At 38.9% G+C, this 72,089-nt stretch overlaps 1 pseudogene; it reads right to left on the bottom strand.

Moving 5' to 3' along the window:
- Positions 1-47,174: 47,174 nt before the first annotated feature.
- LOC122095324 lies at positions 47,175-47,274 on the bottom strand (annotated as a pseudogene).
- Between the last annotated feature and the right edge of the window lie 24,815 nt (positions 47,275-72,089).

Here is a 72,089-nt window from a genome sequence, read left to right as displayed (position 1 = left end):
CCATCCTCATAATTCTTCAGCTCTTTCTCATGAAAATAAAGGTCACAGGAGTTGAGTTGAGAAACAAGGAGAATTGAGAGTAGCAGAAGAATCATTGGCATGAGGAGCAATTAGAAACTCTGGGTGAAAAAAAGGGCTCAGAAAATCTAGGAACACTCACATCATTTGGGAATCACATCAGAGGATTCAGGAATAAAATTAATGAATTACTACCTAAATTAGTAACTCCACTGCTCTGACTACATTACAAGTGTTTTCTCAAAAGGTAGCTGTACTAATTTGATGAGGAAAAAAGAGCACATTGTTTCCTCACAAAGTTCTACTAAGTATCTTCTTCCATAACCCAGGTTGTTCTTACCCTGTACTTGTCGGTTACTTTCCTTTGCTGGATTCAATCAATGACACTTGAAAGTGTTATCATCTTCAGACATGTAATTACATTTTGTTTTAATCCATTTTTTATAATATAAAACAAATTTTTGGGGAAAATATGTCTATGCTATGTTTTCTTCCATGCCATATTTATTTGATGTTATTAATAGTTTCATTTTTAAAACCTGAGGAAAATGTTTTATTACTGTTAGCACTAATTAGTTGCACCTTTTTTTTTGTATTTTTCCATATCTGTTTATTTGTTATTAAGCTTCTAACATTGTCTTTTCCCCCTACTGTTGGCTTCTTAAAATTGCTTCAAATTATAAACTCTATATGATGATCTGTATGTGTTCACTGATATACATAAATTTTTATCTAATATGCACATTTTATATGATATTTTCATCCTATTGTAACTGCTCTGAAATCAATATGGAAGTCAAAACGCAATGCCACAAAACCAGTGAAATTAAGATTAGGTATCTATCCAAAAATATGTAGCAATAATATAGTAGAAACATCCACTTCTCTTATATACCAAAACATGTTTATAGCTATGAAAGGTGCATTTTCTTTATTCCCTCTTTATGGAACATCCAGGTTGATTACAGAGCTTGGTTGCTATGAATATTGCTGCCATAAACATATATGTTCATATTGATTTATATTCTTTCAGTATGTATCCAAGTTGCAATAATGGTCTTCAATATATTTGTCTTTTTTGTATCGTGTAAACGTCATTATGATCCCCATATGGGTTGCACTAGTTTACAATGCCACACCACCAAACACAGTTCCTGATTTATTTCAACCTCTCCAGCAGTTTTTTTATTTGCGTTGTGATAGCTCTTCTGGTGTGTAAGATGGGATCTCAGTGAATTTCCCATTTATTTTCCTATGTATTTCCTTTGTGGATAAGAATCTCAAAGATTTCATTTATTTACTAAACATATTGGTATTTCGTTCTTGATCAGTGTCTTTCTTTGTCTTTTGGTATTTGATCAATTTTTAAGTTTTATAATATTTGTTTTTTTCCCATTCCAAATACTCACTTTAGTAAAAAGATTTTTTTTCATTACAGTGGTGTATTGCTTGGATATATTGATTTTGTGAAGGCAAAGAGAATTTGATATTGTTCTCTCATTCAAATTATAAGCCTATAAAAATGAAGTGAACCTGATTAAATGAAGTTCTTTCTGCACATTTTCTCCGGTACAGATTTCTCTGATTTAAGAAATGTATATTTTATGTCATGCTGGATGCCTATCTAAGTCTGTGTTTGGATGATACAGTAAGAATTGCAGAATTCGCCACATAGATTTTGGAGCAAAGGCTTACAGCTGGTAACTGGGCAATGATTCAGAAGACAGCTGAGGCTGAAGCTATGATCCCTTCTACCTGTGGTCAGTTCCCAATCTCTTGTAATACACCCCTCACTTCCCATACGGTGGTTTCTTTTTCTATCCAAAAGGTTTCTGGAGCTTCATGTAATTCTGGCCTCCTAGTAGGCCAACATGAGGGGGAGTGAAAGCAAGCAAGGCAGATATGGCAGAGGAAATTATTTTTTTAATTGTGTAAATACCATACAGAGGGGTTACAATTACATGGGCAAGGTAATGAGTACATATCTTATCAAGAATTGTGGCCTACTCCTTTGATTCCCCTTCCCATCTCTTCCCAACTCACCACCCCCACCCCGTGGTCCCTCTTCAGACCCCCCCCCCCACTAAAGTTGTAAAGTTCGTTTTTCAACATAACGTCTTGCACATCTCATTGTTGCAATGGATCCACCTGTACCCTAATTTAAACAATTTGGTTTTTCACTTCCCCTGCACAAAGTATGCCAATATCAAGTGCAGTGAATACAGGGGGCATACAGTGGGGGAGGGACATAAAAAGCAACAAAGAAATCATCTTATAAATATGATAGAAACAATCACAAGAAAGAAAAAAATTGAATTCTTATGTTGGGGTTCATTTCGCCTAACATCAACTTATCTGACAGTTTCTGCTTGTCTCAGACATGTACTAGTTATTGAAAATAAGAGAAACCATGAGACCTATGCTTCTTTGGGCCTGGCTTACTTCATGTAAAAAAATTTTTGGTTGGTTTTGGGGCTTGAAATCTGGGCCTGGGCACTGTCCCTCAATTCTTCAGCACAACTCTAACACTATCCCACTTAAGCCACAGTGTCTCGTGCAGCTTTTACTGCTTATGTGGGGCTGAGGAATCGAACCTAGGACCTCATGCATGCAATGCAAGCACTCTACCACTCTACCACCTTCCCAGCCCTGGCAGAGGGTTTTTATCTGAAGATCCATCACACTTGGGAGCTTCTGGCTGAAAACTCCAGAAAGACAAAAGTGAAGAAACACTTAAGAGAAAATGTAAAACAGAAAGCCACAATGTTTAACCCTAAAACAAATTTCTAGGATAAGGAGACTCACGAATTGGTGTCACCTAAGGAGAAAACGGAAATATTCAGGAAGAATGAGAAGGAAGTGGGAGGGAATAGAGAAAAAGAGACCTAGACTACCTAGAGCTGGGACCTCAATGTGAGCTTAATTTTACTGGGGAAACCAACCCCAAGGACGCAATACCTTACAATTTTGATTACTCTCTCTCATGCTACAAAGCCTAATCCAGATCCACTTCCACTCAGCATATTGTCCATTCTGGGAACCAGATTGAATGCTGGAGGTTCCCAGGGGATGCAAAGAGTGAAAACCATAGGGCTAAAGCTCAGAAAAGACACATGCCATCAATTCTCACATGTCATTTGTCAATGTAAGTTCTACAACCAAGCCTGGTATCAATGGGGATGGGAATAGATATTGAGAGCACTATAATAATATCTACTATTATTATCATATAATAATCTAACATCTATTGTTTCATGAAAGGGAGAGAGACAGCTTTTCTCCCTTTTTAGGTGTATGGGACTGGGCATTCTATAGAATGTTTTCAATTGGAGACTCTCTGATTGTGAGTCTCCCAAGATTGTGGCTATGAAGTTTTGGGAAGGAGAATTACAGTGGAAAAGTGAGTTCTCAAGCTGGGTACTGATGGCTGACACCTATATTCCGAGCCTGAGATCTGAGGATTATGATTTGAAGTCAGTCTGGGCAGGAAAATCCATGAGACTCATCTCCAATTAAACAAAAAGAGCCCGAATTGGATCTGTGGCTCAAATGTTAGTGCATTAGCTATGAGTGGGTGGGGGAGAATTGACCCTGAATTTAAACCCAGGAGTGGGGGATGGGTGGAAATGTATTCTCAGTGCATGAAATCAAAGTTGTATGGTCCACATCACTATTGATGTTAACTTTGGGGTAGAGTTGATCAGTTTTATTCTGGAAATGATTTGTTCCACTCTTCTCTGTCCTGTATTCTTTAAAAGAAACAGCTTTGAGCAAGCTATACCTAAGATGTGTGGATTGCACTGAAGCACTGGTTTCATTTTTTTTCTACTTACAAAATATTACATAAATAGTGTACAAAGGAGTTTTAATTTAATATGTCGGTTTGTGAGCACATCTTGATCGATGTCATTAATTTGATCATTCTTCTCTATCTCACACAACCCCACCCCCTACATTTACGTGGTCACATTTTCACACATGTACATTGAATATTATGACTGGATTCTCCCACTGCACCAGTTTGGCAAAGAAATTTCTTCCTTGTACAGGCAAAGAAGATGAACCTGAGGACTACATACCCAAGACAGCATAGCTATTACTTTGCATCAAGATTATTTGACTTACAAAATCTTCACCAAAAGAAGCATTATAAAAAAGAACATGGCCAGGAACTAGAAGCATCTATCTTTTTGTGTGTGTGTGTGTGTGTGTGTGTGTGTGTGTGTGTGTGTTGGTTCTGGTGCCTGAGTGCTGTCCCTGAGCTGCTTTGCTAACTGTTAGCACTCTACCACTTGAGCCACAGTACCACTTCCAACTTTATGGTAGTTAATTGGAGGTAAGAATCTCATGGACTTTCTATCCTGGCCTCATTTTAACCCACAATCTTCAGACCTCAGTTTCCTGAGTAGCTAGGATTGCTGGTGTGAGCAACTGGCAGCTAGCAAAACATCTATTAGTTACACATGTGGAGCAATTGGTCATTTGATACTGGTGCATTCAACCTTGCTAATTAGGAGGCAGAGATTTATAAGAATGATATCATGATCAGTTTTGACAAAAAAATTCGTAAAAAAACTACAAAAACAAAAAAAGTTAGATATAGTGTTAACTCACTATGTGGAAGCCATAGGTAAGAGATCATTGCTCAAGGGAGGCTTGACCTGAAAAATAATCTAAAGTGGTTAGAGCTTTAGCACCTTCAAGCACCAGTAGTGCCAAAGGAAAAAGAAAAGAAGAAAACAGAAAATGAAAGGAAAAGATAAAAAGGAACTATTTGCTCTTCACTTGTGGTTTCATTTCATTGGATACAAAAATTGAGAGTATTTTGTTTATTGTTTTAGGATTCAGGCCTGTCTAATATAAAAGCATTTATTTCAGGTAAATATTGTATTATTACTATTTATTAACTTATTATTAGACATTTAGGTTTGGAGATTGAAATCATGGCTTTGTATATATTAGACCAGTTCTACAACTTAGCTGTACCGAAGCTCTCTTGTATAGATTTGAAAATTGTTTATGAATTCTTCAATAGTTAGCAATTCTACTTTTCATCTTATATTTTCTCTCCCACCTTTTCCCCTATGTATTTTAGTTTATGTGTTGAAAACTCCTCAATTTTATCTTCTAAATTTAGAATTTTGCTTTTGAGTTTACAGAGAAGTCAGTTATTTGTGACACCTTTTAAAATTATATACAGGTATATGTATTTCATATATATGATTGATTCTTATAGTTCTTTGCAATAAGCAACATTTATCTGATCATGTGCACATAGCTATTGAGCCATTGTGATCCTCTCCTAAGAATAGCTTCCCTTGTTCTTGCCATGTGAATGCTTAGAGTGTTGTTAATCATATCCAAGTGTAATTATTTGTCGTTTACTATCTATTAGATAATCTTGTGGATGTATGGGCATATCTAGTTATTAGAAATGAGGAAAACCATGCAGCATATATTTAATTGGATCTGGCTTATTTCACTTAATACCATTTTCCCCCCAGTCTTTCCATTTCTTCAGAATGGGGTAATGACATTCTTTCCCATGGAAGCACAATACAACAGAATTGAAGATCCAGAAATGAATCCCCTCCTATAAGCACATAATCTTTGATAAGGAAGTCAGAAACACAGGATGGAAGAAAAACAGCCTCTTCAAAAAATTGGTTTAACTGGCTGTACACAGAAAACTGAAATTAGATCATATTATATCCTCCTGCAGCAGAATCAATTCCAAATTGATTGAAGAGCTCAATGTAAGTCCAGATGCCTTAGGAATCTTACAGGAAGAGTTAGGGGAAACATGAGGGCTCCTTGGCATAGGTCAAAGTTTCCAAAGTAAGTCTGGATAAATGGGATTACATCAAACCAAATCAATATTTTGTCAGGCTCAAAAGCAATGAAAAAAAGAGATAGTGTATCACAGAATTATTAGGGAGCAAACCTACAGATGAGAGCCTCAGCCAATGGTAAACCCTTTCTCCCTTTTCTAACTAGGTTAATTATTCTGGGTTTACATGAATATAAGTATTTTCTGATGGGGATTAGTCAGAAAACAACTAATGCTAAGACAGAGATAGTATGTGAAATGAGTTGTAGCTGGAGAAAGGGAGGGATTAAGGCACGGGTGTCTAGTTCAAAGACTTGGCTTGGTGCCAGCTAAGTAATGTATAGCTGCACAAGGGAAGGGGAGTAAAACAGGAGTGGTTATAAACAAAAGCACCGGTCTGAAGCCTCAAAATAAGGACCGCAGTCTGTGTGGACAAAACAGTCTCTAACAATAAGTTTTTTTAAAATTAACAAGCACGATTTTAAATTTTTGCAGACTGGGATGGTATATAGTCACACGCAATTTCTCCTATGTCATGTAATCCAATCTACTCTTTCACATATTACCCATTAACCAGGTTTCAACACAAAGGACTACAATGAGACTGTACAAATGAGGCTGTGACTTTTCCCTCTTATGAATCAAAATTCTGTCAAATGATTTATGTCTTCCAGATGTTTACACATTTCTCATGATCTTTTTTACTATTTTGTCTTCATTATTGATAATCATAGTACATTTTGTTGTTGTCTTGTGTGTATATGTCATTTTTAGGGCTTGAACTTGATGTTTAATGGTCTCCCTTGTATTTTTTGCTCATGGCTGATGATACTCCATCCTTGAGTCACATGCTCACCTTCTGCTTCTTGCTGGATAATTGGAGATAAGTTTTCACATTTTTGTATGTTTGGACTGACATTGAACTAAAATATTCAGGTCTCAGCCCCCTGAGTTCTAGGATTGTACATATGAATGGCTAACACCAATCTTTGCTTTACTATTATTTTAATTATGTGGTAGAGGAAAGTGGAAGTATATTTGTGTTAAGTGTGCAATTTTCAAATACAAGTTTGAATCAACTTGATATAATATAACTGTTATCAATTTTACCAGTTAAATCATGAATAATACACATTACCACAGAAATTTAATTGAAAACAAAAGGCATACTTGTTTTCTTAAAACAGTCAATGAAACCATAAATTACTTTCACTTTACAAATCATGTTTTATTTAACTTAAATTAGGTAGACCCATTGCAACAATGAGATGTACAAGTCGTTATGTCCAAAAATGAACTTTACGACTTTGGTGCGGGGGTGTACCGGGGAGGATTGGGGGGACAGGGGGAGGATGGGAAGGGGAAACAAAGGAGGAGGCTAGGATTGGTAAGAAATGTACTTATTATCTTGCCCATGTAATTATAACCCCTCTGTACAGTATTTTCACAATAAAAAATAATATAATAAAAGAAAAAGAAATAAACTGCAAAAAATTTGGACAGGGTGCTAATATACATATTTTTCCATCATCACCTAACACATCCTCCTTCTTCCTTCCTAGGAAACACACCCAATCAAGAAAAGGCATAGATATTTGGCTCTTGACCTTAGAAATGGAAGCAGAATGTTATGGATGTCTGAGATGATCATTAATAGTGTTTTACATAGTAATGTCACATGCAACAACCTATGAGTCCTGCAGGTCTTAACACTACTTCCTTAGTGATGTAATAGGATGTCAGCTTTATTGGACGTAGTATTGTTTTCCACTTCCTTTCCTACCACCTGACCTAAATTATAATACATATTAACAGAAAGAAAAAGTAATGCCATCTTAAGAAAGTCCCATTGGAACAAGACGTTATGTCGAAAAGGGAACTTTACAACTTTGTGGGGGGATGGGGGGATCGGTGGGCAGGGATGGTAAGGGGAAACAAAGGAGGAGGCAACAATACTTGATAAGAAATGTACTCATTACCTTGCTCATGTAATTGTAACCCATCTGTACTGTATTTTCACGCAAAAATTATTAATATGAAAAAAGTCATTTAGGGCTCGGGGATTATGGCTTCATTGCATGAAACCCTGGGTTCAATTCCTCAGCACCAAATAAACAGAAAAAGAAACACTGGAAGTTGTGCTTTTCCTCAAGTGGTAGACATCTAGCTCAAGAACAGTTTACGGTCCCTGAGTGCAAGCCCCAGGACAGGCAAAAGAGTCATTTAGCTAGTAAATGCAAAATAAAGAACCCATACTTGGAATATATTATTGCTGCTTCCAAGTGATACCTAACAATAGTCCTTAATTCATGTACTTTACTTATATTAGAATATTGTGTTGAACAAAAAAATGTTTTGTTAATAGGTCATGGCAATTAATGCCAGGAATGTGCTTGGATGTCAGGTGAAGTTTAATTCTGGAAATTGAAAGATTCCAGGATTTTGTGTGCTCAGTGTTAATCAGAAAGGGAAAGGAAATTTAAGTGAGATTTAGAGATCTTTGTGGCCAGTCATGGCACCAAAAATGCAGATGCTAGTTAACATTTGTGACAGAAGAGAAGGAATAACTCCAAATGGAAGGAATAAATTATAGTAACTAAGGTATAGCAGAAACCGTTCTAGGGAACCATTTTTGGTTATTGAAGAACTAATTATAAACTAGGTTTATTCCTCATTGCTTTTATTATTCTAATCACTTAGGCTCTTCTTAATCTCTGTGTGATAAGTTATATATCCTTCTATGCTGCTCTTTCATACCTGATCTCCTTTGCTTTCTAAAAATATCATCTTTCTCTATTTCTCTATGAACAATTTCTGATACTAAATCCACATATGCAGACATCAGACGATGCTAATGTAAGAGTCCCATAGCTCATCAGTCATTAATGTAACAACATGGAAAAAGAGGGCATATTTATTGCTACCTCAATTTTCTGAAAAGCTGAAATGTCACATCATTTGATTCAAATTTCCATTCTTTGTCTACATAGTGTCATTAAGTGCACATAAATTCAAATATGAGCCAGGTGCTGGTGGCTCATGCCTGTAATGCAAGCTACTCAGGAGGTTGAGACCAGAGGATTGTGGTTCAAAGCCAGCCTGGTCAGGAAAATCCATGAGACCCTTATCTTCAATTAACCACCAGAAATCTGGAAGTGGTTCTTTAACTCATGTGGAAGAGCACTGGACTTGAGCTGAAGAGCTGAGGGACAGCACCCAGGATCAGAGTTCAAGCCACACGACGAACAGAACAGGTGTAAATATGACTTTACGTTTCCTCAAAAGGAACAACAAAGTCAATAGTAATCTTCCCAAGCAGAGAAAGTAATTGCAAAATGACTTTACACTCGCAAAAAAGTTTCAAGTTTAAAAGTCGATAATCCTGGAAAGATAAAACATAAGAATATAAGGAAGTCTGGGAAGTTCAGGTTGCATCAAGCCTAGGCAGAACAGTCTTTGTGACATTATCTAAAATTAACCAGCCAAAAGCTGCATTGGAAGAATGGCTCAAGTAATTGAATACTAGTTATGAGCAAGATTGCTGAATAAGAGCTTGAGTTTTTTTCATACACACATACAAGCATGCATATACACACAGAGGCACTTGTATGTGTAAACACACATAAGAAACAACTTTCAGAATGTGTAGAAAAGTCAGAAAATATATCCTGAGTAAGACTAGAACAAGTAATAATTTTTAATATTAGAAAGTCCTCAAGTGAACTTTCCCCAAAAAAGGTTGAGACTATTACACAGGTAGGGACCAGAGATAATAAGATAGTCAACTACTTATTATTAAAGTGATCAGTTCCATGGAGGAACGAATCAGAGACCCCTGCAGGTGCATCTGAAAATGTTCATAACCTCTGTCAAATGTTAGAACGTCTTTGAAAATTGTACATAAACAGTTTAAGCACTTAGTCTAGTGGATAAGATTATCAGAGAAGTTCAGAATTGCTAGCCTGTTTCTAGATTAAATAAATCATCACACTATGGCAGGGCAATGTGATACAAGCCTGGAAATTTAGCACTCAGACTAAGACAGGAGATTAGAGAATGAATTTATGTAGCGATATCTTCCCTGGAACAGGTAGTATAATTTTCTCTCAATAAAACAAACCTAACAACAAGAAAGAAATATACAGTTTGAAGTTTGGGCTAATTTTGTCACTATGTTTTGAGAAGTTAAGTTTCCTTTTGAAATGCAACTCATATATCATCCTCAGTTGTGTTTTAAATGCTCTCTTCATTTCAGAAAATGCCTAGATGCAAAATGGCTCATGATTCCCAGCTAAAAATTTGAGAAAGTAAGCATCATTCTGTTGGATTCCAAAGAAATGATGAAGGATTACAAAAACTTAAGCCTGGAGAAATGGCAAAGCTCATCTAATGTAGGACTTTGTAGACCTGGCTAAATTAGAATTTACATTTAAAATAAATTTTTTTGTTTGTAATTTCATATTCGATAGGATACTACAAAATGGTTTTCAAGTAGAAGGTTTAATTTAGAAATGCACAAATGATTCTGGCATTCTATTTGCCTGGAATATTCTTTCAACTGAGGTATAAATAGAACTTAATAGATAATACCAACAGTTCATGTATAACGTGATAATATGAATAATCTAGACAGTTGCCAACAAATGGATGCTATTAATTTATAAATTTAGAAAAAGCAATTTTTTGAGACATTGGTGTAACATGGTGTGAAGAGAGTAATTGTGTTATATGTTTTTTCTTCTACCTATTCATAACACAGGAAGAAATTTCCTTAATTACGGACCTCTGTATACAATTAGAAAAATGCTAGGTTTGAGGTTTGTTTTTATTTTGTTTTTGATGTTTATTTTGTCCTAGGGCTTGACCTCTGGGTCTGGGCACTGTCCCTGATCCTGTTTTTGCTCAAGGCTACACCTCTTCCACTTGAAATTCAATGCCACTTTTGACTGGCTTTTCCTGAGCAATTTACTGGAGATAAGAATCTAAGAAAACTTCTTTCCTGGGTGATCTTTGAACCATAATCTTCAGATCTTAATATTCAGATATTCAGATCTCCCGAATATCTATGATAGATAAAATGATAATAATTGTGGGGCAAGTGGGCAGCAAAGATGGTGCTGAGAGGGAGTTGAGTAGGCAGAGTCCGATTTGTTTATATTCAGTGCGTAAATAGCTCCAGGAAGCTTAGGTGCATGATAGGGTGTGACCTTTACAGTGATTAGTTGGTTCTTTTTCCTCCCCATGCCACCCAGTCTTTTTTGCTTTTAAAAAGTGCTTGCTGTGTGTTAATAAACGAGTTCCTGCTTGACTTGACTCCCTGCTGTGTCTGATTGTCTCCTGGGTTAAGGGAAGCTTGGGAACAGGCAAGCGGCGCACTTACCTTTCCTCAGACCCCGTCCATCTTTCATGGGATGAAGACCCAACATCAGAAGCCCAACTTGGGCAAGAAAGAAAAATATACCGGCTGAGGCTAAGCGGTCTCTCAGGGTAAGTAAAACCCTTAGTATGGGTAATGCTATTTCATAGAAGAAGAAGGAGGAGGCAACATTAAGCCTAGAGGGAGTAAAGGGGGACTTGGGAAGTGAGAAGGTAAAGGAATGGGTCAAATTCGACTGAGAATGCACTGAAACATGCACAGTGGAAGTCAAAACAAGGGTGAAGGTTACCCCCTCTGATTTGGGTGCCCTGACTTTCCTAGGCTTCCACCCTATTCCTCCGATTGGGCCAGAGATTGTGCCTTAGGAGACCTGTGAGAAGGACCTGCAAGACCCAGATCCATACCGACCTTCCATGGAGGGGCTGAGGGCTGTAGAAAAACCTACTCGGAGGCCTGCCCTGTAAAGGAAGTCCCACCTGGGAGCCCAGAACCTGGGCCACAGGATTCACTTCCCCAACATATCCAGTCAATCTTTCACCAGGAGCTAACAGGCCCTTGGAATGGTATCCATAGGAAGCTAAGGATCTTAAAGAGATCCGCAAGTTGGTGGCGGTGAATGTCCTGAACTCTCCTTGGGCCCATACCCAATTACAGGACATTGCTTATCACCCATGTGTCCCTAAGGACTGGCTGGATGTGGCCAAAGCCGTCTTCACCAGTTCTCAGTTTATTAAATGGTGTGCTTTCTTTAAGGAGCCATGAAGATTGTGGGCGGAGAATAACTGGCAGGTTCAAGCCGCAATACCTATTACTTATGCAGTTTTAACACGGATGGGGGCAGGGTGCTCCACTGGGGTCCAACAGGCCACAATACCTGTCCCGTACTATGATCAGGTGAGGCAGGAAGGCCTTGCCGTGTGGTACAAACTGGATGATGGGCCCACTGTGTCCCCCATAGCAGGAGTGGGACAAAAACCTGGTGAGCCTCTACTTGAGTTTATAGCCCTAGTCCAACAGAGTATTAATTGCAAGCTGCTGGCAAGGAACCTCCGAGATCAGTTTTTAAAACTACTGGTCTGGGAAGGGATATATGCAGACCACATCATGGCCTATGTGGGATTGAGAGAGAATTCCCTGAGCAGATGTGTGGTGGCCTCGCAGGATATGGGAACACAACCGCATCATTCCTAATCTCTACCTTTATCCTTACAGGCTCAGACATCTGCAATGACTGAGCCTATTACCCAGGCGCTGGCAGCCCAGGGCCAAGGAACCCCAAGACCATTGGGGAGAGGGACTTGTTTTAAATGTGGGCAGGAGGGGTACTTTAAGAAGGACTGTTCACAACAATCCCCCACCAACCAACCCGGGGTGCCCAAACTGACCCCTATACTCTGCCCCAGGTGCAGGAAGGGGCTGGGAAAGTGGCTCAGTGGTAGGGTGCTTGCCTTGCATGCATGAAACCCTGGATTCAATTTCTCAGCAACACATAAGCAGAAAAAGCCACAAGTGGCGCTGTAGCTCAAGTGGTAGAGTGCTCACCTTGAGATGAAGAGCTGAGGGACATCGCCCCGCCCCAGCGTTCAAGCTCCACGACCATCAAGATAAATATATATATATATATATATATATATGAATATTGGTGATGCTGGAGCAGGAATTCCCTATAATCTCCAAGGCCAAGCAATTATAGAAAGAAATCACCAATGACTTAAGGAGCAATTATAATTATTAAAACAAAAAGGAGGTGTTAGCCTCCATATACAGTTACAGATAGCTTTTTTACCATTAACATTTTAAATTTTTCAACAGGGGCAACTGAATCCAGATTTCAGAAGCACTGGGGACAACTAAACCCTAAGCCCTAAGTGAAAGTCAGGTGGAAGGACCTCCCTGACAAATCAATTGAGATGACCTGACCCCCTTGATACTATGGGCAGGGGATTTGGATGTGTTTTTTCCATAGGAGAGACAGCCCCTTTGGGTAGAGCTGGTCAGATCTGGTTGAGTCAGCTAGAGTAGCAGTTGAAGCACATTTCCTTCTCATAGAGATGTGACCCACACGAACATCTGCCTAGCTTGACAGCCATGAGCTGTCCAAGCTCCCTACATGCCTTAGTGCCTGTCACCAAGCAGTGCCTGTCACAAGTGCCTTACATCAATTCCCACTATGTGATTGGCCCAGAAGGACTCAGGAGGTTGGGAAAGCTGGGGTGTAAAATCCCCCCCACTTGCACAAGAGTAAATGAGACCTTCTTAAGCCTATTCTCCCACTGTGTGTTCCTTGTGGGCATCATTCACGCTTACCCCCTGCAGGACATCTAGTCCTATAAGTGGCGCCCAACGTGGGGCTCAAGTGTTTTCAGCAGACGGACGGTCTAATGCAAGGTAAGTGCCTCCATGGGCAACCTTCCCGCTGCAGCATGAGAGCCTCAATTACGAGCGTTTGTTGCCCTGCTTCAGAGTAGGCGGTTAAAAGTATCACAAAAGGAAGCTAGTTTAATATGGGAAATAGTAAATGAATTATGTCTGTGGTTTGACTCCAGGGCCATTTGGGATCCAGACAGCTGGACCTGCTCCTTCAGGCGGCTAATAAAAAAGAAATCTGAGAAGGCACTGAGCTACCCCCAAAATTTACCCCATTGTAGTAGCCATTCAAGCCTGTCTATCGGGGAGAGAAGAAGGAGAAACTCTGCAGGCATTTAAGGCCTCACTGCGAAAAGAAACAGCATACAGAAAATGGTGAAGCTGCTCAGGCACTCCCATATTCTTGGGAAGGCAGCAAACAATTCCAGTAAGAATGCAGATGACCAACAGCTGCCACCATCATGTGACCCAGAGGACCAGCCAGCTATGCTTGTAAAACCTCTCTCCCACACTTTGGGTCCCAGGAAACCTGCTCAAGCACTTCTTTTGGCCATTTAGGCTAGCCTGGGAACTCCCCTCAGGGAACTTTGTATCCTTGGGCCTTCATATCCAACTTTGCCCAAGAAAGAAAACCCGTTGTTCCCCCTATAATACAACAGTTGTTTGCGGGTCCCACAACTACCATGGCAATGGCAGCCAAGCCTATGGATGAACCCTAGTTCGTGTTCCCGGTAAACTTCCACCGAACCACTGTACCACCTAACCAATGGTACCCCCATAGCCCAAAAGTGCTTGACAAATATTGGACCGCTGTTAAGGAAGATGGGTTGCACTCCCCATATGCTCAACAGATGCTCGAAACCATTAGCATTGATCTGAGTTGCCCCATTGATTGGAAGAACTTAATGTGCACAGCATCATCTTCAGGGGACTTCCTTTTATGGAAGGCTGCTTTTTATGATGAATGTGAACAATAAAACACATGAAATGTCACTGCTGGAGGATATGATGCAACCATGGCAGACCCTGATTGCTTAAAAGGGGAGGGAGCTTATGGGTCTCCCATTGCACAAGCAGTGGCATCTCCGCAGTACTTTGACCAAGTACTCCTCTGTGCATTGTGGGCTGACTCCTTGGTCCCTTCGAAAGAAGGGAACAAACAACTAAAAACCCTCATACAACATCGCAATGAGCGTTTCACTGACTTCGTTGCCAGTGTTCTAGAAGCAGTAGCCCAGAAGTTATCCCACGCTGGAGCGGAGAAGCACTAACCAAGACCCTAATATGGGAAGGGGCCACACAGGAATGCAGAAAAGCCATTGTCCCTGAACGAAATGGGGAGATCACTGATTGTATCCTAGCCACCAAAAATTTGGGGACATCAACTCATGCTAGGACTACCCGTGCACAGGCTTTCACCTCTATGACCGCCAGTGCGTGCGCCCACTAATGGCGCAATGGGAAATTGACCTTGTTGGGGATGCGGCATAACTGGTCATTTTATTTTTATTTTTTTAATTTTTTTATTATGAAAGTACTGTATAGAGGGGTTACAATTACATGGGCAAGACAATGAGTACATTTCTTATCAAGCATTGTAGCCTCATCCTTTGTATCTCCATCTCTTCCCTTCACATTCTCCCCCCACCCCTCCCACTCAATCCTCCCCACTACCTCCCCACACCCGCACCAAAGTTGTAAAGTTCATTTTTCACCAAAACGACTTGTACATCTCATTGTTGCAATGGGTCCAACTGTATCACTATTTAAACGATTTGTATTTCCCCTTCCCCTCAACAAATTATACCGACATCAAATACAACGAAAGCAGGGGTTATACTGTGGGGGAGGGAAATACAAAGCAATAAAGAAATAATCTTCTAAATGTGTTAGAAACAATCACCTGAAAGAAAAAAAACCACTTGAATACATATCTTAGGGTTCATTTCACCTTATCTGACATTTTCTGCTTGATTCAGAAATATATTAGATATTGCAAATAAGGGAAACCATGTTTCATTGGGCCTGGCTTACTTCATTTAATATAATTTTTTCCAAGCATTTACATTTCCTAACAAATGGGGCAATGTCATTCTTTCTGATAGAGGCATAGAATTCCATTGTGTGTATATACCATTTTTTGATCCATTCATCTACTGAGGGGAATCTGGGTTGGTTCCAGATCTTAGATATAGTAAATAGTGCTGTAATAAACATAGCCGTGCTGGTAGCTTTAGTGTGGTCTTGTTTGTAAACATTTGGGCAAATGCCCAAAAGTGGGATTGCTGGGTCATAGGGGAGCTCCATACTGCTTTCCAAAGTGGTTGAACAAGTTTACACTCACACAAACAATGAAGTAAAGTTCCCTTCTGTCCACATCCCCTCCAGCATCTGTTGTTGTTAGAGTTCTTGATTTTTGCCATTCTAATTGGATTGAGGTGGTATCTCAATGTTGTTTTAATTTGCATTTCTTTTATGGCTAGCGATGTTGAGCATTTCTTCATGTGTCTATTGGCTATCCTTCTTTCTTCTTCTCCAATCCAGGAGCATAGGAGTTTTGCCATTTTCAAAGTTCTGTATTGATTTCCTTTTCCAAGTTTTTAAAGTTTTCATCATAGACGTCCTTCACTTCTTTTGTTAAGTTAATTCTTAGGTATTTTATTTTTGTGGAGCTATTCCGAATGCAGTTGCTTTCCTAATTTCAGCCACACGTTTCTCATTGTTGGCATGCAGAAAAGCAATTGATTTTTGGGAGTTATGTTTATACCCTGTTACTTTGCCAAAGTTTTGAATCAGCTTGAAGGATTTGGGAGAGGAGTCCGTGGGATTCTTTAAATAAAAGATCATGTCATCTAAAAAGATGGACAGTTTTACATCATCTTTCCCTATTTGAATCCTTTTTATTCTTTTATCTTGTCTTATTGCTGTAGCTAGGCATTCTAATATTAGATGGAAGAGAAGTGGAGAGTGTGGACATCCTTGTCTTGTTCCTGAGTTAAGAGGAAATGGCTTTTGTTTTTCACCATTAAGTATAATGCTGGCTGTAGATTTGTCAGATACAGCCTTAATGTATTGAGGAATATTCCATGGATTCCTAATTTTTCCAAGGCCTTCATCATAAAGGGGTGTTGGATCTTGTCAACTGCATTTTCTGCATCTATTGAGATAACCATGTGTTTCTTATCCTTGCTCCTGTTGATGTGATGAACAATATTAATTGATTTGCGTATATTGAACCAGCTTTGCATCCCTGAAATGAATCCTGTTTGATCGTGGTGTATGATTTTTTGGATGGATTGTTGATGCTGTTTGGCCAAAATTTGTTGAGAAGTTTGCATCAATGTTCATCAAAGAAATGGGTCTATAGTTCTCTTTCTTTGATGAGTCCCTGTGTGCTTTTGGGTTGAGGGTTATGATGGCTTCATAGAATGTGTTCAGTAGTGAACTGTCTCTTTCAATTTCATTGAAGATTTGGAGGAGTGTTGGTGTGAGCTCTGCTTTGAAGGCCTTGTAGAATTCCACTGTAAAACCATCTTGTCCTGGACTTTTCTTAGATGTGAGGTCTCTTATTGCTGTTTCTATTTAAATGCTTGATATGGACCTGTTAATATAGTTTAACACAACTTGATTTAGTTTTGGAATGTCAACATTTGCTAGGAAAAGGTCCATTTCTGCCATGTTCTCAAACTTATTAGCATAAAGTTTTGAGAAGTATTCCCTTAAAATGTTCTGAATCTTGGTTGTTTCTGTGGTGATGTTTCCATTCTCATCTCTGAGTTTATTTATTTGGGTGTGTTCTCCTCTTTTTCTCATAAGATATTCTAAGAGTCTGTCAAATTTATTTTTTTCGAAGAACCAACTCTTTGTTTTGTTGATTCTTTCTACAGTTTTTTTGGATTCTAAATCATTTAATTATGTTATAATTTCAATTATTTCTTTCTGTTTACTGAATTGGGGTTTATCTTGGTGCTCTTTTTCAAGAAGGTTCAGATCAACTAGATTTAACAGTCATCTACTGAATATTTCACCCAGAAGCATCAGAATACACATTTTTCTCAGCAGCACATGGAATATTTTCTAAAATAGACCACATTTTAGGCCACAAAGCAAACTTGTCCAAATTCGAAACATTGAAGTTATACCTTGCATTCTCTCTGACCACAAGGGAATAAAATTAGAACTCGACACAAAAAGCCACCAAAGAAAGTCCGGTAACATACGGAGGCTGTACAACACACTGTGAATCACGACTGGGTCATGGAAGAGATTAGAAAGGAAATTCAAATGTTCATGATATTCAACAAAAATGATCACACAAATTACCAGCTCCTCTGGGAACTGGTCATTTTAAAAAGGATTTCCCTTCACTCCGGGGTTCACCCAAAAGAAAGCAACCTCCTTCCGTATGTCCTAAATGTAAAAAGGGTTTTTGGGCGTCCTCTGAATGCCACTCTAAGACTCAGCCTTTAAACTAAATATGGGGTAGTCCTCAGCCCCTACCCCAAGAGCACAAAAACTACAACCACCACCTCAAGTGAAATGGACTTTTCCTATCCAAAATGGAAAATCTAGAATGGAACTTAAGGTTAAAGAACAAAATTTAAGGGCATCATTGATACGGGGACTAAATGTACAGTCCTTAGAAAAAAAGAAGTCGAAGGGTTGGGGTGGAACCTAATTCCTGGCCCCTGCATACAAGGTGTCGGTGGAAAAACAGATTCCCTCCATGTCCAATGGCCTGTATTATGGAAAGACTGTGATGGGGTCACCGGGGCTTTTAAACCTCTTGTTGCCCCTGGCCTTCCATGCAATATTTGGGGAAGAGATGTCCTCACTAATATGGGTATTGTGATAACAGCAGATGATAAGGCTTTTTATGAAGACATCATAACCAATCAAGCCATTAGTCACCCACAGTACCCCCAATTCTAATGGCTACTGTTGTAGGGCCAGAGCCATTTCCACTCCAATGGGATACCACCAAACCCATTTGGGTAGAACAGTGGCCTATTTTCCCTGAAAAGCTCCCTCATTTTCACACTGTAGTGGAGGAGCAACTAGAAAAGGGACATATAGAACAAAGCATCAGTCCCCACAATTCTCCCATTTTTATTATCCAAAAAAAGAGCTCAAGGAAAATGGAGACTTCTTCATGACCTACATTCCATTAATATTCTTATGAAAAAGAAAGTAATGCTTCAACCTGGACTCTTACATCTTTCTGCAATACCCAATGATTGGCACATTGCCATTATTGACACCAAGGACTACTTTTTTCCATCCACCTACATCCCAAAGATAAAAATATTTTGCCTTCTCAGTTTGGGAACCTCACTGTCAGTTACCCAAACATTGATATCAATGGAAAGTTCTCCCTCAAGGAATGAAAAATAGCCCTACTCTATGTCAGATGTATGTTGCCCATGCTATTAGACCTTTGCTTTCAAAATGCTTTTGTGTCCATTACATGGATGACATTTTATAGCACATAAAGAGGCTACCACCATTCAAGCCTGTTTAACACAACTCAAGGAAAATAGGCCTCCATATTTCCCCCAAAAAAATTCGACTTAAAGCCCCTTACGCCTATCTTGGATACTATTTAAATCAAACAATTACCCCAAATGGGTCTAATATTGTCATTAAGTCCCAATATACTTTAACTGAATTACAACAATTATGTGGACATATCAATTGGGTACGCAATTTTATGCGCCTCCCTACCCAAGATCTCCAAACTTTATTTCAATTGCTTCAGGGACCCTCTGACACAACTTCCCTTTGTATACTTTCCCCTGATGCTCAACAAGTCACTGATCAATTATGGTCAACACCCTTGGTGTTTTTAGATACCACCGACGAAATCACCCTGATTATATTAACTCATAATTGACTAATGGCGGCGCTGACTCAAACTTGTGGTGTGTTACAATGGGTAAACCTTGACACTTCCCAATTACCAAAAAATAGCACACCCATTACCATGCTATGCAACTTAGCCATCAAAGGCGTGGAACGATGCCATCAAACATACGGCCGATTCTCCAACCGTCTTATCTGGCCCATTCGAAAAACAGTCTTTAATTTCCTGACAACAGAAGAGGAATTAGCCTTACAAGTCATCCATTACTAGTTTAATATTGATAATCATATGCCCAAGAACCCCTTTTTAAAGTTACACAAGAACTCCCACTTTCATGTAAATGCTGTACTCGTCCCAAGGGGCAACCTATCCCTCAAGCTGTTGTGCTTTTTACCGATATTAGCAAAACTGTTAATGGATTTTACAATGCTAATACTAAAAACTACATGATTCGACAACATTCCCTGTCCATTCAAGCTGCTGTGGTACTGGCCCTTTTACTCGCCCTTACATCTTTTCCCAGAGAACCTCTTAATATATTTTCTGATAGATTATATGCTGTACAAACTGCTGTCGTTCTTCCTGGAGCTTTATTAAGAGATGATGGTCATGATATAACATGAATAATGTGTAAACTGCAAACTGTACTAGACAACCATGCCCAACCCTGTTACATTCAACACATTAGATTTCATACTAACCTCCCCGGACCCCTAGCTCCTGGTAATGAAGCCATTGATCGTGCTATCACACCAACTGTATTACTCACCAATATGCCCATGGACCAGGCCTGAACGTTGCATGGTCGCTTTCATTTACTACTATCAAACAATTATTTCCTGATTTGACACACCAACAATGCAAGCACATGATTCGGTCCTGCTCCTCCTGTGCACTTCCTTTACCCTTAGGATCACTTCAACCCATGAAAACAAATCCGTGAGGCCTTAGGCCCAATGGCACATGGCAAATGGACATAAACCTTATCCCCCAGTTCGGCAAACAAAAATACGTCCATGTATGCATAGATTTATTCTCAAGCTTTCTAACAGCTTTAGCCTTAACAGGTGAAACAAGCCACGCCATTAAGTCACTTCTACATGCCATTACAATTATGGGCGTTCCTTGGACCTTTAAAACAGACAATGGCCCTGCTTACACCTCCAAATATTTTCATGAATTTCGTACCCTTTGGAACATCACACACCAGACAGGTATTCCATATAACCCACAAGGCCAAGCAATTGTTGAACGCAGTCATAAAGAAATTAAGACCCTTCTTTTAAAAGAAAAGGGGAAACTGGAGGGACTAGGGCATAAAGATCCCCAAACACAATTAAATTATTGCCTTATACTAAAAAACGTTTTAACATTCACACCCACCACAGGTGCGTCCCCCGAGGCCCTGCATTGGGGACTCATGAAAACCCCTACTCCAGTCCCTTTGGTTAGATGGAGGGACCCCATCACAAGAAAATGGGAGGGCCCTGCTCCCTTAATGGCACAAGGGAGAGGATTTGCTTGTATCTTTCCAGACATGGTGATAAACCTGCAGCTGGAGTTGTCCGACCAACTGTCACCACCTATGAATGAGATGCGTTGACTACACTTGAACAGCCCGAGGAGTAGGAGATGCAAACCTCGAGCTAGAGCCCATGCCATCACTTGGGGAGACCTAAAGGAATTGGTAGAACAAGCCCAGGCTATGGCCCCAGACCCTAACTCAGGACATGGTACTCTATTCCTCCTAATGTGTGCCATTATTACAGCCAATTCTCAATCTGCTACAGGACCAGGTAAAATAACGTTAATGTCTAGCCCCCAAATCTTGATGATAGTAGGGGAAGATACCACCATCATCCCTCAAATGCTTTCTTCCAGTGGCACGGTTGGCCTTCCTTTCTCGGCAGCTGCCCTATGGCACCAAAAAACAAACCTTACTTTTGGATGGAAGGGAGCCATCTCTTTTTGTTTTTCAGACGAGACTGTAAAACAGTTTGATGGCTGTACCATCCCCCTCTCAACAGTAACTCATGGGACAGGATGGTGGAACTACACGGAACCCTAACCAATTTGTCCCACGGGAAAAAACTGTACTCAGGCTATTGACATAACTTTTCACATGCAGTTATGCCCATGCAGGGACTTTGATAGCTTTGGCAATGTTCCCATTCCTCTTGAGGAATTAGTGATTAGCCTTTGTGCCAGTTCCTGGCAAGGCAGAGTGTTTGGGGACCTCACATTGTCCCTCTACCTGGCTATATACAACCAATCTGAAAAAAATCCCAAACCTCAAAATCTAAAGGAGTTTTAGAACTCGTCAGGGAGACAATTGGGAGACCTAGTACTCCCCATGCCAGTCGTTTGCTCATCATATTCCTGCCTGGATTTGTTTCCTTTCCTATTGGCCAATACTTGTCGCTGTAACCACTCTGCATGCAACCAGGTGTCAGGAATGGTAGTGGTTAGAGCCCTGTTCTTTTTTTGTCAAGGAGACAACTTCTCCGCTACTTGCACTCTCAGCAATCACGGGCAACCCAATGACTCATATCACTTTGTAGGTTTGGTATGTGTTCCCGCATTTATTGTTCTGGCTACTAATGACTCTCAGTTTTCTCAGGTTCAATTAGTTCATCCACGCCCTAAAAGAGATCATTACAATCATGTCGGCGATCATCACTACAGTGGCTTCAGCTACTACGACCTCTATATCACTGTCCCAAAGCGTGTCCACCGTGCGAGAGATAAACCAGCTCATCCCTCAACTGTCATCCATAGAATTACAACATTTGCAAGTTGCCAATCATCTTAACGGAGGCCTCCTTGTGCTCCAGCAACAAATAGACTTGCTCCAAAAAGAGATTATGTTTCTTCGATTACAAGGAGGACTATGTAATGCTATGACTACTTCTGTTTGTCAGCTTTCCACTCCAGCGCCCAATGTCACTAAACTTAGTAACTACATCAAAGGCCCTTGGTGCCTTAAGTACTTAAACTTCACCCACCTCCTGCTGCATGATATTACCCGCCTAAACCAAACCACCATATAGCTTATTTGCCCTGCCTCATTTTTAGAAGATGTGCTTAAAAAGTTACAACAATGGTTTTCACCATCCTCTCTGGTCACCTGGGGAGGCCTTGCACTATTAGAGCTTATTCTCCTGGGAATTATTCAATGCTTACACTCCCGGCAAAAATGTCTCCAATGACGGGTCACCATAATGACGGTCCTTTTAAAAGAAAAGGGGAAATTTGTGGGTAGAGTCGGTCAGATCTGGTTGAGTCAGCTAGAGTAGCAGTTGAAGCACACTTCCTGCACTTCCTGCTCATAGAGATGTGACCCAAAGGCACGTCTGCCTAGCTTGACAGCCATGAGCTGTCCGTGCTCCCTACATGCCCCCGGGGACCAATCAGTGCCTGTCACCAAGCAGTGCCTGTCACAACTGCCTTACATCAACTCCCCTCGAAGTGATTGGAAGGGAAGGAAAAGACTCAGGAGGTTGGGAAAGCTGGGGCTACAAAACTTCCCCCCTTCTCCCACCTACCCCCCCCCCCCCCGCCGCCACCTTGAGGAAGAATAAAGGAGACCTGCTTAAGCCTATTCTCCCAGTGTTTGTTCCTTGTAGGCATCATTAACACTTACCTCCTGCCAGAGATCTAGCCCTACACATTCCATTTGGATCCCTGCCAGGATCCTTAAGTTTTTACCCATTTTCTCTATACAGGATGCCCAAGGATAAACAAACCAACAAGGAAAGAAAAGTGGCTATGGTGGCCGAAGCATGTGTTTAGCTAATTATTTTAATGTTACTTGCTCTCATTGTTCTTTTACTAAATTGCTTGTATAGTGGCAATACTTGAATCCATATGCTTCCTGTAAACATATCTAAAACTTGGTATGATTTAGGCCTTTATTTCATTAGCTGCCTCTGCAGCAGCAGCTGCTATGGCACTAATACAGAATGTTAATCATAATAATTTTTCTTTAGATCTTTTTCAACCCAACAGGCAAATAGCAGGATTAGAACAAGCCCCACGTCTGGACTTTGAAGTGGCAAAGACTGCTATCCCATCCCTGACTAATGTTAAAGGACTGCTAATGATATTGCTTGGCCTAGTAATGCTTTTGCTGATGGTTTTTCTATGCCTTCTTTGCATTATCTGTGCAGTGCAAATCTCTTATGAGTTTAGCCAGCTAGTTCATAAGATCAAGCTCCAAGTGAATGAATTTCCCCCGAGAGGAACCACAGCAAGAGACAGGTAAGAGGGGGTGTCAGTCTGACCAACCTAAGACAAGCATTCAGCTTCTCTCTGAAGAAGTTCTCAATGATAGGTAAGGCAAACAAGCAAATCCACCCAACCTTAGACAGGCTGGTTCACTTCTTTAAACAAAGATGGGGTGTTGGGAGCTGACAGTAAAGCTCAAAGGTCATTTTGACCCCTGTGCTCGCTTAAAGGCACATACAAGGAACTGGCTTACTTAAAAGACACCAGGTGCCTGGGATTGCTTTGCTATGTCTGCAGAGTTTGTTTTAAATTTCCTTGTTTTTCTGGACGATAGTAGAACGTCCTGAATGTGGGGACCCACTAGGATTCACCCTGAATCATGTGTGGAACTCCCAATACCCAAGCTGCTCTCATGTTGTGAACAGTACAACCTTAAAAGATAAGGACATTTATATATGTCCCAGAAGTAATCGAGCTGCTTCAGATATTTCTACCTGTAGTGGGGCTGATGTTTATTACTGTGCTAGGTAGGGCTGTGAGGTAACTGGGACAGGCTCTGGAATCCTGCACAAGGACCCTCCCTATCCTTGTCTGGCGAATCTCGCCCCCCAGACTTGCCTGGAACCCCCTGTACGGTCAATGCTATTCTTACCAATGTAATCCTGTTAAAATAACCTTTACAGAGGAGGGAAAAGGATCACTAACTGGGAGGTGGGCATGTCATTAAAACAAAAAAGGAGGAATCTGTGGGACACATGGGCAGCAAAGATTGTGTTGAGAGTTGAGTAGGCAGAGCCCGATTTGTTTACGTTTAGGGCATAAACAGCTCATGGAAGCTTAGGTGCATGATAAGGTGTGACCTTTACAGTAATTGGTTGGTTCCTTTTCCTCCCCAGGCCACCGGGTCTTTTTGCTTTTGAAAAGTGCTTGCTGTGTGTTAATAAACAAGTTACTTTCACTTGACTCCCCGCTGTGTCTGATTGTTTCCCGGGTTAAGGGAGGCTGGGGAATGGGCTAGCAGCGCACTTATGTTGCCTGGGACTACGTCCATCTTTCGTGGGATGGATGAAGACCCAACAAATAGCATATAATAAAGTAAATGTAAAATAAAAATAAAAAAATAATATTTGCAAATGTTCTGATCTCAAGAATACCATTGGGGGGGATGATGCAGTAATATTTAGTGTACTGTTTTTTGCAAATTTGGGAGGGCATCACAGCAGAAGTGCAGTATTTTTTCACAATAGTGATAAGCTGGTCATGATGTAAATTTAGGGAAATTTATGGTGTACCTTACAAGTTGGAAACTGTTGGGCTAGGATGACTTTATGGCATAAAACCTTAGCATTGATTGTCAAAGAAATACTAGCTTAAACCGGGCGCTAGTGGCTCATGCCTGTAATCCTAGCTACTGAGAATGCTGAGATCTGAGGATCACGGTTCAAAGCCAGCCCGGGGAGAAAAGCCTGTGAGACTCTTTTATTTTTCTAATTTTTATTTTTTTATTGTGAAAATACTGTACAGAGAGGTCACAATTAGATGGGGAAGATAGTGAGCATATTTCTTATCAAGCATTGTAGCCTCCTGCTTTGTTTACCATTCCCAACCCTTCCCATCCTCCCCCCCAACCAAAACCTCTCTCCCACAAGTTGTAAAGTTCATTTTCGACATGACAACTTGTACTTCTCATTGTTGCAACAGGTCCACCTGTATCCTTACGTAAACGACTTGTTTTTCCCCTTCTCCTCCACAAATTATACCGACATCAAATACAGTGAAAGCAGGGGTTATACTGTGGGGGAGGGACATACAAAGCAACAAAGAAATAATCTTTTAATTGCATTAGAAACAAATGTATGAAAGAAAAAAAAATTTAAAATACATATCTTAGGGTTCATTTTCCTAACATCACCTTATCTGACCTTTTCTGCTTGACTCATACATATATTAGATATTGCAAATAAGGGAAATCATGGGACCTATGTTTCTTTGGGCTTGGCTTACTTCACTTAATATAATTTTTTCCAAGTCTTTCCATTTCCTAACAAATTGGGCAATGTCATTCTTTCTGATGGAGGCATAGAATTCCATTGTCTATATATACCAAATTTTCTTGATCCTTTCATCTACTGAGGGGCATCTGGGTTGGTTCCATATCTTAGCTATGGTAAATAATGCTGCAGTAAACATAATTATGCTGGTAGCTTTAGTGTGGTCTTATTTGTAAAGATTTGGGTAAATACCCAAAGTGGGACTGAGGGGTCATAGGGGAACTCTATGTGGAGTCTTTTGAGGAACCTCCATACTACTTTCCAAAGTGGTTGATCAAGTTTACTCGCCCACCAACAATGAAGTAAGGTTCCCTTCTGTCCACATCCCCTCCAGCATCTGTTGTTATTAGAGTTTTTGATTTTTGCCATTCTAACTGGGGTGAGGTGGTATCTCAATGTTGTTTTAATTTACATTTCTTTTATGGCTAGGGAGGTTGAGCATTTCTTCATGTGTCTATTGGTCATCCTCCTTTCTTCTTCAGAGAAGTTCCTCTTTAAGTCTTTAGCCCACTTATTTTTTGGGCAGTTGTTTCATTGAGGATTACTTGTTGGGGGATTTAATTTTTTGAGTTCTAAGTGTATTTTAGATATGAGACCCCTGTCTGTTGTATTTCTAGTGAAGATTTTCTCCCAATTCGTGGGCTTTCTATTGATCTTGCTAGCTATGTCCTTTGCCATGCAGAAGCTCTGCAACTCCATGCAATCTCATTTGTCCAAGCATTTTTATTTGTTGTGTTTCCTGGTCTCTATTAAGAAAATTTCGTCCTGCTCCAAGGAGACCTAGGGTTTCTCCTATTCCATCCTGAAAATAGAAAATCTCAACAGAAGGTTAGACCATGCAGAAGATCAAATCTCAAGGACTGAAGACAGCCTAGACATTATAAAGAAAGAACATACAACCATCCAAGACAAATCCAAGAAATATGAGAGATCTATCCAACACTTGGAAAACACCATTAGAAGGTGTAATCTAAGGATAATGGGTGTAGAGGAGCACCTAGAAACAGAAGTTAATGGTATAGGAAATTTGTTTAACAGGATCCTAGCAGAGAACTTCCCAAACTTGCAAAATGATAGGCCTATTCAAATATAAGAAGCTTTTAGAACTCCAAATAGACCAGATCAGAATAGGACATCCCACCATAACATTATAATACACACTGGATGAATTCAGAACTAAGAAAAGATCCTTAAAGCTGTCAAGGAGAAAAGATTAATCACCTATAAAGGGAAACCAATTAGAAACACCTCAGATTTCTCAGCAGAGACAATCAAAGCAAGAAGAGCCTGGAATGATGTATGCCATGCCCTAAAAACAAATAACTATCAAGCAAGAATACTGTACCCATCTAAACTCTCCTTCATAACTGAAAGCCAAATAAAAACCTTCCATAGCAAAGAAAAATTGAAACAATACATCTCCAACAAACCAGCCCTACAAAAGATTCTTAAAGACGTCCTACACATAGAAAACCAGCAAGACCACAATAAAGGCCAAGAAACTACACCCAAACTGAGAATCCAAGAACCATAGGAAGGACCCAGTTTTCGCAGCACCTAAGAAGGTGGATAACATGACAAGAACTCCCAAAAAACTCTCAGTCCTATCTCTTAACATTAACAGACTTAACTCTCCAATTAACGACATAGAATATCTAGTTGGTTTAAAAAACAGGATCTTTCTATCTGCTGCCTTCAAGAGTCACATCTTGCCTGTAAAAACGAACACATTCTCAATGTTAAAGGCTGGAACAAAATCTACCAAGCAAACAGCCACCATAAACACGCCAGAGTTGCAATCCTAATATCAGATAAAATAGACTTCAAATTAAAATTCGTGAGAAGAGATAAAGAAGGTTGCTACATAAAAACTAAGGGATCTCTCCATCAGGAGGATATTACAAATCTAAATATCTATTTGCCAAACAACGGAGCACCCAAATTTATCCAAGAAACACTACTTTCCCTCAAATCCCACATAGATCCAAAGACATTAATTGTTGGGGATTTTAACACACCACTCTCCCCACTAGATAGATCAACTCGGCAAAAACTCAACAGAGAAACCGCATATCTAAACAACTGCATAGATCAACTAGATTTAACAGACATCTACCGAATATTTCCACCAAAAACATCAGAATACTCATTTTTCTCAGGAGCACATGGAACATTTTCTGAAATAGACCACATTTTCGGCCACAAAGCATACTTGTCCATATTCAGAAACATTGAAGTTATACCTTGTATACCTTTCATTCTCTCAGACCTGAAGGGAATAAAATTAGAACTCAACACCAAAAGCCACCTAAGATAGTCCGATAACACATTGAGGCTGAGCAACACACTGCTGAATCACAAGTGGGTCATAGAAGAGATTAGAAAGGAAATTCAAATGTTCATGCTATTAAAAAAAAAAATGAGCACACAAATTACCAGCTCCTCTGGGACATATTAAAGGCAGTACTCAGAGGCAAGTTTATAGCTGTGAGTTCCTACATCAACAAATTGGACAGATGTGAAACCAACAATTTAATGAGACATCTGAACCTCCTTGAAAAAGAGCAACAAGATAAACCCCAATGAAGTAGAGGAAACGAAATAATTAAAATTAAATCAGAATTAAATGAATTAGAATCCAAAACAACTACAGAAAGAATCAACAAAACAAAGAGTTGGTTCTCTGAAAAAATTAACAAAATTGACAGACCCTTAGCAAATCTTATCAGAAAAGGAAGAGAACACACCAAAATAAATAAACTCACAGATGAGAATGGAAACATCACCACAGAAACAACCAAGATTTAGAGTATTTTAAGGGAATACTTCTCAAAACTTTATGCTAATAAGTTTGAGAACTTGGCAGAAATGGACCTTTTCCTAGCAAATATTGACATGGCAAAATAAACCAAGATAAGTTAAACCATCTTTTTTTTTTTTTGCAAAAATTAAACATTTATTGAGCACATGTTTGTTTAGTAACAGCAACACATACTTTCTCCAGAAAAGATGAGTCAAATCCCTTTAAACTGAAGGAATAATTCTCTGTTCTTCCCAGGTTAGACCCAAATCTACATTTTTATACTCTGTAATAACTTTCAAATAATACATACACACACAAAATAACTGAAGGAACAGACTCACATTATTCCAAAATCAAAATAGTTTAAGGTAACAAGCAGTTAAAGGGCATGTCACAGTGTACACAACCCCGTCGGCAGCTTTAGAACTACTGCTACTCGAAAGAGTTAAACCATCTTAACAGGCCCATATCAAGCATTGAAATAGAAACAGCAATGAGAGACCTCCCAGCTAACAAAAGTCCAGGCGCAGATGGTTTTACAGTGGAATTCTACAAAGCCTTCAAAGCAGAGCTCACACCAATACTCCTCCAACTATTCAATGAAATTGAAAGACAAAGTTCACTACCGAACACATTCTATGAAGCCATCATAAGCCTCATCCCAAAAGCAGGCAGGGACTCATCAAAGAAAGAGAACTATGGACACATTTCTTTGATGAACATTGATGCAAAACTTCTCAACAAAATTTTGGCCAATCGAGTTGAACAATTCATCCAAAAAATCATACACCATGATCAAACAGGATTCATTTCAGGGATGCAAAGCTGGTTCAATATACGCAAATCAATTAATATTATTCATCACATCAACAGGAGCAAGAATAAGAAACACATGGTTATCTCAATAGATGCAGAAAAAGCATTCGACAAGATCCAACACCCCTTTATGATGAAGGTTTTGGAAAAATTAGGAATCCATGGAACATTCCTCAATACAATAAAGGCTGTATATGACAAACCTACAGCCAGCATTATACTTAATGGTGAAAAACTAAATCCATTTCCTCTTAACTCAGGAACAAGAAAAGGATGTCCGCTATCTCCACTTCTCTTCAGCCTAGTATTAGAATGCCTCGCTACAGCAATAAGACAAGACAGAGACATAAATGTGATCCAAATAGGGAAAGAAGAAATAAAACTCTCCCTCTTTGCATTTGACATGATCTTGTATTTAAAGAATCCCATAGACTCTACTCCCAAATTATACAAGGTGATTCAAAACTTTGGCAAAGTAGCAGGGTATAAAATTAACCCACAAAAATCAATGGCTTTTCTGTATGCCAACAATTATAAAAGTGTGGCTGAAATTAGGAAAGCAACTCCATTTGTAATAGCCCCACAAAAAATAAAATACCTAAGAATTAAGTTAACCAAATAAGTGAAGGACCTATATGATGAAAACTTTAAAAACTTGAAAAAGGAAATCAAAACAGAACTTAGAAAATGGGAACAACTCCCATGCTCCTGGATTGGAAAGATTAACATCGTGAAAATGGCAATACTTCCCAAGGATATCTACACATTTAATGCGCTACTGATCAAAATTCCAACCTCATTCTTCAAGGAAATAGAAGAGGCAATCCAAAAATTCATATGGAACAATAAAAGACCCCGAATAGCAAAAACGCTCCTCAACGGAAAGAACACTGCTGGAGGAATATCAATACCAAATTTCAAACTCTACTATAAAGCCATAGTAATCAAAACAGCTTGGTACTGGCATAAGAACAGACCTCAGGATCAATGGAATAAAATTGAAAACCCAGAAATGAACCTATAGACCTATAACCATCTAATCTTTGATAAGGGAGCTAAAAAATAGAATGGAAGAGAGACAGCTTCTTCTGTAAATTGTGCTGGCAAAATTGGTTAACTTGTAGAAAACTAAAGCTATATCCTTATATATCATCCTGCACCAGAATCAACTCGAAATGGATCAAAGATCTCCGACTCAAAGCCTTTGAGACTCTTATCTCCAATTAACAACTAGAAAAACAGAAATGGTGCTGTGGCTCAAGCGGTAGAGCACTTGCCTTGAGCTGAAGAGTGAAAGGATAGTGCTCAAGCCCAGAGTTCAAGCCCCATACCGACAAAAAAGAAAGAAAGAAAGTAAGAAAGAATGAATGAATGAAAGAAAGAAAGAAAAGCTTACTCTGATGAACAAATGTTTACTCTTCTGTTATTAATTATTATAGATAGTTCATAGGTCACAAGTTTATCTTCTAACAGAATGTAGCTGTTTTTTCTGTTGACTTTTAAATACATAACATCCCATTGGAAACTGTATCTATTGCAGAATTAAATAAAAAGCAAACAGATACTGTTTTACATGTCTCTGGTATGGCATGTTCAGAATTTTAGAATTAGTATTTAATAGTCATAGGCATATTGAAGAAAACTTATATTCTGTTCTCTTAACAATTATTCAGTTTTAAAAGTTAGAAGTTTCCATAGAATTGAACTGTTTACTGTTTTACTATAAGACAATACTAAAATTATGATTTTTCAAAATAATGGCAAATATATTGTGAAAATATTGTATACTTTGATAACATTCAAGTTGATGACCCTCTGATAGAGAAAGGGATAAAAGAATAATATTTACTATACAAATACAGTGAAATTATATTTTATGTAGCTTATTTTTAATTTAATTTTACAGTCAAGGTGATATATAGAACGGGTTGCAATAATTGTAAGGTAGTGAATACATAACATGTAGAACTTTTTACCCCCTCCCTCACTTTTCTCACAGTTTTTCTTCACCCATATACCCCTCACAAGCTGTAATGTAAATTTCCAACATGTTGTCTTGTGAGTATTGCTATTGATTTGGTTTGCCCTTTGTTCTTTGTCTCAAAATTTTGTTGTTCCTCTTCACTTGCCAAATTAAGATAAATGTATATACAATGACACATGATACTGAAATCAAATACTGCAGGGAACAAACCATTGGGGAAAACGCAAAAGAATAAAAGAAATCACATAGTACATTAAAAACAACAACCACAAAGAAAAACCTCTGTTTCCATATCTAGGAGGTCATTTTGCTCAGCATCATTTTATGCATATCCATTGAGCCATTCTGCTCAATTGCTAGGACTATCCTAGATATTTCCTACTTATTACAACTGAGAGAAACTATGGAATATCTTCCTTTGTGTCTTGTTTATTTTACTTAGTAGGATTTTTCCATGTCTTTCCATTTGGAATTGGAAGCATAGAATTCCGCTGCATATATACCACATTTTGTCAATTATTCATTTACTGAGTGACATATTGGTTTAAAACATGATTGCATGTAACTATTACTTAGGGTCATTCAAAAATGACAGATGCCACCTCCCCAGACATTCTAAAATCATGATTTCTATGTACGATAGGATTTCATGGTGGTACAAGGGTTGAGATATCTGGAAGAATCTAATGCATATCTTGCACTGAATTAGGCAGAAAGATATCCAGTATCATATAGGATAAAAATGGTAGTGACCAATTATTCCCTTGAGAAAGATATAGAAGGCTGCCAGCAGTAGTAAGTAGTTCAGATAATTTTGAAGCATTTAGAAATGCAAGTTCAAGTATGTGTGTTTAAATAAAAAGTATGTAAGTGGAAGGGCAAAAGAAGGGGAAGAGAAGAAAATAACCGACAGCAGATCATTTTCCCAAGTTAGAGTATAAAAAGGCATAATCATTAACTTCCAAGTTAAAAAGAGAACAATATCATACCTCCCATTCAATTTAGATTCTTGAAAATATTTACTTGGCTTTTTCCTACTTTAATGCTCCAAAATAAATGAAGACTTATAAGAAAAGTTATGTGATGTCCATTACTTCACCCTGAACACTAACTGTGTTTTGCCCTCTTTTCTCAATTTGCACTTGGAAAATAGTCCCTAAGTTGATGATGTAGTGGCTGATTAGAGTCAGAGTCAGGAGCTTCTACATTTACAATTGTCTCAGCATAGTTTAAAGCAGATCCCCCCCGCCCAAGATATTCAACTACATTGTCTGAAGCTGTACTTTGAACACACCCTGACACCTGAGCTCATAATTTGAAATTACACTTCAGCATTTCCTTGGCACATTCTACGTTGTGCCGTTGTCTTTTTTGTACATTCCTTTTGAGTTCTGAGTTGCTCTATTTCCATTTCATCTGTACAAACTGCTAAGAACATTGTTCAACTACCACTTCTTGTTGCACATGCCCAGCCTATGTATGAAGGTACTTTGTCCATGTTAAACAATAGGGTAGTACTCACTCTCTCAGGAGAAAAGTTCCACAGTATAACACTATGCCCATATTAGAGGATGCAGAATTTAAAGAATTTTGAGACAAACAGTGATATTAGAATTGAAAGGCTCCTTAGGGACAGTTTCTTGGAGCTCATTAGTTTACCCAGGAGAAATATAAATATTCACAATATCTGGAGCTAATTAGAAAGTATCGAATTAACACTAGATCCTAGATGTTGTGTTAGTACTAGTCACCCTTGTATTATTGTTACATCAGAATCCTTCCCTACTTGCAAATGGGTATGAGTAAATGAAAGAAAGGCATTAAAGCAAAATGTCATATCTTTCTATGCATTTAATCTTACTGGTGAGGGTAATGTCTGAACTCTTCCATTCAATAAAGTTTGAAGTTTATAAGAGAACTTCCTACATATAAGAATTTCTGGCAGGTTGATTGACACGGTTATTTCAGCATGGAGATATCCCTAACAAGAACTAGAGTCAATAGAGTATATGACAGTTATGATGTGTCAACGCCTATTGAAGCATTTTCTATTCTAAAGAAGAATCAATTCCAGGAGTCTTCAGTCACATCAGTAAAGCTGTATGTTCAACCTAATTCTTGGTTTACTTTTCCTACATTTTTAATGAATAGGCTGATAAGATATCCAAACATATGTAAAGATATTTCAATAAAATTCCAAACTGATGTGGATACATGGGCCACTCGTTGGAACTGTAGGACAAATTAGGCTGGTTTGTGCTGTAGTTCAATCCATAAACTCCTGGCTAAAAAAGTCTTCAAAAAATGTTCACAGAATACCTCTAAGTAAAGTTCATGACAGTTATATCTGTATAATTCTTCTAAGGTCAGGATAAAAGCATTTGTTCCCAACATTTAAAATCAACAGGTTCTGTTGAATTCATGGATCCAGAAATTTATGGATTCACATTCATATCTCAAAATTTTATCAAGATGACTTTCACCAAAACACTTTTCTTATTGAACTTGTCTATTTCTTTTTACTTTTCAAATCCAAATAGCATATTTCCCCCAAGATCTTCCTGCAAATTCTTTCCTTCTTTTAATTCTGTCAATATCTGTTTACTACTTTTTTGTTTCCTTATGTATCCCTTTCTTCCAATCTTATCCACACTGGTACTCACATTGCTCACACTTCTGTCAGAACTTTCCTTTTCCTCTTCCCTCCAATAATGCCCCCAATTTTATTATTCTTTTTTCCTATTCATGATCGTGGATATTTTGATGATGTCTAAACAGACCTATATTTGCATCTGTTTAATATAAACTTTAGAACTATCAGATATTTTTCCCCTAAATCCATTATTTCCACCTGTGGTTCTTATCACTAAGAACATCACTAACACAGTTACCAGCCAAACGTGTGGAAGCCTTTTATATTTCTTCTTACCTTTCTACTCCCTCCTATTAGATAAGATGAATGATCAAGATTTACTCAGTTTTTATCACTAATATGATTTCTTTTTTTGGAGCTTTTATGACTTTCTTTAATTGTGAAAATACTGTACAGAGAGCTTACAATTACATGGGCAAGATAATGAGCACATTTCTTATGAAGCATTTTAGCCTCCTCCTTTGTTTCCCCTTCCTATCCCTTCCCATCCTCCCCCAACCCCACACCTCCCCCCCCCCACTAAAGTTGTAAAGTTCGTTTTCGACATAACGACTTACACGATATGATTTCTCTGTACTCCTTTTTATGCCCCTAACACCAGCCTGTTTTATTTACTCATCGCTGTCACCTAGTCCTAAAACAACCATTTTGAAAGTACGCTTTTCCCCCATAGTCTTTTCCTATTGGTCCTCTCTATCACCAAATTACTCTCTTTGTAAGCACACAGAGTGAAGAGCTCAGACACATATTCTAGTATCATTATTTACTCACTACATTGATTGTTGGCCTTACCTTTCTCATGTGTAAATCAATGTAATCTAACAGAAATAATGAAGAATATATTTATTGACTTCTAGAGCAAGAATAAAGAAAAGTGAAGAGTCCTTACATTTTCCACTTTACCTTACAAATAAGGGAAGAGTCCAATTCAGTTTGTTGGTATAAAGTCACAAATTGTTTCATGTAGAAATAAAAATAAGTTTTACCTCCTGGCTCTAAGGCCTATGTCCTTTCTAGGTAACTACAGATATGAAAGTGATATTATGTAAATTGGGTCATGTCTTTACAGCTGTATTGCAGAACATACTCAATATATCATTTGAAAACATTGGTTACTGAATAGTATCTATATGAGAATCTTATTTGAACTAATCCCACTAAGTTGAAAACTACACTTTAGTCCATCAAAATGTGGAAATAAACGATTTTATTTATAAGGAAATAGTACCATCAAGAAAAGTGAGTATACATTAGAGAGACTGCAGGAATTAGGGTTTTTACGGTCTCTGCCTGTTTATGTGAATAGATTTATTGATATTGAAACTCTCCTCTTGTTATTCTTATTGTATGTAATCCAACGCTGTTTATTACTATGTATTCAATGTGGGAAATCTAGCTGTAAAAATGTGTAATGGTTTTTTTTCCTTTTCAATCCCAACAATGACATTATCAGGCTACACTGTGGTCATCATCATATCCATCAAAATTATTATTAACATCAAAAGTGCTAACTATTGAAAGTCTGATATGTATCTATGATTTTGCGATTATTTGTTTTTGATTAATAATTTTAATGTTACCATTGTGCATGCATCCATATTAAAATTTTGAACAAATAAACAAAAAAACTAAAGCATATCAGGTAGCTTGACTATGTGCTTATAACAAATTATGGAATAGATTTTTGAAGTATTGCAAATTCCTAACAAGTATGAATTAACTTCCTCTCTCCCCACCACCACACACAAGTATTTATGAGTTTGAATAGAATTATTTCAAGTAATATACTGCAAATTTTACTATAATATCATGTGCATATCTGAAATTCCTCTGAACGTAATAAACTCTACATTCTATTGAAATATTAGTTATTTTATTCTAGGAAACATTCGGAAAAATAGAGTGTATATCTTTGAAGGAAAAGGTAAAAAATATTAGTATAAAAATTTTAGAGGGAGTCAGTCTTCAGAAATATGTATATATATATATATATATATATATATATACACGTATATACATATTTATTGTATGTAGAAAGACATACATTTTTAGAGATTATTTTTCATCAGAAATATATACATATACCTAAATTTATGTGTAGAACGATGTACATTATAGTGAAACAAAAATCTTAAAAACATAATTAAAATTTAAAAAATACATCAAACCAAGTGCCATTGACTCACGCCTATAATTTGAGCTATTCTGGGTAATGAGATCTTAGAATTGTGTTCAAAACTATCCCAGTCAAAAAAGTACTTGTTAGATTCTTATCTCCAATTGACCACTAAAAACAGGAATTAGCTCTGTGCTTCAAGTTGTAGAGTGATGCCTTTGAGCATAAAAAGGCTTAGGGACAATGCCCAAGCCTTGCAAACAACAACGAGAACAAAAAGAACAAGAACAAGAACAACAACATACATCACATTAATTTCATAAAAACATATTTTAACTGCTGTGAACATTTCTTAGAATGCTTCTTTAGCATACATCGGGGGGAGGACTGGGTGGGGGACGGGGGGTTGTATGGAAAGGGATGGGAAGGGGAAACAAAGGAGGAGTCAACAGTGCTTGATAAGAAATGTACTCATTACCTTGCCCGTGTAATTTTAACCCCTCTGTACGGTATTTTCACAATAAAAAAAAGAAACATGAATATATGCCCCTGGAAAATGTTAAGTAACAATTATAGAATAAAGTTCATTTTCGACATAACAACTTGTACATCTCGTTGTTGCAAAGGGTCCACCTGTATCCCTATTTAATTGTAACCATTCTGTACAGTATTTTCACAATAAAAAAATCTTCTATTAAAAAAAAGTATAGAATATTTACCTCTATGTTAAAAACATGACTATTTAGATTGCTTAAGATATTTAGCTAATTTTTAGGAATTAATAATAATGATAATATATTGGGTCTTGTCATTTATTCTATTTTATGATAGTAATAAAATGATATTTGCAATGATTATATAAAATTTCTCTTGTTTGTTATTTGAATTATAATAAGAGATAAACATTTTTAAATATTTCCATAGGAAAGGATCATTTTAATGGTATCAATTCTTTTGTAATTTCAAAACAATTAAGAAAATTATTCCAAGGCTGTTATGCTCTAAGACTATATTTGTTTTCTTGTTCGAGTTTCATATGTTAGTAGAAATTAAAATTCCAAAAATTCAATGGATCTTGGCATTCAGGAACATCTTCATAGATACTGATAATGGAGTTCCTTAAGTGGAATTGTTTTATTTCATTTGTTATTTTCACAAATAAATCAAGATGATAGTGTATTTTGTTTCTTTTCACTGCTATTGGCTCTTATCTTGTGAATAGTTTTTTTCTAGCAAAGAAGAGGAAAGCAATTGGATTGAGCAAGTAACATGGCTTTCGTAAAATGTACATGCATAGATTTAGGTCTTCTGTCATTTGCTAAAAGTTTCTTCCAGAAAAAGTTATCAATTACTTATAAGTGATGCATAATTCCTAGATATTCCAGTTATCAGATCCACTTTTTGATTGAGTTATCTCTGTATAAACTCAAAAAATTACCAAAATAAACAAAATAAACAGAATCACATCTTTGTTTTAAAAACTGTAGTTTACAAAGAATTTTTAGCCAACAACAAAAACATCTTTTTAGGTATTCTGCAATTTGTGTGAATTATTTTTAACTATATATATATGTATATATATATATATATATATATATATATTTGCGGACATGAAATTCACATGTAATATATTTATCTCCTTTTATTGTATACATTTTAGTGCTTTGGAAGTGAATGGTACAATCAGAGGTTTTCCAAGACTAATTTTCACAAACTTGCATTTCTTCAAATAGAAATACTGTAAATTTTATTGAACCATAAGATATGTATTAAATGTTTTCTTCATGCATTTGTTTGTAACGTATTTATAGGATTGTTGCTTTGTTGCTTTGTATGTCCCTCCCCCACAGTATAACCCCTGCTTTCACTGTATTTGATGGTATAATTTGTGGAGGGGAAGGGGAAAAACGAGTCGTTTAAATAAGGATACAGGTGAACCCGTTGCAGCAATAAGAAGTACAAGTTGTCAAGTCGAAAAGGAACTTTACAACTTTGGTGGGGGGGAAGGATTGGGTGGGGTGTGGGGGGAGGCTGAGAAGGGATGTGAAGGGTAAAAAATGTAAGAGGCTACAATGCTTGATAGGAAATGTACTCATTATCTTGCCCATGTAATTGTAACCCCTCTGTACAGTATATTCACAATAATAAAAATAAAATAAAATAAAAAAAGAAATGCTGTAAATTTTAGAATAGACATTAAAATAGATACAAAATTAAGTTAGAGGAATTTGTCCTCCATATATCCTTTATAGTGTGTCTTTTCAAAATTTGTTTTGGGATTATTTCCAGATTCTCACACATACTATTCAATTGCACTGTCAATGAACTACATTCCCTGTCCAAATAAGTTTTTTACTTTTCTTTACTAATACATAGAAGTGTAATGGCTGGATCATATACAATTCTCTTTGACCTTTAGAAGATTTGAAAACTTGCTTGCAAAATTGATTGCAGTATTATACAAATCATTCTGCTATCTAGAGTATATCAATTTCTCCGCAAATGCATTACTATATTTTCTGTCATCTTTTTATATTATGGTCATAGAAATGAGTTTTATTTTTATTTTTTCTTAGATACTAAAGAGGAGTTTAATTCATTTGCTCTTCTTATTGACCATTAATTTACATATGTTCTTTAAAGAAATAACCTGTTCAGGAAAAAATTTATATGTAATTAGAAGATATAAAAGTAGTTAAGACTCAGGATCAATGTCGAATTAACATTGTAGCATTAACAAATATGTGCCCTCTATCTGTTGGATATGTCTTCACTTTTTTCATAGAATTATGAAAGGTCATTAGTTGATATTAACCCATTTATTCTTGCTTTTCTTTAGCCACTAATGTTTTCCATTTCAAATGTTTAGAAAACTTTACTGATCCAATGTCATGAATTTTTACATTTACGTATTATTAGTTTTTATATCTCACATTTAGTTTGATAATCATTTTTTATTTTAAATTTTTGTATAAGGTTTAAGGTAGTAGTCCAAGATCATTCTTTAAATCTAGAGAAGCAATAGTGCCAATACACCTATTTAAAATTCTATTTTTATTTGATAAAGTTCATGGCATCCTTTTAAAAATCTTTTGACCATAAAACTAAGAATTTATTTTTAATAAATCTGTTACATTCTTCTGGGTGTCTGTTCTTATAGTAGAGCTATTTTGTCCTCACTACTAAACATGGTAATAAGATTCAAATCTAGTATGAGGTCTCGTTACACCATTTTACAAGATTGTTCTGAATGATCTGTATTCCTTGAACTTACATGTGAGTTTATTGAGCAGGTGGACCAATATCCACTAACACAGTTATCTAGATGTTTGATAGTCACTCATATTTTGCACCTTGTGAAAACAAAAGGCCTCAGAGATTATATATAGAAAAATGTCTTTAGAGAATGCTTGAAGCCACTAAAATTAATTTAGGAATGAGTTAAAATTTAGATAACACTACAGCATAATATACCTGAATGCTAACGACTTGAGAGCTGTACTACAGAGGAGAGTGAGAGGGGACAGAATGATGGACCATAGAGGAGCTGTATGCCATTAGTATTTTGTTTCAAAAGACAGAAAGACTACAGAGATGAGAAGCAGGAAAATAATCAACTGTCCTGAAACACTTTTCTTTTTAATCCACCTAATAGTGTGAGCTGAGAGTCAGAGAAGATTGGAAAAATAAAATAGAAAATAAAGCATTGTATAGACCTCTTACAATGTAAAGAAATTGTAATAGGAATATGATAATTATTTTCCAAAGAAATAAGAGAAAGAATAAGTAAAGTCTAATGGAAAAATGAAGAGAGAAAAGAAGCAAAGTAAAACATTTATCAATAACAAACACAAGGGTTTGAAAGTGGAAAGGCAGTAGAAATATTCTAAATAACAATAAAATTTGCTAACGTGGATAGTATATGGATCACATTTTATCATATATAATTTTGAAAAATCACTAGTAATGAAAATTTAAAAGTCATAATTTAAAACACTACATTACAACTAGACAGTATAGTGCAGTGCAAAAACCTTGGCCTAGCATATGTGAAACCATGGATCTGACCCCCCAACATTACAAAGTACACACAAAGCACACACACACATACACACAACCACACACACACACACACACACACACACACACACCACGTACACACATTTAGAATATTGATATTATTATATTAAACCGAGGAATTTATCACAAATAGTAAAAGAAAGTTAATATATGAAATAATAATATTGCTCATACTATATAAAAGTTTAGGAGAAATAAAAGACAATACACTTGGATTCTTATAGGTTAAGTAAATTGAAAATTAAGAAATAGAACACATGAGAACCTTTGCAAACATGTTTTAAATAATAAACATTTTGAAACATGTATCGTTTTATTTTGACAAAAGATTGAGGTTACTGGTGTTTTAACTCAAGATTTAGAATATGATATCCAGGTGCATGCTCCATATCTTGCTATTGATGGCTATATCTCTAATCATTTCACTATGGATATTTTTAGAATAAGGTCTCATAGTTTCCCAGGCTCTCCTGAATTACAAACCTATTTGCAATTCCTCCTATAGCTAGAAAATGAAGCCACAAATCACCATGCCCAGCTCAAACTTTTTTAAATTCAAGTACAAGAAAGTAAATTTTCAAAAAGTGACCAGGTAATGAAGCCTTTCTTAATAAAGTATGTGTTTCTTGAAAATACAGTTAGTATTTGTTACCTGGAAAAATATGTTTAGAACTATAAGAAAATAAATTTATTTAAATTCACCAACCATATAAAATTAAGAAAATAATTTCATATATTCACATGTTAAATATTTTAAAAGCAAAATATATGTGTCTGATTAATTTACATGTGTGAAAATCATGCAATTAAATTAACTAATCCTACAGCTCTGAAAAAAGAATTACCCTAATGAAACAAAAGAAAATAAATAATTAAGTTCAAAATTTGAAATTTAGAAAATAAAATGAAGTGTACTCTTTAGGTGACAAGTAAATGTAAACCTTCTGTATATCAATTTTATAATAAAAATGCATGAACAAAGAAAGAAAAAGTGCCCATTGATCAATAGCAATTGCAAAAGCATCAGTAGTTGTATGAGTGTACAAAAAAATAGATGGAGGGGATAACAATGTTCCTTCCATAAGGAATGTACTCATTATCTTACTTATGAAAATGTAACCCCTATGTAAATTACCTTTACAATAAAATTAAATTGAAATTAAAAATAAACCAAAGAATATACCAATTAAGAATTCTTAGATGGAATGCTCTGCCTCCATCAGAAAAAATGACATTGCCCCATTTTTTAGGAAATGGAAACACTTGAAAAAATTATATTGAGTTAAGTAAGCCAGGCCAAAAGAAACATAGGTTCCATGGTTTCCCTTATTTGCAATAACTAGTATTTGTCTGAGTCAAGTAGGAGAGGTCAGATAAGTTGATGTTAGGTGAAATGAACCCCAAGATAAGTATTCAAAATTTTTTTCTTTCATGCGATTATTTCCAACATATTTATAACATTATTTCTTTGTTGTTTTATATGTCCCTCCCCCACGGTATAACCCCTGCTTTCACTGTATTTGCTGTTAGTATAATTTTTGGAGGGGAAGGGAAAAAACAAATAATTTAAATAGGGAGACAGGTGGCCCATTGCAACAATGAGATGTACAAGAGGTTATGTCGAAAAACAAACTTTACAACTTTGGCTGTGGAGGGGCGGAGGATTGGGTGGGGGGGAAGAGGAGGGGATGGGAACGGATGGGAAGTGGAAACAAAGGAGGAGGCAACAATGCTTGATAGAAATGTACTCATTGTCTTGCCCATGTAATTGTAACCCCTCTGTACAATATTTTAACAATAAAAAAAAAATTCTTAGAAGCCATTGGTTAAAAACGTGGTAAAGAACTGCCCCAAGTACACAAGGAATATATTTTGATGATATAATTTAAATACTTAAACTTCAACAGAGAAGCAAAAAGTTTAAAAACTGTTACACAGTAAAGTAATAAATCAGAATGTATTACTATAATAATCATTAGACGAATTTTTAGTGGTAGTCAAATATGTAAGAAATGAGGCAATTTGCCATTCATTTGCACTTAAGAAGTAAGGAAGAATTTTCTAGGTCCTTTTAAATATATCATAAGTTTAACGAAGAAACTATTCTGTCACATCATATGATAATCAGATAAAGATTATATTAGAGCAAAGAACAGATTCTACTATGTTTTTGGATGTTAAGGTATATACTTATTTTGGTGGGGATTTCAACTTCTTGTATTGTTCTTGCTAGGCTGGCATCATATCAGTTGTTAATTTTAGGGTAGGGGTTCCCTTTCCACAAGAACATGCACCTGATCTGTCCTTTTAGCCTTCCCATCATCAAAGGCATCAGAGTTGCACTATCTACCATGGCTGGCCTTGATCCTGCAGTCCTTCCAGTTTTAGTCTCTAGATAGTGCAAGATGGTGGAAATGATCCAATGCACCCAGGTATAGATTAAGGAAGTCCACTAAAATGTGGCCTGGGTTCTGTTCTCAAGCCTCCTAAGTAGTTAAGAGTACAGTTGGGAGCCCTGGTGCCAAGCAGTAAATATTTTTAAACAATTAGACATACATGACTTAGACTTGTGATTACCTCAGGAAAAGTATAAAACAGCAATGAAGCATAGAGTACAGGCAGCATTTTAACAAGCTACTCAGAGACTGAATCAGCTTAGCTAGCTACTCGGGAGGCTGAGATCTGAAGACCACTGTTCAAAGCCAGTCCAATCATGACAATACATGTGATTATCTCCAAAAAACCATAAGTGGAGTAGTGGCTTAAGTGGTAGACCACTCTCCTTGACCACAGAAGCTTTGGGATAGTGTCTAGACACTATCAAGCATCAGCAATGAATAATGCATGCATGAGTAATGGACATACGTGTGTGTACATGCACATGTGTGCATGCACACACACACAGAAATGATTATTTCAATGCAGAGTTCTTTATTTTTTTACCTTGCTGTACTTTATTTCCCTGTATTAGTCCACCAATTAACAAAGTCAACTAAGCACCAATTTACATGCAACTCATCATGTTTCTCTAAAGTCTACTCTCTTTTTGGAAGCCTGCTTTTATTTGACATAAAAGTAAATTATTCAGGAAGTCAAGTAATCTCCCTCAACTCTGTAGTGTTAGCTGATTTTTTAGGCTCTCCCTAGCAATATGATTCTGTGAAATCCGGCATCAAGCAGCGTATTTCATTCATGAGAAGGGAAGCCTCTGTCAAACAATTAGTAATAGGTTTTTCTCCTCCTGGCAAGCATCTGAGTTTTATTATATTTGTATAATTCATGATGAGTCTGTGAATGCCAAAGACTGCTGTGAAAATAAAAAGACCCTTCTCAGTGATTAGCATTTGTATACCATTCCTAGATATGAAGATGTTTAAATATTACTGAAATTGCTTTGGAATAAATAAAGTTCACCTGGACTATCTTGAGAAAGAAGAATTGATTTCTCAGCACTTTAGGTAAGAACTTGAGTGAAAGAAACCAAAGGAAAAATGAGGAACCACTGAATACATATATTCAAATGAAACAAACGAACCCAAAGAAAACACAAATTAATTCAGTACTCAAGAACCTGCAGGAAATGCAAAGATTTATTTAAAAAAATCAGCTATGATAAGCTTATGAAAAACCTGACTATATGGGAGTCTACTGTTGTGAGGATAGTGGTTAAAGCCCAGACTGGACATAAAGATCTGTACACAATGCCAGACACCTGTTATTCTAAATTCCAGGCAGAATAACATCAAGTGGACTGAGCCAATGATCATACACAAGTAGGAAGCCAGATTCTATCTGAAAATTAATCTGGATAATTTAGGGCTGGGGGCATGATAAACTGGTAAGAACACCCATTTAGGAGACACAAGACACTAAATTCAAACTTTAATATTATGGATGTTAAAGAAAAAAGCTATGACTTCAAAGAATTGGAATAATTGTAAGATTTGAGTATTTGTGTGGAGAAAAATCCATTAGAGCGATAGAGTGAACCCATGTTGCAATGCTTTCTACTTAAGTGATAATGTTATGTGGTACTCCAGACATAACAGAGTTACCTTGCAAAAGTAACTGAGCATGGATGTGCATTTGGGTGATGAAAATACTCTATTTACACAGGTATTATTTAAATAGATTTTTTCGGTAGATTGTAGTTTTTGAAATAAGAGCCTGGGTGTTATCCCTGAGCATTTTCTCCACATGTGGCCACTTAATTTATTTTAAATTAATTAATTAATTAGTTAGTTTGATGCTAATACTAGAGCTTGAAGTCAGGGCCTGGCTCTGTCCCAGAATTTGTTATTTTTTTGTTTTAATTTTCTGAAGGCTAGCATTTCACTCCTTGTACCATAGCTCCATTTCTAGCTTTTGCTGGTTACTTTCAAATCAAAATCTAATGGACTTTTTTTTCTTGGTCTGGTTTCAAACCACAATTCTCAGATTTCTTCTTTCTGATTAGCTAGGATTAAAGCCATGATCCACCAGTGTGGCTTCTACTTTTTCCTCTATACTTATTTAATGCACATATTTAGATAATTATGTAAAACTGAGAGTATAGAAGAAAGATGTACATTCATGATATTGTCCTGTCACAAATTCAAGTTAGTAATGTAAATTTCTTCCTAAGACCATACAAAAAAATTCCATAATATAGTGTAAGAGAACTCACTATTGAACAGATGAGCTTTAAGAGCTTTCTAATAGATCCATTATTTATTGTTACTCAACATTAGGAAAAATGTATAATGCAGTAAGTAAAATGGAAGTCCTTTGGAAGACTACTTAAATTCCTTGTTTTTTTAAAGACACTTGTTTTCATCTAAAAAAAATAAGCCTGTCTATTGTCTTCGTGTGATTTTGATGATTGAATATGCTTAATGAAAAGTCAAACTGTATTAGTAGTCCTTTGTTATCAATTCTGACTTTTTCTTTTTGGAGAATATAATGATCAAAGCAATAGTTCAGAATCAGCAAGCAAGAGGTCAGAATCATGCTTCCAGTGCAAATGGGTCACCAGTAAGTAATCCTCAATACCAGTTTCCACAAAGTTTTCTCACAGATACAATCAGCCTGCCTTTTCTAGCTGCTTTCCTAGCCTGTACCTATTCCTTCATTGTACAGGAAAAGTGTGATTCAACTGATTTCAGTCAGATCTGTTACTAGTGCTATCAAGGATTTAGATTCTTATGTAGGCTATTAAAAAGGTATTTACTAATTTCAAGTAAATACATAAATTCTATTTCCATCTTTTTTTAAAAAAAAATTCTGCTTGTTCTATAAATTGATCAGAGGCATGGATTTTGTGGATAGCTCATCTCTGTCTTTCATGGCTCTCATAGATAATATGATTGCTCCATAATTATCCTAATTTATATTGTTTTATATTTTGGGTTGCATCATTTCACTTTCTGCACTGCCATTTCCCAAATCATTTATATAGGAGGCATTATTTCACATTTTCTCATTCCTAGAATAAGTTGCACATGAAGACACCACTGGTCCTCATTTTCAGTCTGTACTTTGAATATGGAGGAACATCTTTCCTCTGCTCTCCATTTATTCCCTGATCTCCAGTTAGAATAATTTCGAATAGTAAAAATGGAAAAAGAAAATAAATCATGGTGAAAAAACATACACAGAGAATTCACCAGATATTTCTGACCAGGTCAACCAACATGAACTATTAGGGAAATACATGGACACCTCATTTCCACTGGTACTCAATGTATCTGGTTAGGCAATTCTGATGAAGATGAGGAACAAGATGAAAATATGAGGAATGGTAAAAATTGCAAGAAAAAAAATGGAGAAGGATCCAAGCAAATTTCTTCTTTGGGCTGCTGAAAATAACCAGCTTACTACAGTGCAGAGAATACTTTCCAAAAAGGCTACTCATGTGAATACTAGGGATGACGATGAGTATACCCCTCTTCATCGGGAAGCCTACAGTGGACACTTAGACATTGTCCGTGAGTTGGTGGCTCAAGGGGCACATGCAATAACTGTAGATGGCTGGACACCCCTGCACAGTGCATGTACGTGTAATAATACCAGAGTGGCTTCTTTCTTCTTCATGATGCAGATACCAATGCCCAAACTAAAGGCTTCTTGACCCCCTTGCATCTTGCTGCTGGTAATTGAGATAGCAAAAATACACTGGAACTGTTGAACCAATATGTCAAACCAGGTCTGAAGAACCACTTGGAAGAAACTGCATTTGATATTACCAAAAGGATAAGTATGTATCACTACCTCTTTGAAGTTGTGGAAGGCTGTACAAATTGTTCTCCTAAATCCTAATGATTCGGTTAATTTTCTTAAATTTCAAAAATGTCATTAATTCCTTTTTGTCAATACAACATATTTTCACAATCCAAATAACAACAATATCTTATAGTAACAATTCACGGATTCTGTGGAGTTCTTCAAAGTGAATTGTCTGCCTTTGATGTCAAAATGTATCCAAGAGTTTTTGTATACATCTATAATGATTTATGCAGAGTTTGTGATTTTGTTGATCGGAAATAATTTTAACTTATCTGTTGAAATGAGTAGTATAGAAACTAAAGATATTTCCATTGTTTGTCTGAAAAAGTATATTTTAAAATATTCTATATTCTATGTTTGTATAGTGTCCATAATCTCTTTTATTCTCTCCTAGATATAATACATTGAATTCTACATTGTTTTATAACACATAGGTTCATTAATGTGTCCTTTCAGATTGCATTCCATACAGAAACAGTTTAAGATTCCTTTTTTTTTTCCCCTAGGTCCTTTTAGTATTATATTTCTTTGGGATAAAACGACAATGTTGTCTAATTTCAAAAGTTGTGTAAAGGTTATGCTATGTAAAGGCCTTTCTAAGGTGAAAATTTAATACACTGATGTCAAAGTAACTTTTAATTATATGAATTAGGTGTATTGTTTCACTTGTAATTTTGTAATCAACTTTTTAATAGCTGTTTTTCATTTCTTGCATCTGAAGAATGAAAAATTTTGAATACTTGACAAATTTTCATATCATCCTTGTACAAGTGCCATGTTAATCTCTGTATTGTTGTAATTTTGGTATACAAGCTGCTGAAGAATGTAGTATCCTGCAAATTTTAGTAGTTAATGATGAAATATTTATAAAGGCTTATATGCTTAGGTGCCTATTTGTAACAAGGAAACTTTATTGTTCCTAAAAATGCTATTAATCTTATTTCCCTAAAATTCTGTTAATAGTTGAAAAAAAATGTTGTTCAGTTGATTGCTCACATTTGCAATTTTTTTGTCAATGACTATTTTAAATCCTTTTCATTTAGAATTTGATCATACTTTCAAGTATTAATAGCTAAGTCCAAATGAGACGGCTTTTTCAAGTACTTATTTATCCAACTGTGTTAGCTCTGTGGAGCCAATGGATTCAAAGTAAGCCTTGTTTAAGAGCTACTTCTAAACATATGCAGCTGAGATTTTCCCAAATGAGGTCTTACTGGCACAAATGTCTACCTGACCCTTTACCCTTCTTCCATGTAGGAACAGACCAACTAGAATATCTTACTCTGACAGCATAGATTGTATTAGTGGAACAAAACTAATCTTAGTTACAAGGGATCATAGAGAGATGAACAGTTCAGCCAGAACTGTTCATACTAGAAGGCATTTTATCAAAATATGATTGTTTATGATACCTACCATTTCAAAAGTAGCTAAAGCCAAGAAAGTGAAAAAATGTTCATATTCATGATTACCTAATGTCTTGGCCTGTCTACCTTCCAAACAGGCAGGAACTTACACTACTGCCATTTTATCACCAAATATTTTCATAGTTGCAAGAGAAGTCCATATATTTCTCTTCATTATTAGGCCTTAAATTGGTAATTTTTTTTATTATTTTTATTTCTATTATTATTTTTATTGTGAACAAAATGTACAGAGGGGTTACATTACATGGGCAAGATAATGAGTACATTTCTTATTAAGCATTGCAACCTCCTTCTTTGTTTACCCTTCACATCCCTTCCCAGCCTCCCCCCGACCCCCAACCAATCCTCCCCCCCACCGAAGTTGTAAAGTTCGTTTTGGACATGACAACTTGTACTTCTCATTGTTGCACGGGTCCACCAGTATCCTTAAACGACTTGTTTTTCCCCTTCTACTTCACAAATTATACCGACATCAAATATAGTGAAAGCAGGGGTTATAATGTGGGGGAGGGACATACAAAGCAACAAAAAGATAATCTTATAAGTGCATTAGAAACAAATGCATGAAAGAAAAAACCATTTAAATACATATCTTAGGATTCATTTTCCTAACATCACATTATCTGACCTTTTCTGCTTGACTCATACATATACTAGATATTGCAAATAAGAGAAACCATGGGACCTAGGTTTCATTGGGCCTGGCTTACTTCACTTAATATAATTTTTTCCAAGTCTTTCCATTTCCTAAAAAATTGGGCAATGCCATTATTTCTGATGGAGGCATAGAATTCCATTGTGTATATATACCACATATTCTTGATCTATTCATCTACTGAGGGGCATCTGGATTGGTTCCAGATCTTAGCTATGGTAAATAATTCTGCAATGAACATAGATGTGCTGATAGCTATAGTGTGGTCTTGTTTGTAAACATTTGGGTAAATGCCCCAAAGTGAGATTGCTGGGTCATAGGGGAGCTGTGTGTGAAGTTTTTTGAGAACCTCAGTACTGCTTTCCAAAGTGCTTGAACAAGTTTACACTCCCACCAACAATGCAGTAAGATTCCCTTCTGTCCACATCCCCTCCAGCATCTGTTGTTATTACAGTTCTTCATTTTTGCCATTCTAACTGGGGTGAGGTAGTATCTCAATGTTGTCTTGATTTGCATTATCACCCTACACCAGAATCAACTCCAAATGGATCAAAGACTTCGGAGTCAAAGCAGACACTCTGAAAACATTACAGGATAGAATAGGAGAAACCCTAGGTCTCCTTGGCTCATGTCGAAATTTTCTGAATAGAGACCCGGAAACACAACAAATCAAAGAAAGGTTTGACAAATGGGATTGCATGAAATTGCAGAGCTTCCACATGGCAAAGGACATAGCTAGCAAGATCTATAGAAAGCCCACGGATTGTGAGAAGATCTTCACTAGCCATACAACAGACAAGGGTCTCATATCTAAAATATACTTGGAACTCAAAAAATTAAATCCCCAACAACAAATACTCAAAGAAACAACTGCCCAATAAATAAGTGGGCTAAAGACTTAAAGAGAAACTTCTCTGAAGAACAAAGAAGAATGGCCAATAGACACATGAAGAAAAGCTCAACCTCCCTAAATTGCTAATGTTTTAATCACAGTGTTTCCTCTTGCATCCAGGCTGGAAATCTACAAATGGTAAATCTTTAGGTTTAACTCTACTAAACACTGAGGTAGAGATAATGGAATAATACTTTAAAACAGAGTTGCCTTTGATACCCTAACCACAACAGAACAATGCAAAACATGAGCCTTTTCATTGTATTATATATAGTTATATATTTTACATTTTTATGTGATGATTTTATATTTCACACTATGAAAGTTACTAGAATTAATTGATAATTTGACAAATAAATTGATACTTATTCCAATCAATACAATTAGAATATAAATAATTAGGTTTAGAATATATATCAGAATATAAAATGTATCAGTGCAATATTTTAGGTACAAACTTGTGATACCTTCTAATTGTACATGGCCTTCTGAAATCACATAGCAAAAAATGAGTGTTGTTTTCCTCTAATCTACATGGGATTTTATTCTGCTGCTCTGTATATTGTTTTAACTCGCTGGTCCCAAACTGTTTTTCTCCATATTTTTGAAGCATTCCAGTAATTATTCCCAAATTTTGCTGATATGATGTCTAAAAAATACTTCTCTTCTGTAGGACCCATGGGTCCTAGGATCTCAGGTCCCAGTTACCTGTATCATCAGATAACAGGGGCAAGACTTCTCACCTAGGCCCATGCAACATGCCAACAGAAAGTAATTGAAGAGCTATCTGGTGGTTAATTGGACATAATCAACTCCCAGGCTTTCCTGCATGGTCTGGCTTATATGTCCTGCTCAGCTTTCTCTCTCAAAGCTGGAACTCTACCCTCTGGGCCACTGCTCCACTTCTGGTTCACTGGTGGTTTATTGTAGATAAGAGTCTCACCGAGTTTCCTGCTCAGCTGGCTTTGAATGGCGATCTCCTGAAGAGGCTTCAAGTGGCTTTTCTCAGGGATTCGCAGAGGAGCTGCTTCACACAAATCCTTAGTCTAAATCTTGAGAGGTACTACAGAAAAACAGAAACAGGAAGATGCTTCTAGTGTGTTCTAGATACTTAAAGTTGGAGACACAAAACACTCATAATGATTAGATCATTTTATAGGCAAAAGGAGCAATGCAGACAGTATGAGGATCACTCCAGATTTCGGTCCTCTCATCCTGAGACAGTAAATTCTAGCTCAATTCTAAGTGACAGAATTGGCATATCCTGTGGATATTTGCTCCAAAATACTATGGCACTCATTTCTCACGTTTGGCCTCAAACCTGTGACCAGAGAAGAAGATGAGGAGAGAAAGCAACTATAATAAACATTGGGTAGTTTACTTATAAATTCAAACCATTGGAATGACCCTGCTAAGAAGTCAGATTGTCCAGATTAAAAAATGAATAAGAAAGGAAAGAAGATGTCACTAGCTGCTGATTGTAATCCCACCTCCTTAGGATGCTGAGATGGAGAGAATCTTAGCTTGAATCCAGCTGTGTAGGAAAGTCTATGACACTGTTACTTCTAAGAGATCCCAAAAAACCCAGAATTGAGGCTATGACTCAAGCTTCATGTACTACCCTTGAGCAAAAGGAGCTCAGGGACAATGCCTAGGCTCATAGTTCAACCTCAGGACCTGCCCCCTCAAAAAGAGCCTGTACTTCCATGTCATTGTCTATGTATGGATGTATTCCTATAGGTGAAGCTATAGAATAGCTATGATGAATGGCACCAAGTTAGGAAATTTCTATTCAATACAATAATTTCATAACACAGAGACTTCTTTCAAGACAGTGCATGTTCCAGGGAACTTATCACTGTTCCCAGGGTAACCTGAGGGTTTCTCTGTATCCCAGGGCTGCTGGAAGAAGTCTCTCACATTGTGTGGACAGGCAGACAAAAGACCTCACTCCTGTACAGCTTGGTAACAAACAATTCCACCTGAGCCAGTTAGTGAGGATGAATGTGGGCGTGCTCTGAAGGTCAGGAGAAAAGGGTCTCTTTGTACCCCAAGCTATCTCTCTCCCCAGTGCTCTGTTTTAACAACAAGTTTTCATTTGTGCCACTTTCCATGGCAGATAAAGTTATGTGCACTTATCCTGCTTTTGTGAGACTATGTTTTTGTGTTCAGATAAAGTGCTCAATATAATTCAGGAGTACTTCTGGCAGACAACTAGGGCACTGAATCTGATGAAATGTTTCATTGGAGCAATGATGGGCCTATGATGCCTCTCCTAGGTTTGGGAAATCCAAGTACATGTTGGATATCACAAAGCTTCCTGTCATCTAGGGCTGGTGAAGCTCATCAGGTTTTGAAACCTTTGACCTCTCCTTGTTGGGCCCTGGGTGGCTAGGTTTTGATCACAATGCCTTTGTGCTGAGCAGGAGTACAGTGCAGAAGCCCAGTGCTTTTCCATTTTGTGTAACAACATCACTTCTGGTTTGTGAGTGTGTGTGTTTGTGTGGGGGGGGGTAGGGGGGTGTGGGTGGGTGTGCACGCACACACATACATGTGTCCTGGAGCTTGAACTCAGGACCTGAGCACTGTACCTAGTTTCTCTTGTAGAAGGATAGCCTTCTCCCACTGGAGCCACAGAGCCACTTCAGGGTTTTTCCTAATGATATGGTCCTGAGAAATCAAGCCTATGGTTTCATAGATGCAAAACCCTCTATCCCTAATGCACTTTCCCAGGCCTCTACCTCAGGTTGTTAGTGTTTTCTGTCTTTTGTTGTTGTTGTTGTCAGTTGTAGGAGTTGAAGTCTGGGCCTGGGTGCTTTCCTTGAGGTCTTCAGCTCAAGTCTTGTGCTCTACCACTTCAGGTTTTCTGGTGGTTCATTGGAGCTAAGTGTCTCAAAGACTTTCCTGCCCAGGCTTGATTTGAACCTTGATCCTCAGATCTCATTCACCTGAGTAGCTAGGATTACCAGAATGAAGAAAGCACCCTGCTTCCACTTCAAGTTCTTAGTGGTGAATTGGAGATAATAGTCTCATGGGACCTTTTGTGTCTGGGATATTTTGGAACCCAGATCTTCAGATTTGAGGTTCCTGAGAAGGCGGGATGACAGACTAGCTACTGACCCCTTGGGCTTGGCTTCTGCTGCAAGGGGGTCCATGGTTCCAAGTGGTGAAGTGCTAGCCATGAGCCCTAGAGGTAAGGGTCAGCACCTAGAACCGAGTTCAAGGTTCATGACAGAAAAAAAGAAAACATTTGTCCGCAGAAGACAACTCACTAGTCTTCAGTAATACATAATTTTGTACTTGCCATGGCAGCATATCTGAGCCTCAATATTCTTGTCTGCATAATCATCTCAGTTGTGGATCCCTTACAAGGGCACGATGTAAGAATGCACCCTGTGAAGGACACAGTACATGTCACTCTTTGCAGGACTCAACACACAGCATCTTGTGAAACACTTAGCACCCAATGCAGGACTCAGCACACTGCACCCTGTGAAGACTCAGCACATAGCTCTGTTCCACAACTGTCATTAAAATTAGGGTGCTTTCATCAATATCACCGTTGTTTAAGGAAAATTTCACAAACCATACAAGTTCACATCTAATGGTTTAATGGGGTGGTTTTTTACTTGGGGGAGGTAGACATGGGGCTTGAACTGAAAGCATGGGGATACTGTTCTAATGATATTTGCTCAAGGCTAGAGCTCTATGACTTGGAGCCATATTTTGAAGAGTCTCATAGACATCCTGCCAGGACTGGGGTTTAAACACCCCGAGCAGCTAAGATGACGGGCATAAGCCAGGATGACATGTGTAACCCATGGAGCTGGGTTGCAGTGGTTTACATGTGCCTAAGTCAGGTTAGGTGGCAGCTGTAAGCACCACACACCTAGCTTGCTCTGTAATGAGGTATTTGAAGTTATGTCCTTCTATAATTGCAGTTAGAACATCCTACCCTTTTTTGGTGGCAGTCCTGGGGCTTGAGTAAGAGCTTATAAACTCTCCCTAAGCATTTGTGCTCAAGGCTAGCACTCAATTTCAATTGATTGAAAGACAGCAGAACTTCCTGTCTTTCTATTTATGTGGCACTGAGGAATTGAACACAGGGCTTCATGATTACTAGGTGAGCACTGAACCACCGAGCCCCAGGAGTGAACAAGGTATAAATAGATAGAGATTTCTGTATATAAATATTGTAGACACAAAAAGAGAGATGTCTGCATATTATTAAATTATAGATAATATTAGTACCAATTCTTAGGTATTAAATTATATCTCCATTTAATGATGTGTCTCAGTTAACAATTAATAAAGCATCAATTAATAATTACTCAATATCAGTATTGTTTATCATATATGTACATATATCCATACATATAATTAATATTTCATAGAATGAGACAGATGTCTATATATTATTGAATTATGCATCATGTGTTACTACCAACTATTAGGTATTTAATTATGTCTCCATGTAATTTTTATTCTGTTAATGCTTAATAAAATATTAATTAAACTTAATGTACTTCCTATACTTATTGTGTCTAATTTTATCCTAGAATGATTCACTACTAATTCAATGTTTATCATAGTGACAATTCTTCCACCTATGACATTTTTATCTTTATTACATCCTATTACATAGCTTATAAATTTGCACACAAATTAAACATCCTACCTAACACTGAGCACTTTCACAGAAAAGGAAATCATGTGTCACACTCGGCTTCTCACTCCAAGATTACATTTTTGGCAGTGCTGGAATCTAAACTCACGGCCTAAAAGGCTCATTTCATGAATGGGTTACTGCCAGCACAGCAGCCTCTAGCCAAATCAGCTGCCAGGCGGTCCCCAGTCCCTGATATCCTGCCCCGTATGTTGACTCCAAATTGTGCTTAGTGTAGTTATTCATTTTATTTTTTTGTTTTATTCATTTGCAATTTATTTTATTGACTGCTATTATGCATGGAATATTTACAGCATTTATTACATAGGATATAGGTATGCCTATGTATGAAACTTCATACCTGACACCCAGGACTTTTACAGAAAAGGAAAATGTGTCACCATGGGCTTCTTACTGCACAATTCAATTTTTGTGAGTGCTAGCATCTAAACTCACAGCCACAAAGCCCAATTCATGAATGGGTGAGTGTCAGCACACCACCCTGTGGCACATGGAGCTGACAAGCAGTTCCCAGCACCTGAGATTAAACCCCAAGGGTTGACAAAATAAGAACAGACTGACATGCAGAAGGTAGTACACAAATAGATATAGATATTTATAGAGTGCCAAAGATGTCGATACATTATTTAGTTATATAGGCTACATTCCTACCAATTTTGGGGTATTTATTATGCCTCCATGTAATTAATATTATTGTTTTCATACTTAATGAATTATTAATTAAATTAACCACTGTCCCTAAACTATTGTATCCATATAATTAATTGTATTCTCTTAATGTGTCAAAAAATATTCATTAAAATCCATCAGCCTCCTAAAATCAGTCTCTAAATTTATAGTAGTATCATTCAGGAACAACAAATTCAACCTTGACATTAATTTCCATCGGTATTCCTGTGAATAGGAACGAGACTCTTAGGATCTCCCTCCATTGGTAGGGGTCAGGACTGGGCTTTGAACACAGAGCCTATTTTGCCGTGTTGGCCTATGGCTTCCCTGGAAGACCATCAGACTTCAGCAATGCCAGGTTACAAACACTTTTCAGCTGTGTCATTAAGTCCCAGGATGATCACCTTGCCGGGTGGTTTTTTTTTTCTCTTTCTTGTCAGCCTTTGGGGACCCAGGTTCGGCTGTGTGTCCAGTGGCTGCAACCCAGTGTAGAGTGATCAAAGCTGAGGCAGAATTGCCATGCCCTGAGTTCAAGCCCTCTCCTTGACAAAATAAAAATATACACACACAGACAGACAGACAGATACAGACATACATTAAAAATATTTTAAAAATTATGAAGCTCCTTGGCTTGGAATTCAGGCCATTTTTCTGCCAGGCCTGGGATTTGAACTCAGGGTTTTGGTCAATCTGCAGCAATGTGGGGGAAGGGGAAGCTCACCGAGCTGGAAGACAAGAAATTCAGGCTTGATCCCAGGGGCTGAATTCAAGCCCTAGCACTCCAAAAATAATATTCGTATACATTTTAAATACATGATTTATATTTACATACACATGCTTACTGCATATGGCAGTTAGTGTAGTTATTCATTTTATTTTGTGTTTTATTTATTTATTATATATTTTAGAGAGTATGATTACATGTATAACATTTTTTACATCCTATTGCATAGGACACAGATTTGCTTATGTATTATACATCATTCCTTAGACCCAGCACTTTCACTGATAAGGAAAACAAGTGGGACAATTGGCTTCTTCCACCAGGATTAAGTTTTGGGCAGTTCTGTGATTTGAACTTCGGGCCTAGAAGGCCCACTTCATGAATGGGTCAATGTTAGCACACCAGTCTGATTCAAATGAAGATGTAGGGCAAATTTGAAGACCTGAGTTCAAGCCCTAGGAGTGGTCAATATATAAACAGATAGATGTGTAGATTCAAGTGTGTGTGTGTGTGTGTGTGTGTGTGTGTGTGTGTGTGTGTGTATTTACATATGTATATGTATCTATAAATAAATTTATACAGAGACAGATAGACATTTATGTAGATTCTAATGTATAATTCTATATAAAGAGTGATGTCCATATCTTATTTTTATATATTTTATTACTACCAATTATTTAGTCTAAAATTATGCCTCTATTAATTAATCACGGTAGGAAACAATAAAGTATTAATTAAATTAATCAATGACCTATATTTATTTCATACAATCTTATACTAGAATGACTAGCTAATTAGTAATTTAATTAGTACATGACAAACATTCTATTATTGTTCCTATAGATAGGAACGAGTTCTCTAGGATCTTCAGCTCTGTAGATGGCAGTCCCAGGATCGAACTCAGGGCCTAGGTTTCTGGGTTGGGCTCAGGCTTCACTGACAGCCCACCAGCCTTCGGCCATGCAAGGTCTCGTACAATTTTCAAGCTGAGTCATTAAGACCCAGGATGGTCACAGTGCTAAGGAAACAAAGGTAAAACTGTTGTGTAAAACTTTCTGGTTTTTCCTCTTCCATCTTGGTTGGTTTGTTATTTTTGCCAAAGCTGGGAGTTGAACCCTGGTCCTAGGATCCCTGGATCATCTGTGGGTGTAAAAGCTGCACCCCAGCCTAGGGTAATCAAGGCTGAGGCAGAGTTGTGATGACCTGAATTCAAGCCCCATGCCTCCACCACCAATAAAGTTAAGGTCCTGGCTAGGAATTTGGGCCATTTTATCTGCCAGACCTGGGATTTGAACTCAGGGAATGGTTAACTCTATTTTGCTCTGGGTGAAGTGGAAGCTAACCTCCTGGAAGAAAAAAATTCAGGAGCATTTCCCAGGGTGTGAATTCCAGCCCCAGAAAAGGCAAAAATAATATTTATATACATGTATAATGTGTATCATATATATGTATTTGCATAGATATTACATATTGTACCTAGGACACAATATTTCCACACAAAGGAAAACAGGACAATATTGGCTTCTTACTCACCTATTGACTTTGGCACTGCTGGGATTTGAACTCAGGGCATGGAATGCCCAATTAATCAAGGTGTCATTGTAAGCACAGCAGTCTCAAACAAATTCACTGCCAGGCAGTTCCCAGGACCTGAGTTCTAGCCCCAGGAGTGGCCAATATACAAATAGGTAGATTTGTACATTGCTGCAAATAAATATATATATATATATATATATATATATATTTAGAGAGAGATGTATATGTATATATATATATATGTATTCCACTGTATATTTAAACATATAAATATATTGATAGAATGTGAGATGTCTGTATATTATTAAATTACATGTAATATATTACTAATAATTATTAGGTATTAAATTATTGTTAAATTACTAGGTATTAGGTATTAAATTATGCCTCAATTTAATGATGTGTCATGGATTAAGGCACAATAAAGTGCTACCTTGTGTAAAAGGATCTCAGGCACAATGTCCAGGCTCATAGTTCAAGTCTCAGGACCTGCACCAAAAATAAAAAAGAGCCAGTAACTCCATGTGTCTATGTATGTATGCATGTATTTCTATCGGTGAACATACAGTCGTTATGAAGAAAGGAAAACAACTAAGATATTTGCTTTGAATAGAATGATGTCATAGAACAGAGAGTGCTTTCATGACAGTGCATGATTCTGGTCAAAAAAAATTAAGACCCAGGCATGGAATTTGCACCATTTTTCTGGCAGGCCTGGGATTTCAATTCAGGGTATGATTAACTCTCTGGCACTGTGGGGAAGGGGAAACTCACCGTGGTGGAAGACAAGAATTTCAGACCAGTTTCCAGGGACGGAATTCAAGCCCCAGCATTGTTAAAAATAATATTCATACATGAGATCTATTTACGTACATGGGTTTACTCCATATGACATTTGTTACCCTTATTTATTTTTATTTATTTTATTTAATATTATTACATATATAACATTTATTTCATTTATTACATCTTATCACATGGATTTATTTGCATATGGATTAGACATCATATTGAGACCCAGGACTTTCACCAAGAAGGGAAATAAATGTGTCAAAATTGGCTTCTGACTCCACATATAAACTTTTGGCCATGCTGGGACTTGAACTCACAGCCCACAATGCCCAATTCATGAATGGGTCAGTTGTAAAACAAAAGCCTTTGGCAAACTGAGCTGCCAGTCAGTTCTGAGGACCTTCAATGAAGCAATAGCATTGGTGGATACATAGATAGATAGACAGGTAGATAGATAGATAGATAGATAGATAGATAGATAGATAGATAGATAGATAGATAGATAGATAGATAGATAGACAGACAGACAGATAAATAGATAGATAGATAGACAGACAGACAGATGTGTAGTTTGCTATATATATGAGAGAGAGAGACAATGTAAGGATATCAAATTATATATATTATGAATTATTAGTTATTGAATTATGCTTCCACTTAATGAAGTATCATGGTTGAATACTTATTAAAGCATTAATGTAAAAGTAGTCACTATTCCTTAATTAGGAGAATCATACCATTGTGCTAGAATGGAAGACATAATCCAATAGTTATTGTGTGGTATTCTATAAGAGAATCATGAAATAACTGCAAATTTAATAGTTACTTTTATCACATTACAGTAAGCATTCCTATAGATAGGAATGATTTTCTCAAGATCTCCCGCCATTTGTAGGTGGCAGTCAGGGCATTTGAACTACAGACCTGGGTAGTTTACTTTGAAATGCAAACCATTAGAATGACACTGTGAAGATTTCAGATTGTCACGATGAAAGAAAAGTATGAGAAGAAAGAAACTCAGGTGTCAGCAGATCCTGCCTGTAATCCTAGCTCTTCAGGAGCTAGGGAATGCCGGTTTGAATTCAGCCAGGACAGGAAAGTCCACCACATTCTCATTTCTGAGGGACCACAGGAATACAAAATCTCCATGAGTGGGGCTATGGCTCAAGGGCAGAACACTATCTTTGAGCAAAAGTAGCTCAGGGACAGTGCCTAGGCTCATAGTACAACCCCCGCAACAGCCAAAAAAAAAAAGCCAGTAACTCTATGTGTCCCCATGTATGTATGCATATATTTCTATCAGTGAAGGTCCAGAGTCCCTATGATGAAAGGCATCCAGCTAGGAAATTTGCTTTGAATAGAATGATTTCATAACACAGAAAGTGCTTTCAAGACAGTTCGTGTTCCGGGGCTCCCTTTGCTGTTCCCATTTTATCCTGAGGTTTTCTCCTCACCAGGGACTGCTGGAGGAAGTCTGCCTCATTGTTGGAACAGGCAGACAAAAGCCCTCACTCCTGTACTGCTGTGTAACAAAAAACTCCATCGAGGCCAATTAGTGAGGAGGAGTGTGGGCTGGCTCTGAAGGCCAGGAGAAAAAGGCCTCTTTGTACCCCCAAGCTATCTCTCTCTCCAGTGCTGTTTTGACAGGAAGTCTTTATTTGTGCCACCTCCCATGATAGGCCAAGTTCCCTGCACTTATCCTGTCTTTGTTAGACTATGTTCTAGTTTTAAAATAACCTGCTACAATTAATTCAAGGGTCCTTCTTGCAGACAACTAGGTAGCTGAACCTAATGAAATGACTCATTATTGGCAATGGTGCCTCCCTAGGTTTCTGGAAGCTTGCTAAATCTAAGCACATGTGTAATATCACAATGCTTCCTGTCATCTAGGGCTGGTGAAGCTCATCAGATTTTGAAACCTTTGATCTCTAGTTGGGCCCTGGGTGGCTGTGTTTCAGGGTTGAACACAGGACCTGGGTGCTTACCATGAGCTCAGAACAGAAGCTCAGTGCTTTACCATTTGGTGTCACAGCTTCACTTCTGGCATCAGTGTGTGTGTGTGTGTGTGTGTGTGTGTGTGTGTGTGTGTGTTTGTGTGTGTGTGAGTGTGTGTGTGTACATGTATGTGTGTTCATTCACTTGTCTTCGAGCTTGAACTCAGAACCTGAGCACAGTACTTGAGTTTCTCCTGTACAAGGATAGCATTCTACCACTTGAGCCACACAGCCACTTCAGGCGTTTTTCTAGTGATGCGGTACTAAGGAATCAAACCCAGGGATTCATACATGCAAAACACTCTACCCATAAGACACATTCTCAGTACGCCACTTCAGGTTTCTTTCTTTCTTTTCTTGGAAGTTGGAAGAATTGAAATCTAGGCCTGGGTGCTGTCCTTGAGCTTTTCAGCTAAAGCCAATTGCTTGAGCTACAGCACCTCTTCTGGTTTTTGGTGGGTCACTGGAGAGTAGCATCTCAAGGAATTTTCTGCCCAGGCTGGTTTTGGACCTGTGATCCTCAGCTCTCTGCCACCTGAGTAGCTTGTACGACAGGCGCGAGGCTTCCACTTCAAGTTTCTAAATGGTGAATAGGAGATAAAAGTCTCATGGGACCATTTGTGTCTGGGATAGTTTTGAACCCAGATCGTCAGATCTCAGCTTCCTGAGTAGGCAGGATGACAGTCCTTAGCTACTGTACGCCTAGACCCTAACATTCTGTTGTAAGGTGTTCCTTGGCTTCACGTGGTAGGGCACTAGCCATGATCCCAACAGGTAAGTGTCAGTGGCTAGGTCCTGAGTTCAAGGTTCATGACTGAGAAACTTAAACCAAAAAAATTGTCTGCAGGAGACAACTCACTAGAGATAGGTACATACATAATTTTGGCCCTGACAGGGGCAAATCATCATCTTACTTGTGGAGCTCTTACAAGAACCACATGAAAAAATGCACCGCGTGAATGACTCAACACACAACATCTCATGAAGGACTGATCACATAGCTGTATCCCACATGCTGTCATTAAATTAAGGTGCTTTCATCAGTATCACCATTCTTTCAGAAACACCTCACAAACAGTCCAAATTTAGATTTTAGAGGGATGGGGTTTTGGGGGGAGGGCATCAGCCATGGACTTGCACTGACAGTTTGGGGGTACTGTCCTAAGATTTTTTGCTCAAGACTAGAGCTCTACCACTTTGAGCCACAGCTCAGAGTTTCACAGACATCCTGACAGGGCCTGGTTTTAAACCCACCAGTGTCAGATCTCAGTCCCTGAGTATCTTGGATGACAGGGGTAAGTAAGCCAGCAGCATCCGGTTCTGTGGAGATGGGTTGCAGTGGTTCACCTCTGGCTAAGTCAGGTTAGACGGCAGCTGTCAGCACTAGACTCCCTCCTTGCTCTGTGATGAGGTATTTGCAGCCCTATTCTTATATAGTTGCAGTAAGAACATTCTATATTTTCCTTTTTATTTTTTGTTTTGGTGCCAGTCATGGGTCTTGAGGAAGGGTCTAGACACAGTCCCTAATCTTTTATGCTCAAAGTTAGTGCTCAACTGTTTGAGCGACAGCACAACTTCTGGATTTTCCTATGCACACAGTAGTGAGGAATCGAAACAAGGGCTTTGTACCTACTAGGCGAGCACTCTATCACTCAGCCCCATTAGTGACAAGTGTATAAAAAGATAAATGTTTAGACTTGCAGATAGATAGATAGATAGATAGATAGATAGATAGATAGATAGATAGATGGATAGATGTATATAACGTGAGATGTCTCTATATTATGAAATTGCATATACAATATTACTACCAATTATTGGCAATTAAATTATTCCTTCCTTTTTTATGCATCATGATGAACACATAATAAAATATTAATTGAAAATTATTCAAAGTTGTATAATTGTTTATAATTTTATAATATAAATTGTACACTAACTACTAAGGTAATTGTTACTTTTACAAAATTCCATTCACACAGATGTATATTGGAAATTGTTTCTTAGAATCTCCTGCCATCCCGGCAGTCCAGGATTCGATTTCCAGGCATAAATTGCCGGTTTCGGCTTGGCTTCCCTAATAGTCATCCAAATATCAGCAATGTAAGGTCATTTACACTTTCTGGGCATTGTCATTTAGACCCAGGATGGTCACAATGCAAAGAAAAAAAAAAGTAAAACCACCTCCTTGAACTTCTCAGTTTTACCCTTCTCGTTTTTATTTTTATTTTTGCCAGCCCCGAAATTTGAACTCGGGACCTAGGATGCAAGGATCGGCTGTGGCAGAGATACCAAGACCTGAGTTCAAGCCCGGTGCTTGGCCCAAAACATCATCATCATCATCATCATCATGGCTTGGAATTTGCCCGATTTTTCTGGCAGGCCTGGGATTTAAACTCAGGGTCTGGGGAATTCTGAGGCACTGTGGGTGAAGGGGAAGATCACCGTCCTCGAAGACAAGCAATTCAGACAAGTTCCCAGGGTCTGAATTGAAGCCCCAGCACTATAAAATATAATAGTCATATATTAGATCTATGTCATATGGGTTTACTCCATATGATATTTATTACCCTTATTTATTTAGTATTATTGTACATACAACATTTATTTTATTACATCATATCACATATACTGAGACCCAGGACTTTCACAGAGAAGGAAAAAATTTGTCAAAATTGACTTCTTACTCCATGAATAAATTTTTGACCATGCGGGGATTTCAACTCACAGCCTACAATGCCCAATTCATAAATGGGGTCACAGTCTTAGCACACCAGCCTCCAGCAAACTGAGCTGCCAGGAAGTTCTGAGGACCTATAATCAAGCCACAGTAGTGCCCAATATATATATATATGTACATATATATACATGTATATATATATATATACATGTATATATATACATGTATATATATACATGTATATATATACATGTATATATATATGTGTATATATACAGAGGGAATATTATATTAAGTTATATATATAATTACCAATTATTAGTTATTAAACTATGCCTCCATTTAATGAAGAATCATCATTGAATACTTACAAAAGCATTAATAAAATATCAGTCAATATCCTTAATCATACCATGGTGCTAGAATGGAAGATATAAATTCAATAATTTTTGTGTGGCATTCTAAAATAGAATCATGAATTAATTTCAAATTTACTTATTACTTTTATAACATTCCATTAGCATTCAAATGAATAGGAATGAGTTTGCAGGATCTCCCTCTATTTGTGGGTGCCAGTCCTAGCATTCGAATTCCAGGCCTGGGAAGTTTTCTTGGAATGCAAACCATTGGAATGACACCGTTAAGATTTTAGATTGTCACGAAAAAAAAGAACAACAAGAAGAAAAGTAAGCCAGGTTGTCAGTGGTTCCTCCCTGTGATAGCTCCTCAGAAGGCTGAGATGCCAATTTGAATGCAGCCTGGGCAGGAAATTCTGCGACCCTTGTATTTCTTAAGAGATCACAGGAAAACACAAGAAATAAACAAACAAAATCCCTGAATGGTTCAAGTTGCAGAGCACTACCATTGAGCAAAAGGAGCTCAGCGACAGGGCCTGGATGATGGGCTTTCAGCAGGTTGCCCATGCCCAGCCCCCCCAACCTGGGCAAGCTGGAAGAAGCCCTCAGAGAGTACTAAGTCTGCAGCTTGAACAAAGCATCCTTCCATGCCATTTAAGAACTGAAGCCACGAAGGCTTTGCCTGGGCTGGTGTGTGCAACTGGTGTTGAGGAACCTATGCAACTCTATTTTACTGAAGACCCCAACTCAGTTCTGCCACCCTTGACCTATTCCAGCCACAGACAGTCCTGGGAACACTAGATGCCAGGATGTGGAGATATCTGAAATAGCATTGCACAGACAATTTGGGGAAACACATGGTGTTTGCTTAAGGCAGGATGTCAAGGTATCAGAAACTCCAGAACAGCCCCTTCTGGGGTCTGGTGACCATTATCTAAACCAGACATCCTGCAGTTTAGCACATATTCTCTTGAGACTTCCCTGTGGTACAAGCCAACCAGTTTAAAGTATGTCAGCTCCCTTGATCTAACCAACAACTTGTTTCTGGTCCTTTCCCACTTTGTAGTTCACCAATCATAATATAGAATTGTTTTTATGATTTTCCCACAGTGTGTAGTGATTTGTTAGAAGACGCTATGGTGTATGCAAAGTCCCTGCCTTCCTTAAAAAGTGTATAAAAGGTGCTGTAAACCTCGGTTGCTGCTATGTAAGTCTGAGGGGACCAAGCTTGAGCTTGCAATAAAGACTACTTTGCTTTTACATTGGTGGTGGCCTCTGGTGGTCTTTTGGTTAAGGATTTCTGAATTCAGCTTTACAGTGTGTGCAATGGGTGCATTATGTTCTGGCTGAGATGTCCCATCAGAACACCTAGCAGCCAGCCACTGCCTCCAGGGAAACCACAGTTCCTAGGCTGTAGGAGTTGTTGAAGGTTGTGTCTCCATTTCCTCTATCTTCCTGTAGGATGTTAGCCTAGACCTCTGGGGCCTGGTGGCCATCACTCATTCATTATTCCTTATTGCAGAGTCTCAGGCTGGTCCCAAATCCTGACAAAGATAGGAAAGAGTCAGCGATTCAAAAGGGGTAATCCAATAAATCCCACCGTCATAGCTTCTTTTAGAAATGAGCCTTGATCTGCGAATGTGTCTTACTGGTACAGTGCTTACTTAGCACACACAAAGCCCTGAGATGGATTTTTCACTACCACAGAAAGAGAAAAAGCCAAAAGAGACACTGTGCTTAAGTGATAAAAGAGCTAGTGTTGAAAAAAAGCAGCTCAGGAACATGCCCAGACCCTGAGTTCAAGCCCCAAGATTGACCAAAAAAAAAGTCAGCAGAGTGAGACATATTCTTCTGGGACTCAGAGGAGGGCCGTTATGGGTATGAGGTAGAGGTCAGGTGCTGGGGGCTCACCCATGTAATCTTAACTACTCAGGAGGCTGAGATCTGAGGATGCCAATTGCGTGCAGGAACGGATATATGAGGCTCTTTTCTCCAATTAAACCCCAAAAGCCAGAAGTAGAGCTGAGGTTCAAGTAGTACAGTGCTAGTCTTGAGCACAAAAGCTCAGGGATAGCGTCCAGGCCATGAATTCAAACCCCACGACTGGCATGCGTGTTTGTGCGCATGCACATGCGTGGGTGCACATGCACCCATGCACACGCACACACACACAAACACACACACACACACACACAGATACCACCACCACCACCACCACCACAATAGAGCAATTTCCAGTCAGCCTGCACAAGTTCAATCTGTAGGAACTCAATATATTTTTAAAAGGGGGAGAAGGGAAGGAAAGGCTTGCTCCAGGAGGTGATATAACCAGTGCCAAAATTCCACAGGAGCTCTAAGATGTGGAACAAAACAGAGAGCCTCAGGCAATAAGTACAGCGTGGGCAAAGGTCCTGAGGTGTGTTGTAGAGCTGGTAGTGTGGGTGGAATGTAGGTTCTGTGACTTCAGACAAGTCTGGCAGAACACTCAAGTCTGGGACTAGATTTACACTTGAGTCACAGTTAGGGCAGAATGGGGTCCAGGGGAAGATTAGCATGTCTTTTCACCAAGGACCCCAGACATTTTCTTTGACCAGAAGCCTATTTTCCACAGCTCCTGACCTTCAGGCCTCCTTTGCATGGAGGAGTCAGGGCAAATGCAAGGAAGAATGCTTGCTTAAGAAAAGCTTCTAGCCCAGTGTCACCTGTGGCTTAACCCCTGTAAATCCTAGCTACTCAGGACACTGAGATCAGAGATCGTGGATCAAAGCCAGCTTAGGGGAGGAAAGTTAGTGAGACTTTTTTGCCGATGAACTACCAAAAGCCAGAAATGGAGCTGTGGCTCAAGTGGTAGATTGCCAGCCTTGAGGGAAAACTTAAAGAGACCACAGGCCAGACCCTGATTTCAGGCCCCAGTACTGGCACAGAGAAAATAAAGAAAAGCTTTCAGGAGCTCCTACTCCACTGTGGTGAAAGGCCAGATCAGCTAGGCACTGGTGGCTCATGCATGTCCTCCTAGCTCCTCAGGAGGCTGAGATTGGAGGATTGCCATTCAAAGCCAGCCTAGGCAGGAAAGTCTGGGAGACTCTGTTCTCCAAGAACCACCAGAAAACCGGAAGTGGTGCTGTGGCTCAAGTGGTAAGATGAAGAGCTGGGGACAGCAACCAGGCCCAGTTTTTGAGCTACATGACCAATACCTGGCCTGCTTTGACCTCATGCTGTGGCTCTAAGCAGAGTATTTTCCAGTGGGTTCCTGAGGGTCTCCCAATGTCTAGGTGTCCTACACTTCTTTAGAGCAGCCTCCTCGGAGGCCTTTGCATACAGAGTGGGCCACAGTACTAGAGAAGGATCGACCCTTGTGACACGGAGGTCATCAACCCGGTCATCAGAATGACATCTATCATGAGAGCAGTGTGGATCTGAGCACTAAATCGATGTCTCAGACCACAGTTCTGGTCCAGGAGGGATAAAACAGTAAATGCCCGCTCATATGGATATCACAAGGATGCACATTTGTCAGGCACACCTTGGGCGGTGTTGAGTTGGGCTCATGAAAGACTTGTAGGCTCAGGAATCCAGAGCCGGCTGGCTGCTGTTTGTAGTAAACGCTATATCCCAGTAGTCCCAGGGCTCAGAACCCAGCTTTCCTCCCCAGTGCTTAGATGGAGGCACAGATCCCTCAGCCCAAGAAGGACTTAGGGAGAAACAACTGATGTGGTATAAGAGTTTACTATGATTATGCCTCAGGACTGCCCCCAGTTATAGCTCCGCTTATCATTACCACCTCCCTCTGTGTGTGTTTGTGTGTGTGTGTGTGTGTGTGTGTGTGTGTGTGTGTGTGTGTGTGTGTGCACATGCGCATGAGTGCATTTTGGTAGTAGGACTTGAACTCAGGGCCCGGGTTCTGTCCTTCAGTTTTTTTCATTCAAGGATAGCACTGTACCACTTGAGCCAGAGCTTTTCTTCCAGCTTTCAGGTGGTATTTTGGGAGAGGACAGTCTAACAGATATTTTTTGCTGGGTAGCCTCTGAATGTCAATCCTCAGATCTCAGCCTCCTGAGGGAGCTAGGAATATAAGTGCATGAGTCATTAACATCTGGCCATGCTTTCCTTCTTGGATAAAACAGAATATCTATCTTCTAGCTGAGCACCCATCTACAGCTATCCCACCTGTCTCTACCCCTACCCCTACCCCTCCAGGTATCAGAGGAATCATTCCTTCCCCTGAGGACAAAGAAATAGGATGCATTGACAGGTTTGAGCTTTATGTTCTCCACACAGTCAGGGGCTGCTGGGAGCTGATGTAGAGGCCAGAGATCTAGGCCAGTGCAAGTAGATAGCTGTTAGAACAGAAGAGACTATGAAAAGACATCCATGCAGCTGGATGCCAGTGGCTCATGCCTATAATCCTTGCTCCTCAAGGCAGAAACTGGAGGGTGAATCAAGATTCAAAGCTAACCTGGGAAGACTCTTATCTCCAATGAATCACCAAAAAGCTGGGAAGTGGAGCTACTATAGTTCAAGTGGTAGAGCACCAACTTTGTGCAAACAGGCTAAAGGTTACCACCTAGGCTCTGAGTTCAAGACCCGGTACACACACACACACACACACACACATAGACACACACAGACACACACACACACACACACACACACACACACACACACACACACACACACACTATGTGCATGCAAAATCAGAGATTTCTACACTGCAATTTTTAGGTATTCTCTACCTTTTCCGCATTAAGCCTGGTGGTTGTTGGCCTAGGAGTTTGATGCGTACAACACCACTTGGCATCTTTAATTTTGGGGAACAGAATGACTAGAAAGTCAACATTCGCCATCCTAGCTCCTTGATTGGGTCGTGATCTAACCCAGCCTTTTGGGGCTCCTTTTACACACTCGCCAAGATTCTTTTAAAAGGCATCACATTCTGGCCACTGGTGGTTCACACCTGTCATCCTAGCTACTCAAGAAGCTGAGATCTGGAGGATCATGGTGACAAGCCAGCCTGGGCAGGAAAGTGTATGAGACTTTTATCCTTGATGAAACATCAGAAAAAAAGAAGTGGCCCTGTAGCTCAAGTAGTAGAATGCCAGCCTTGAGAAAAAGAGCTCAGGGACAGCACTCATGGAAAACAACAACGAGAGGCATTGCATGTTGGCTCTGGGATTGACATGGGTTGAATATAATTGGAATTTTCAAGTGCACCAAGATAAAGCATTACCTCCTTTAGTCCTGTGCTCCTCCATCTGTCTCACCCCCTGACCTTGGAATGCTTTGGGTCACCATGGCCCTAGTTGGATGGGAGGGCTCCGAGGAGGAAGATCCCAGAGCAATCACCCACCTCCTTCTTTTATACTCACCCTGCTGCTTCTGCAATAGACCTACTTCCTTGAATCCGTCCATGAGATCATGGCCGCCAACATTGTGGTGAGTGGTGGGTCTAGCCAAACTCAGGGAAGTTAGGGGTGGAAGTCGGTCTGGGACTAGGAGTTTCCACCCTGGGTGTGGGCTAAGTCCAGGGCTGACATTTATTTCATCCTGAGCCTTGCAGGGGTGGGGAGACAATGTAGACTCCACATTGAGTCAGGTAAGATCCGAATCTGGAGGACTACATTTGTGGGGGAGGCTGTGGAGCTCAGGGGGCCACTGTTCTTGGTACTCCTCTCTCGGGACTCCCCTCTCCCTCTCTCATCCCTCAAAGGTAAAAAAGAAACTTTAAATAAGGGTGTCAAAGAGGGGCAGTGGAGTATTTCTGTGTGAACCAGATTTGTGCTTCATATTCATCCTAGCCCCTACTTCCAATTTATCTGAGTAATGACTATATGTGTTTGGGGGCAGGGGATCATCTTAGCTGAGAATGTGGCTCAGTGGTAGAGTGTTTGCCTAGCATGTCTGAAGCCTTGGGTTCAATTCCACACAGAAAAAGCTGGAAGGAGAGCTGGGGCTCAACTGGTAGAGCACCGGTCTTGATCAAAAAGAGCTCAGGGACAGTGACCAGGCCCTGAGTTCAAGCCCTATGCCTGGAAGAAGAAATCTTTGTGGAGGCTTTATTTCCCTTTGAAAACAATTTATTCTTTGTGATAAGCATAACATGGGCCTCTTCCCTGGTCACCAATGGGCCACTAGATATCCCTTGAATTTTGTCTCCTCCCAGCAGCCTCTGCTCTACCCAGCCCACAGTTTACCCTTCCCATTACCAGGCAGATAGAGACCTAGAGAAGGACACCTGGCCACCGAGTTCTGGTGGCTGCCGAGGATTTTGAGACTCAATATGTCACATAGGGAGTCATCATCCCCATCAGCCTACAGAAAAAAGGGACAGAGTGCTGCAAGCCTGAGTTCGCCAGCTGTGGGTGGCTCTGGATGTGGGACATCTGTGGCAGGATGTGCTCTATGGGAGAGTCCTCTAGGGGGTAAGGAACCCCGATCTCTCCTCTGGCAGGTTCCACACGGTCTTGAAGTTGCAATTCTTCAAAACCTTTCTGCTCCTCCCTCATTTTGCCCACCCAGGAGCCTGAGGCCTCTAAAGCAGCAACACAGATGGGGGGCTCAGACTGGACCGACATCTGGAGCCCCTTGAGAAGAGAGACAGCAGCTCCTGCAGCTCTTTCCTCTTCTCTATCTTCTCCTGGGACAGCTGGCACATGCCCTTTGCTTTCTCCCGACACAGTTGATCCAGGATGAACATCTATCCGTTACATACCAGGCGCAACTCCTGGACGGTGTGGATATGTGCCAACACCTGGCTGCATGGATGGTGGAGCTTGTTCGCTGGACTATGGAAGTGCACCTCATCAGTCAGGTTGTGGATTAAGCAGATTTTGTTTTTAGACTCCCACTTGTCCCACTTCCCATCCTCACACATGCTGTGGTGGCAGCTCACGGGGCGGGTACCTGTGGATCCAGCTCTATCTGGCACTGAGCTGTCGGGTGGATCGAGTGCCTGCAACAGGCCCACCGCTCCTGCGACAGGAGTTTCCCCCTGTGGATGTCAGCCTCAAAGAGTGCTTGCAGAGACACATCCCTCTTACTTTGGAGGATGTCTCTATCCTCTGTGATGGGCACATCAGGGGGAGTCGCTTTCTCACCTTTTGATTCTCCAGGGCTCACACCTTCCCCTTCCCCAGGGAAAGCCAGGAAGATCAGCTAGGCCTGCAGGCACTCATCCTGTGTTCTGATTACTTCCAGGCACTTGAGAGTGTCCTGCCACTTTGGGGGCATCACCTAGTCCCCACAGTTGATCGGGCCCTGCACTTGCTAAAGCTGCTCCAGGAGCTGGGTCTGCCTCTGCAGGTGCTGCTGCAAGGCCTACTTCTTGGAGCTCAGCCTTTCATTGGAGGTGATGTGATGCTCACAGGTGGCTCTGAGCTCCTGCAGCTGGGCCAGGGACTGCTCCTGCTGTTCCTGCAGCTCCCAAGCCACTTGGGTCTCTCTCTCATCCATCTCTTTCCATTTCTCTGTCTTCTCCTCTGAGTGGTCCATCTGTTCCTGCAGATGTTTCTTCACCTGCACCTCTCCAACTCTGCCATGCGCTGCTATGTGGCCTGCAGGCAGCTGGTGACAGTTTTGTGCTCCATTACTCTGTGATCGGCCATGTGCTGCATGTGGGCCGGTGCTGATTGTAAATCGCTTTCTGCCAAAACCAACTTCTGTATGAGTGGCTTGTGGATTTCTAGCTCTATTTTCAATTCTTTGTGCCCCTGGGCTATCTTCTCCCTCTCTTTTTCCCGTTGATACTGCAGGTCTGTCTTTTCCTGATTCAGTGGTTAGATATTGGCACAGAGCGCCTGGTTTCTTCTTTTGCTGCATTCCAGGGCAGGCACCACGTGTTGGTAGCACCTCTGAAGATCTTTGGTGGTATCGGGACCCTTGACACTCTGCACCCTGATGGCTGTAACACTCTCCAAAGGCAGGGGTGGTCTGGGGTTGGCATCACCTTTGGCTGGACCTTCCTTTGTATCACGCTCTCCAGTTGCAGGTTTGATGGCAGGATTCTTCTGTCGGTGATCTGGCAGTTGTTTCTTGCCCACAGCTCTCTCACGGAGTCTGGTTGTTAAAGACATCTGAGCACTAGGATGGGAGAGATGGGCTGGACACATTCCCAGGCTCTGGGTAATCCTCTGTTCTCCCACTCACTGACTAGGCTGTAAGTTTCCTAATCCACTCCAAAGTCGCCTCAAGACTCTTGCTCACCACCCAGCCACCTCTAACTTCCTCAACTGCTGGTAGTGGTGTCAACCAACAGAGGGAATCTGGGTGCTACTGGACAGCATGGAATATGGGAGTGGCCACAATTCTTGTATCCCATTGGTTAGAAAGAACCATGAAAGAATGGGGGTGCAGTCAGAATCCTGTGATGCAGGCTGCATAGGTGGAGTCAAGATGACAGCGGCTCTCCAGCCCCTTTCCAAGTAAACTCTGTCCAATTCAGTTGGAGACTAGAGGGTGACTTGCTTTAGCCAGATGGCTGCACAGATTGTTCTGTATGACTGTTTGTTGCCAATCTCGGAACTTGAACTCAAGGTCTGGGCACAGTTCGTGAGCTGCTTTTGATCAAGGCTACCCCTCTACCATACAGGTCTACTTATGGCTTTGTTGACACTGAAATTGGACAGGCGTTTCAAGGACTTTCCTGCCTACGGTGACTTTGACCATAATCCTCCTATACAGGCTTGTATCAAGGAGGACTGCTGAGAGCCACTGGTGCCTGCCTAATCATTGGTCTTGCTGATGTTTGGGACAGACCAGTGAGTTCTCTATCCGTAGGTTTAAGTGGTGGGAGCTGGAGCCCACAGTTCAAATCCTGGTCCTGCCACCTCCAAATGGCAGGAGATCCTAAGACACTCATTCATATCCATATGAATACAAATAGAATGGGATGTATGTATGATTGAATAGGCAGTTCTTGAATGATTCCAGGATAAAATTATACACTATTATAGGACACTGATCGATTTTAATCAATACTTTATGAAGCATTTACACAATCACATTCATTTAATGAAGGCATAATGAAATACCTAAGAATTGGGCATCACATAGTATAGAGATGCCATTTTTCTCTGCCAGGACTGGTATTGGAACTCATGGTCTGGGTAAATCTGTTGCACTCTAAGGGAAGCTCGCCTCCATGAAGTGAAGAAATTCAATTCTGTTCCTTAGGCCTGAAACTGATCCTCAACACTAGAAAACATCCCATTCGTGTATATTTTAGATATATGA

The sequence above is a fragment of the Dipodomys spectabilis genome, unplaced genomic scaffold (genome assembly GCF_019054845.1).
Source record: "Dipodomys spectabilis isolate Male_0828 unplaced genomic scaffold, ASM1905484v1 ptg000014l, whole genome shotgun sequence".
Taxonomy (NCBI): domain Eukaryota; kingdom Metazoa; phylum Chordata; class Mammalia; order Rodentia; family Heteromyidae; genus Dipodomys; species Dipodomys spectabilis.
Note: the sequence above shows the minus strand (reverse complement) of the source record. Positions and strands in the feature narration are given on the sequence as shown.